Source organism: Furipterus horrens, unplaced genomic scaffold (genome assembly GCF_987537825.1).
Source record: "Furipterus horrens unplaced genomic scaffold, mFurHor1.1.pri manual_scaffold_1, whole genome shotgun sequence".
NCBI classification, from domain to species: Eukaryota; Metazoa; Chordata; class Mammalia; order Chiroptera; family Furipteridae; genus Furipterus; species Furipterus horrens.
This window is the reverse complement of record NW_028327171.1, coordinates 90,592,989-90,665,077: the sequence shown is the minus strand read 5'-3', so window position 1 is coordinate 90,665,077 and position 72,089 is coordinate 90,592,989. Positions and strand designations below refer to the sequence as shown.

Sequence of the window (72,089 nt, the reverse complement as noted above, 5' to 3'; positions counted from 1 at the left end):
CATTTAAATTTTATTTAGGAAAATTTTCCATGCCCCAGGAGCATTTTCCTTTCCTGCCTCTTCTCCTGAGCTCCAAGGACCCTTCTTTTGCCTCTGTAACTTATTTCCTGGGCCCATTTCTTCTACAGCTCACTTCTTCTACCTTTGTTAGTTCCTAAATAAATTTTCTCTTACAGTTTGAGTTTTGACTCTGAGTCCTTTCTTAGCTAGGACTCAAGTACTGAGATTGCTGAGTCGAGGTCTGGTCTGACTCCACTGGTCTGACACCTGGTGCTGTTTTGCTGCCAACATATTAAATATAAAAATGTAATACTTTAATATTTGTATTTCTCTTTAGGCATTTTTATCATGCTTTATTTTTATCATTACTTTTTGCCATTTAGATTTTTAGTTATCTGTAATTCGTTTTTTTTTGTAAATGTTTTTATACAGGGGTATTTTCTCTATTCTAGACCCAAGTGTTTCTGGGTCAAATATAAACAAGTTTGTATAAACAAATTTGAAGGAATATGACCAAATCTTCCATATGGGCTGCTCTGTCTAATACAAATATGGTGATAGAACACAAAAAACTTACATTTCTATCCTTATTAAATATTATATATAGATTTCTTATCTCTCTGTTACATAGAGAATTCATGGTACTTAAGGGAGGTGAATTTATGACGATTGTTCCAATTTCTTTCACCATTCCTGCTTACTGCTAGATGGAACAGATCTCTTCTTGAGCAGGAGCTGAACAGCAGGATTCTACAATTCGCAGATAGTGGTTCCTTCTCAGAGAATAGGATCACGATTTTTATGAGGTCTTTGAGCTCCTTATCCACTTTGCTGTGGGCCAACCCCCCCTTTGAAATAGATACTGTCCAGGGCATAGGTTCTTTTTTGTTCCCTGGATTGGTGGGTCTGGTTGGCTTCCATTGATTTAGGACTACAGGTATTGGAGAGCACATGATTTTTGGATTGCAAAACCAAGAGGAGAAGCAGGTGGGGGTGTGGGAGGGCCTTGGAGGCAGGGATGTGAAAGGAGCTCCTGAAAGGAAAGCAGCTGAGAGCCCAAAGCTTTAGCAGACACAGAATAAATCACTGGTCTCCTCATAGCTCATTACCAATTCTGCCCTCACACTGGAAGAGTTTAAACGCTTTCATATTCACTGCAGATTAATTAAGCTTTGTACTCAGGAAAGAGAACAATGAAAAAAGTAAAAAAAAAAAAAAAAAAAAAAAAAAAGCATCTGAAAGACTGTAACATAAGTGAGACTGTACATGAAAAAGAACAAAATAAAAAATGTAAATGGGATGTGATCTCTGTTGTCTTCCTCTTTGACCCCATTTTTTACCACCCCACCCCACCTTCTCACTGGGTTCCAATTACCCTTGCCTCTTCCTTGCTCTGTGGAGACACCAAAATGTGTCCTTATGGCTGGAGCACTCTTCTCCCCACAATCATACCAGCCCAGTAACTCATGTTCTCGTCTTGGAACACAGGGAAACTTTTGGTGAGACCGCTGAGCACTGTCTATAAATAACACGTGTCCGTGGTCACCTGGCCGGCTGCTCTTTTTCTGTAGCACTTCCTACCATTTGCTGCGCTGTAGATTTAGGTACAAGATGCACATTCACTTACGCACATGGTTGCTGTCTGCTTCCCCCATGGGAATGTAAACCCTCGTAGGGAGTTTTCTGTTTCTTTGGTTCGGGCTATACCTTCGGTGCCTGAAACAATGCCTGTTGCTCAACACATTTTTGTGCTGAATGAATGACTAGGTTGAGATTACTCAGCCAAAATGTGGGGAAGGGAATGAATGATGTACCATCCTCTGATTTCTGTTTTTGACTTATTAGTAACGCTGAGGTACTGTATTTAAAGTGAATATGACATTCTGGGGTGAGATTATATACTTTTAGTGTATATTTTGTTTATATCTTGTACTGTACATCTAACTTGTGGGAGTTTAAAGGGCATGTCAAATTTGCTGAAATAAATGCTATTGTCAGTAACCTTGGAGTCTTGTGAGATCAGAAAGCCAGAAGGGAGGGAGGCAATGTTACTGTGATAGATCTCCACAGGCCCATTGCTAGCCTTGCAAACCTTTCTATTGCAGGTTTGTTTCAATAAGGTGCACTTTTAGTCAGAAATGTCTTCTTTTGTGAATAATGGAATCAATGAAAGATTAGCAGGATGTTCCTTGAAAATCAACAAGTCAACCAACAGAGTGCCTATTTAGGTAAAGGTAGTATCTGCTTTCCAAGAATTATGAACATTATCTATTCACCTTATGCTATTATGTGAAAAATACAATCAACTCTACACAATTTTAATGAGTGCTATATAGCTCTAGAGAGCCAAATAAAACTTGTGAATACTACTCTCCTATTTTGTATATTTTGATAAGATGTTTGAAAATGTTACAATATAAATTAAGAAAAATGAAGCAAATAGTATTGTATTTAACTTGAATCCATTTCCAACTGCATTGAAATCAAATGTCAAATATAATGTTCTTAGTGAGCTTATCCTGATCCCCCAACCAGTTTGGAGCTTTCCTACCTTAGAACAAGGAGATGCTTTGGACCTCCCTGAAAACATTTGCTGGCTTTGTATTCTAATAAACTATATACATGTCCCATTTGCTCTATGAGATTGCAATTTTAAAATCTGTAGCTACAGTTGGGATAGATACATCTTTTAAAATTTTTAAATAAATGTTGAAAGTGTCAGTTTTATAGTAAGATAAAATGGCATTTTTCTATTTAATTATATTTAAGGCATCACAAATACTTATTTAGAATAAGGACTATAATTTAGCATTTATCAAACTGTATCACTAAATGCTGAGAAATTAGAGACTGCTCTTTGCCCTCAAAAGACTCTGGTGAAAAAACATTAACATAAATATCTGGAATACACTGAAATAACAAAAAGATAAATAGTGAGCAAAATTAAATTCTTAATTGCAATTCTCAGGCATTGTTTCTAAATGTTCTTATTGCAGAACTATAGCACACAGGGAGGGCAAACATATGCAGAAAGGCAAATTAATAGTTTTCCTTTGAGTGAACAATTCAATTACTAAAATCATCAAGCTGAATATTTAAGCTTTATGAGAAATCTGTTGTTTACAGCTTATATAGGCATTGGCAGTATGACTGCTAGGACTGTCCCATCACATAATACTGAGTCTTATTAAATGGTATGAAGAGTAAAGAATTCACTTGGACTATTTAACAAATAGTTTCGTATATAGTATTGAGTTGCTTTCACTTTTCCTTGAAATCCTTTGCTTGGCTTTGAACACTCCAGTGTTTGCCCTAATATCAGTCATGACAGAACCATCATCTACAGGCTTTCTGTAGGATGACACTCAGAGAGAGGTTAACTGATGCCATCTTGGAAACTTTTCTCTAAGTGGGATTTGTAATGCTGTGGCTTTTTGGTTCAGTCTAAATCTCATCTGTTTAATAGCTTCACTGACCTAATGAGCTACTGCTAGAGACTCATTGAGAGCCCATCAATTCAGTGGGAATCCTTAGATATAACAGGATTGCTACACAGTGGTTCCAAAAGACATCACTCATTTATTGATGATTGTGAAATGAAGTGGAAATGGTTTGCAGTGAATGTAAAATATAAGCCAGGGCTAGCTAGAGATGATATTTACAGAAAACGGTGCCCATAAAACTGTCAGAAAGATAAAATTTCCTTTGGTTAAAAACAAAAAACAAACAAACAAAACCCCATCTTTCTAGCCAAGCCCAACTTCTATGATTTATGTGATGCTCATTTCCAAGGCTCTTTCCCTCCCATCCTCCACCATAGATAGCAACCAAGTATGTGGTCAGGCAGTAGAGCATAAATATTTGTTTTTGAAAGAGATACAGGAAAGGATGGTTTAGAAACTGGAATAATTTTCTTTCTCTCTTCCCTATCTAAACATTCACACGTGTGCTCTTCCCTCTGTCAAGCATACAGCATTGGATAGATCATCCTAATACCTAGGATGATATCAGGATTGCACAGTCCTTTCTGCATGTCATACTTTTAGAGGACATTGACTCTGGAAATAATCACCAAAAATTTCTACTGTTAGTTATATAGTATGACAGAGAGCCTTAGATTATTATCCTTCCATGGCATTTTTTATAACAAATCCCATTAAAATGTGATTTATTGTCTCAAGTACCCTGTACATTTTCCAGAATCACTGTTCAGGCTGATATTATAAACCATTTAATACCTTTCTTTTTTGATCTATCAAACAAAACTTAGGCTCTACTCTCCACACGTTGTGCATATGTCATTGTAAAAGAATGCCTCTTGGGTCTTCAAAAGAAACTAAACTTTTATGTTAAACTGCCTTTAATGGGGGTTTATACCATTAATTTATTTTATTATTATTGGCATTGACCAGCACAGCTACATTGTCTCAGGCCTTTCCCCCAGGTCTAAGCATGTCTATAGAATGTAAGTTATCTCAGGACAGAAGATAACTTGTTTGAAGGTGCTGTTTAAATTTATACTATTTAATATCCATGGATATTAAGTTTAAGTGATAATGAATGTAGTTGAATATGACTTTGTTTTATTTAATTCTGATTACTTGTGAGAAGTGTAACAATGCCAGTGCTTTTAATCTTGAAGATCCCACTGCCTTGTGGATAACTTCATAAGCTGTCTCAGGACTTCTCTCTCAGATCTAGATTAGTTCCTGTATATGTTTGCAATGGGACACTAGTCTCAGTTTCTCTAGACAGAACTGAAGTTGGCAGGGACTTACCTAGAAAAGAGATTTTTGAAGGGCTGAGTTTCCTCTGGCTCCCTCTAGGAGACCAGGCTCTCAGGGCTGAATAACTGTGGAGTCTCTAGGTTTCTACCCATCATAGTTCCTTCTTATTGATGAGTCTAGCTCCTGGCCAAAAGCCTCTGTGTGATTTTTTAAAAGCCTGACCATAGGAAATGACAAAGACTCAGAGGGGAAGCTTCCTTCCCCACACTAGACTTGGCGCACACACAATGCATTGCAGTGCATCGGAGGGAGTTGCAGTCAATCCAGACCCTGGGCCAGCTATGCTCTCACACATGCATTTCTGTGTTCCTTGTCCAGGTATCTCCTTTCAGAGGCCTCTTTATTGGGTGCCTTTGGTAGAAGTCTTTCTCAGGTGCCTCTGCTGCAACCTCCTTATCTAGGGGATGGGGGAATTTATAAAGACACTCCTTCTCTCTTCTGACCCAGTGCTTAGTAGTTTTCTATTACCAGCCCTTTCCATTCCATCTTGTTTTGCTCCTACCCCAACCCCTATCCATGAAACTGCAAGGGCATTGTTGTTTGAGACCCTCTTCACAGTGAAATGATTCCCTACATCTGGGCTGATCCACCTGACCCAGTGCTGATCCATGGGGAAAATGGGACAGTGAAGGATCTGCCATTTTCTATTTGACCTTTTGCTTATACCATTGTAATAAATGATTACAAGCTTGATTCTTTCATTTTGGCTTGTTATCTTAATTGACCACTCCAACACCTGGCAGTTCAGCTCAGCTCTTGGCAGCTGATATTTTGTATAGAATCATTTCACCTCACCCCATTTCATATATAAATTTTAAACAGCAGAATTCAAATGAGAAGTCTAATGATTAAACCATATCTTGAAGGAGTATATAGAGAGGGGATTATACTCTTTATTACATCTTATTGGTGAAATCAATTCTAATCTTGGTGGGTAAGACTCACCAATGAACTGTCTTCCTTCATCTCTCTGCTATGTCTATCCTACCTTCAATGTAGGTTCAAATTTTAACCAATAATATCTATAATTAAATAATAATGAACATTTATTGAATGCATACTTTGTGCCACCCACTATGCTGGACATATAATAATAAAAAATCACAAGTTCTGTATTAAATATTAGAGCAAAACGTGGGTAGGTAATGCTTAAAAGCAGGCTGGTACAGCAATATATTTGCAGGAGGTTGTTTTTTACAATAGCAGGATGTTGACTAGTTGCTGGTAGATATGAAGATAAGTAGGTGGAAGACTAGGTGGTTGGCATAATTTAGGTAGCATTACTATCCTGGCCATGTTGGGTGGAGCTCAGGACATGGTACTAATTTCACCATGTCATTGAAATGTCATATGGGAAACAAATCAGATTATTCATATAAATGGAAGCAATATGGTAGGTATCAGGGAAGGTGCTTGTGCTATGGAGAACTAATGTGTGGTCAGCATGGCTAATCCCATAAACAAACTGTAACCCTAAAGATTCCACCTCAGTCCTGTACATACAATCAGAAGCTGGTAGACAAGGCACTGAGGTTACTGGTTTATCTATTGCTCTGATGAGGATTGGCTTATTAACTGGGCTGGGATAAGGGCATCAATCACTATGATTATACTGACTAGCAAGTGGGAAAGAAGTTTGAGTGGTACTGAGAGATAATTTATGACTGGCTAATCGGTTGAGTGAAAAGGATATGGACCTTAGGTATAGTGAAATACAAGAACTTTTGCTTTCCATTTTGCAAAAGATCATTGTTCCCACTATAAGAAAGAGAAAAATCCAATAAACTCAAATACCAAAGAGAGAAAGAATCACAAGTGAATTAAATTCTGAAAAGGATCAGTTCTTTTCAGCAGAGAAGGACTCGTGACCACTCTCTTCCTTGATGGAACAGCAGAAGGAGGCACCAACCCACCTCACACTGAGTAAGAAGTAACCAGATGAACTTTTAATAAACATTTAACAATGCATATGAGTTGGTTTTTTGAATTAGGCCCCAAGGAGCCCTAGTCAGAGAGCCAAGCCACATGCGCCTTCCAATTCTTGCCCCTGAGAGTACAGAGACAGCATGCTGATGGCTGTGGGCATGGTAGCAGTTCTAAGAAAATTCCCCTGAGTGTCTTCATGGAGTTAAGGGCAAATATACCCCACCTGCAGTGCACAGAAGGCATGAGGCTGGGCAGGAGAACTGAGAGAAATCCCTCTGTCACACCAGGAGTTAACCGATTACAAGGCAGCAGTACACTGAAGGCTAGTGGAAACACAGGCTGGAGAAAGACCTTCATGGTTTGGGGCAAAAGAGCAAAGGGACTCCACAGAAGACTTAAAAGCTGTATAGGCTCTAAAGCAAAGAGAGACCTTTGAAGCCCTGCTGCTGTTCATATAAAAATTTCTGATCCCATCTTTGAAATATTTGATGCAATTGTTGACTAGAATTTGAAAAAAGCTGCAGTGAATCCAGACCCGGGTCAACTACAGATTAGACTGACTCAGCCTGAAACTGACACAGCACCACTTTCTGTTTTATGCTGTTGGTCAAAGCCAGTGAACAAGGCCAGTGCAGAGTCTAGGGTAAGATAAATAATCTCCACCTTCACATAAGGAATAACATTCAGGTACTAGGAGGAGAGGAACTGTTGGGACCCATATTTGTAGACTAGTTATGATGCGAAACAATACATATATAAATAAACCATGATTTTAAGAAGATATTAGAAAATATTTCAAATAAAATACAACATGTAAAAATTTGTAGAATGCAGCTAATGCAATACTTAGAGGAAAATTTGTAATATTAAATGCTTATAGTAGAAAAGACAAAACTATAATATTAATAATCTAAGTTTCTAACTTAAAAAAGAAGAAAAATAACAAATTAAATCCAAAGTAAGAAGAAAAAAGTAATGAATAAAGATAAAAGCAACCCTACTGTGTGGCTCAGTTGATTGGAGCATCATTCTGTACTCCAAAGTTTGATTTCCTGTCAGGGCACCTACATAGATTGCATATTTGATTGACAGTTAGGGCACATAGCAAGGCAACTGATTGATGTTCTTCTCTCACACTGATGTTTTCTCTCTGTTTCTCTGTCCTTGTCTCTGTCTCTATCTTTCTCTCTCTCTTTCCTCGCCTCCCATTCCTCTCCCTCTCCCTCTTTCTCTAAAATTCAGTGAAAATATCTTTGGGTGAGGATAAAAAAAAAATAAGAGCAAAAATCAGTTAATTATAAAATGAACCAATAATAAAGAGTACCAATAAAGGAACAAAAAAAACCTAGTTCTTTGTAAGATTAAGAAAATTATAAAACTCTAGCAAGAAAGCTCAAAAGAAAAAGAGGAAAAATTTCCTGCCCCTCCATAAATTATCAATACCAGGAATGAAAAATGGAATGTCACTAGAAGGATAATCGGGAATATTAGAATCAACTTTATGGCAGTAAAGTTGTCCATTTAAGTAAAATGAATAAATTCTTTGATAGGCACATGTTACCAAAACTGATATGAGAATAAACATAATCTCTGAATGACTCTAGGTCAATGAAAAAATATGAATGTGCAATCAGTCACAAGACAACTTCATGACCATATATTTTCATGGTGAATTCTATCAGACATCTAAGGAAGAGAATTTCAACTAATTGTACACAAACTTTTTCAAGATATAGGGAGGAGAAAACATGTCCTAACTTGTATTTTGAACATATCCCTGATACCAAAACCTAAAAAGGACATTTCAGAATAAGAAAAATACAGATGAATATACCATATGAACCTAGACAAACTTGATCAACTATTAGCAATAAGATCTAACAATACATAAAAATATATGTTCATTAAAACATGCCATGGCCATTCATTAAGCCAAAGTAAGTATTATTGAGTTATTGTAAACAAGTTTCAAAATGATTACAATAACATAAAAATCTTCATGATCATAAAAATGCCTTTCACTTATCAGAATTATAAAATCAGTTGCTGGGTAATACTTTAACATGTTAGTTAAGTTAGGCTGTTGCATTCAGGCTGATGAATGTTTAAACCAGTGGTTCTCAACCTTCCTAATGCCGCGACCCTTTAATACAGTTTCTCATGTTGTGGTGACTCCCAACCATAAAATTATTTTTGTAACTGTAATTTTGCTACTGTTATGAATCGTAATGTAAATATCTGATATGCAGGATGTATTTTCATTGTTACAAATTGAACGTAATTAAAGCATAGTGATTAATCACAAAAACAATATGTAATTATATATGTGTTTTCCTATGGTCTCAGGCAACCCCTGTTAAAGGGTCATTCAACCCCCAAAGGGGTCGCGACCCACAGGTTGAGAACTGCTGGTTTAAACAGTTTGAAATATCATTACTGTTAGATCTATCTATCATTTTTATCTATCTATCTATCTAATCTAATCTAATCTATCTCTATATGTATCTGTATATCTACTTAGCATTGCTCCATTTAAAAAACAAATCAAAAAACAAATCAAGTTCTTGTTATTTATTGACAAATAAATATTGGCTTTATTTTTTTTTATGTTAGTGTTTCCTAAATGTGTTGATCCTTCACTGTATGGGCTATTAACAGTTTAAATGAAACCAACCAGGCTTCTTTTTTTTTTTTACAGCCAGGCTTTGCAGAACCTTATTGGCCCTGATATGTGTAATAGCAATGGGCTGCTCAATGGGCTATTCAGAGTTCCCCTACCCATTTAGAGACAGGGATGCTACTTTATGCAACAGCCTCAAGTTCACCTGATATTTTTCTGTATCATTTATTCTACAGGTATCCTATCATTTGGGAAAATATTAAAGACTTTCAAACCACAGATCCAAATCATTGCTATTTTTTCTGTAGGGGGAACAGGTATTGGCAATTGCCTTCTAATTTAAAACCATTTTATCCTGTATACTGTTGATGACAGATAATAATTTAAATTTATTTTCATAACTAGTTCTTTAAATTTGAAAACAAATTCAAACAAGTTATAAAATGTCCAGACAGCATGGACGAGAATACAATAAAATCAAGCTAATGACCTCCCAATCCCATCTACTACCTAGCCTACTATTTCTAGAGGCAAATGTTCTAACAGTTTCCTGTGTTTACTTCCAGCATTTTTTTTTTTATCACAAATTTTAGCTTCAAAGATTGTGTTTTTCTTGGGGGGGGGTGGAGGGGATGTTAAAGAGACATATATAGAAAACATATAACAAGAGACCATAAAAAAGAGCTCTTTAAATTTCACATATCAAAATAGGTAATAGAGATTAATATACACACACATGCTTTTGTACCCCAAGCCTCCTCCTTTTCATAGCCTCTATGGAGTGCTGAGAATCCTGGCCAATGTTTTGTGAATGAGAATCTGTGGAACGGGTGGTTTCTTGGCTATTGCTCTGGTGAATAGTCATTTGATCTTTCCTCCTGAGAAGGAGTCATATTAAACAAAATTTCTTTCCTCGATGATAACTGTCTTGTTTATATTATCATGGATAAAAGATGTTCTTAATGTGATAATGACAGGAAAGGTGATACAGATTTGGACCTGGGCAAGTATACCTGGGCTTTCTTTAAACCAGTGGTTCACAAAGAGAAGTGATTTTTGTCTCCCCAGGGGATAGTTGGCAATGTCTATAAACAGTGATTGTCATGACCAAAGGTAGGTGAGAGTGAGCATTCCTGGCATCTCCTGAGTCTCTCATAGGGTTGTTACCAAATGTCCTGCATGACACAGGACAGCCACTTACAACAAAGAATTATTTGGTTCAAAGTGCAATAGTGTTAAAGTTGAGGAACTGTATTTTAAATGAACTGTTTTGCCATTTGTTCTTTTGGGGACAATGATTTTCATTCAGAGAAACAACTCAAAATAAACCTCAATACCAATAGCAGTAAAATCCTATGCAGTTTTCCACTGGGTTTAGTTTGGGCTCTCGAGCTATTAGAACATAATGGGAAAGTTTAGTGTCTACTGATTCATCCAGAAAAATAATTTTCTCATAGCATTATCGACCCTTACTTATTCTTTTTTCCTCCTTAACTTTTCTGATTACATTGCTTATGGAAAAAAAAACAACAACATTATATTGCAGGGAGATGGAACTTGAATGGCAGGGAATGATAGCAAATAACTATTTTATATTTGCTTGAAAAATACTACAAAATAGATAGTAAGTCCCATAATAATTTTGCTTTCCTAATTTATCAGCTATTTTTTCTCTGGTTTGGACTAGGCTCTTTCCACAGGTACTGTTTTTCAGTCCAAAGGTACTGTGTAAATCCATTTCAGATGGAAGCCTGACAACTATGTTCTGGTGGGCTAATTGTATTTAATCTGCTCATTTCTGAATGTCATCATAGATTAAAGCATGTGAAAAATTAAATCATGAGAGATTGCATTGACTCTGGGCCAAAAGATTCTTGACCCATAGTAAATCCTATCTTTGCTTCATTTCAGTGGAGTTTTTTGGCCTAGAGGGAAATGTGGAATACTGAACATTTGAAGTTGTCTTAGTGAAGAAGGCAGTCAGACTGTGGGAACTGCAATACGGTGGTTTAGGGGGTGTGGAATCCACCTTCTTCCATTGTTGATGAGGAAGTGGAAGCTCCAAGCAGTTAAGAGACTGGCTCTGAGTCCCAGGCCAGTGGCAATCCTAGTGCTAGAGTCCAGGCCACTCATCCGAGTCCACCACTCTTTGGGCAGTTTCTGTGTTGTGGCCCATCATTATTTCTGGCCAGAGCTGCCAAAAGTAAACTTTCCCAAGGTCAGACAATAATTTCATATATGTATTCATTACTTTAGACTCTTCACATATGTTATCTCATATCAAAAATGAACTTATTACATAAATAGAACAAGAATGTTTGTTTCCATTGATCAGAATAAATAAAAAGTCAGACACATTAAGTGCCTTATGTAAAGTTAAATAACTAATAAAATATAGACCCAGATGTCTCAGTCCAGGGCTCTCCTCTTCAGGCCACTGCAGGTTTATTGTAAAAGCAAACAATTCTACACTGGCATAAAGAGAGCTTCTCTTCACTGGTTATTTACTCTGTGTCTGGTGCTGTGCTAAGAGTATGTATTAGTCCATTTATTCCTCATAGTCATCCTAAGATGTTGATATGATTATTAATCTTACTTGCTTGATGAATAAACTGAAGTTTAGTGAGGTTCTTTTACCTACTTAAGTTTACATTGCTAAACATTTAGACTGGCTGTTGTGGCTTAGTGGATTGAGTGCTGGCCTGTGAACTGAAAGGTCTCTGGTTCGATTCCCATGTCAGGGCACATGCTTGGGCTGTGGGCTGGGTCCCCATTTGGGGGCATGCAAGAGGCAATCAATAGGTGTTTCTCTCCCTCTCTTTTCCTCCCTTCTCCTCTTTCTAAAAATAAGTAAGTAAAGTATTTTTAAAAAAAACCCAATCACATGGAAATTACTGTAGCTATTTTCCTGAGGTAGGAAGATGGAGGCCAGTTTTCACAGCAAGTGGCTACACCCAGTGGAAAGGAGGAAGACACATCATTGGCATGTTTCTCAAGTCATATAGCATGACTTAATGGGAATGAATACTTCTGAAAAAGCATTTATCTATTTGGAATGGTCCGGGTGTCAAAAAGAGTGTTTATTGCTCATGTGGACCCCTCAATGAAGCACACTGACATCAAGACAGCAGCACAGAAGTGTGACTCATGCCTTAGGACATATTTTCATTGCTTAGAGAGAGAGAGGGAGAGAGAGATGACAGAGAGACAGGTTGCCATCTTGTACAAGCCATGACTGGGAGTCAAACCCATGACCTTTTGGCCTATGGTATCATGATCCAACCAACTAAGCAACATCCCAAGGCTCCATGTGTGTTTTGATAAGGAAGCAGTCACTGCTGATAAAGAAATCTCCCCACCTCTTGGAAAACTTCTTTTATGGGAGTAAGGGGAAATGAGGATTAAAATGATCCCTCCATCAAACAAATATCCAAGTGTTACCTTGACATGAACTCATCTAAGGGATTCTCCCACCATTAACCATGCATTTAATCAGATGAGCATCTGAGAGAAAATATACCAGCTCTACAATGATTTAGGTAAAAATAAGTTAGTTATGATCAAGCCATTGGTGGTTGAGCATCTTTCTCCTATGATTATTTGCCATATGTATATCTTCTTTGGTGAAATCTTTTGCCTACATTTCACTTGGGCTCTTTCTTTGGTTATGGTTGAGTTTTATAGAGTTCTTTATATATTCTAGAGGTAATTCCTTCATCACATTTGTGATTTGCAAACATATTCTCCCCATCTGTGACTTTTCAACTGGAAATTGACAGCATGACAGTGTTTTTTTATTTATTTTTATATGACTAGACTATCTTCAGAATGTCAACCAATAAAAAGGAAAAAATATCTGTAAACTCTGTGGCAAATTTAAATAGTCCATGGGACCTCTGAGAAGCCAGAGGCAAGGAAGGATCCTTCAGTAAATGAAATGGGGCCTTCATGGCATGCAAACAGATTTAAAGAGACAAAAAGAGAAGACTAGCCAATTACCATTAATGATCATACACACACAAAATAAATGTCCTGGGAAAAAAGTAATTTAAGAAATATCCCATTAGTCTCTTGACACAAATATCTAGCAAGCACATGAGTACTGGACACCCTTTTAACCAGGTCATTTCACATTGCAGGAAAACATTTAACCCATGCCATCAGGTGAGATGGACTGAAGCTATTTGCTTTGTGCGTGTGTTTTAAAGCATGCACAGAACTTAAGTGGCAATTTTAGAATGAGTGAACCCAACACATAGGTTATGCATTTCATGATAGATTCTTAATCGCTTGGAAACTATTCACCTTTACAAAATGTTAAATCATCATCATCATCATCATTATCATCATCATCATCATCATCATCATTATCATCATCATCATCATCATCATCATGGTTTTCGCTGGGTCAGAGAACATCATTATATGATAGAGACAATGAATGCTAACACCACTGGATGAACACAGACAAAACATGGCAGCCTGTGCCCCAGGTAAATCACAAGAGAGGACATGTGCCAGGGTTTTCCTGCTCATGCACCCTAGAAACTCTCTCAGTTGCTTCCTTACCTATTTCACTCTTACTTATAACTGATGTTGAGGAGCACGGAGACAACAGTTTAAGAATTTTTTTCTCTTTCTCTTCCACATTTACTGAATCACTTCTATTGATTTCCCTCAGCATACCCATATCTCTACATTCAATCTAACTAACCAAAATGCAGTAAGAACAGGCTTTCTTGGAAATAAATCTAATTGTGTTACTACTTTCAAATCTTTTAAAATGGGTTATTCATAGCTTAAAGCACAAACTATTCTAAGATCTGCTCTTTGTTTTATTGTACAATTTTATCTCCTACCAATCCATCACAGACTCTGCTCTAGTCTTCCAGAAAGTTGGTAGTTCCCCCATGAATGGCACAGCTTCATATGTGTACATTTTCATGTTCTTCAAATTACATCTACACCTGCTACCTGCTTCTTTCCTCTGCCCTGATCTGTCCTTTATTCAATTGTTTTGTTCTCTAAAACTCCCTTCAAGAATATTGCTTCAGAGTTCCCCAAACACCCAGACCTAGGTCTATCATGGCCCTTTTAAAAGAAGTTGTTAATTAACTTTCCTTCGCAACTAAGTTATTAGCTATTTGATAGAAGACACCGTTTGTTATGAGTTTTTATTTCACTAATGCTTAGCTCAGTGCCTGGCATATGATAGCAAGCCAATAAAATGGAATGAATGTAGTAATATTGTAACTGAAAATAAAATGGAGGTTTAGATGCCTGCTATCACAAAAGCCAAACTCATGAGGCAGGTGTTGGTGCAGAAGGAAAGAGGTTTTATGCAGGTGGCTTTTGGCATGCTCAGATCCTGTCCATTCATATTCCTAGCTATCTGTGCATTCAATGTAAGAACCACCCCCTGCTGCCATCTTGGCCAATGAGGGACACTCCACCGATGCTCCAACTGACTGTTTACAGTAACAACTCCCCCCTTCAAAACTTTGGACCTTTGTAATCTGCTATAGTTACTTCCTGCTGTCAAACGATGTAGTCTTACTTATCCCCAGGTCCAGAGATTCTTAATGTTTAACAAAGGAATAAGGGGGTCAGGAATGGAGAGAAGCCTTTGCATGAGGGAGAAGGATTGCCATCTTTGGAGGGAGGTATATGCCGTGTTGCTTCATGTTTCAAGAGACAGTATTGCAGATGGGCTTCCAAACTGAGACCTATTGTGCAGACAAGCAATCTGGTATTTAGTGGAGGGTATGCCTCGTGATGCAGGGAAAATTATAGTGAAATCAGAAACTGGAGAGACTAAAGGACCTCCATGATCTAACCCTGAGCAGTGGCACACCCAATAGAATAAATTTGCTGAGAAAGCCACTTTCCGGGAAATGCAGAATAAAATAAAAAGTAAAATTGTCACTTAACTTTGGGAGGCACTGTCGTTTTGTGAAAGAGGAATTTTAAATCTCCTTCAGGAATGCAGGTCCAGTTTTCCGTTGCAGTATCAACAGCAGCAGCAAGACCTGAGTCCTCCTCAGGTGTTGCTCGCTTTATCTGCGTGTGGTGAATCCAAGGCTTGATTCCTGCGAGCCTTAGGGAAGAGTGTGCTGTCAGCAGGACGTCATAGGCACCAGTCTATTGCTTGGCTAACTGCTGTTCCGGACCTTGAATCTTCCAGGGCTTTAGTAAGGCTTGATCTCATGGCTGGAATGAATGTAAGGGCTGGTCACATAGGTAGATATATCTGCAATGAATAAAACGTGTGCAAAATTGTTAGTGTTTGCCCTTGATATTGTACATATTGTTTGATTTTTGATTCATTTTCTAAATCTAAATGGGGTGTTTCTAAAACAGAAACTTGGAATTGTCTCCTGTAAGCTATTTCAAAATGGCTTAATTTAAGTCCACTTCAGGGTGTTACCCTAATTTAGATCAAGGCAAAAGGGAGTACCTGGTCCCATGTCAAATGTGTTCCCAGGGTCTTCTTTATTGTGTGGTTCATTTTCTGTCTTCCCCATAGACTGAGGTCTCCAAAATGCATTTAATTTCCATTGGATCTGTAGTGCCTGTCCTACCTTCTGGGAGATTCTGAAGTGAATGACAGTCCGTTGTCTAAACCTAGGGACTATTTCTTTAAGGTTTGCTACCTCAGTTGCCTTCTCAGTTCTAGTGGGGTATGCCTCTACCTCTGATGAGAAAGTCTACAAAAACTAATAAAAATTTAAAGTTTCCTATTGTTTTAGGCGTCTGTGTAAGTTCAACTTGCCAGTCCTTAAATGGGCATATCCCTTTATAATGTACTCCCTTTCCTGTTGAGGTACATTTTGCCACAGGATTGTGTCTGGCGCCTATCTGATAGGCTTTGACAATCTTCTGAATGGTCCTTTGTAAATGAAGGCACTTCAGATGTGGTCTAATGAGGCCCATTAGAGCATCCCTTTCATAATGGGTCCCTTCATGTAGGTGTTTGAGGATGGGATGCACTAGAACATCAGGGAGTAAGATTATACCATGATTGTTGACCTTCATATAGAAGTAGGATCTGTGTTAGAAATCCCTATTCATGGGCTTGTTCCTAATCTTGCTCTGTGTAATGGAGTTTAAATTCTGAGAAGTTCAGGTGGGGGATCAAAGTCCCAAGGAGTGGTGGCCCTTGGGTGGCTTGTCTTGCTGCTTTATCAGCAGCTTGGTTTGCCAGCTTGTTTGGGAACTGTCCTTCTGTTTGTCCTGGGAAGTGCATTATGGCAATCTGGCTCAGTAGATTCCCTGCCTCTAGCAATTTAAAAATCTTTTTTGCATGATCGATGTCCTTATTCCCCAAAGTTAAGAGCCCTCTTTCTTTTCATATAGCCCCATGGGTATGGACTACCATGCCCCTCCCTTTCCTCTGGCCATCACCACACTGTTGCCTGTGTCTGTGGGGTATGTATATAGATTCTTTGGTTAATTCCTTCACCTTCTTTCATCCTGTTTCCCCTTCTGTCCCTGCCCCCACCAACAGCTGTCAATTTGTTCCATGTATCCATGCCTTTGCTTCTCTTTTGTTTGTCAGCTTATTTTATTCATTAAAGTGCACATATGTAAGTGAGATCATATGGTATTTTTCTTTCACCAATTGCCTTATTTCACTTAGCATAAAAATCTCCAGGTCCACCCATGTTGTCAAAAAAGGTAAGAGTTCCTTCTTTTTTATAGTTTCCTAGTATTCCATTGTGTAAATACAGCACAGCTTTTTTATCCATTCATCTACTGATGGGCACTTGGGCTGTTTCCAGATGTTGGCAAAGTAAAGACACTGCTATAAACATAGTGGCACATAAATTCTTTTAAATTGGTGTTTCAGACTTTTTAGGATATATTACCAAAAATGGGAAACTCCATATTGTTTTGAGGAAACTCCATATTGTTTTCCATAGTGGGTAGGGAAACAGAGGAAAAAAATAAACAAATGAGAATACATCAAAATAAAAAAGCTTCTGTACAGCAAAAGAGACCACCAACAAAATAAAAAGGGAACCCTTTGTATAGGAGAGCATATTTGTCAGTGATGCATCTAGATAAGAATTTAAATTCCAAAATATATACATAAACTTATACAACTCAATACCAGGAAGACAAACAATTCATTTAAGAAATGGACAAAGGACCCGAATAGATACTTCTCTATGAGGACATATAGCTGGCCAATAGACATAAGAAAAAATTCCCAATGTCACTAATCATAAGAGAGATGCAAATGAAAATTACAATGAGATATTGCCTCACACTTGCCAGAATGGCTACTATCAATAAATCAATGATGAGTGCTGGTGAAGATGTGGAGGAAAGGGAACTCTAGAGCACTGTTGGTGGGTATGCAGACTGGTAGCTAAATGGTTCTTAATAACACTGTGTAAATATCAGTCATTGAATTAATAGACAAAGAATAGTTTCTTTAAGAGGCTTATACCTTTGTTTTATAGCCTTCTTATTTAAGCAGAAAATTTGCTTTTACATGTGAACTTTCTCTTCTCAAAGTTTAGGCTGTGGTGATCCAGTCTAGATTGGAAGCAAAGAATGGAGAACAGGGTCCTTTGATGAATAAACTCACATTGTGAAAATCATACAGGTAAATGAGTGTAGATCGTATACAGTTAACTATTTTGCTCTTTCTGGAATGAATCCATGTAGTTACTTCAGTACTATTTTATCTCCTACCTGAATGCATATCTTTTGGCAAACTGTCTAGCCACAGTGATTTTTAGTTCCACAAGGATGTTAAAAATATAGAGTACCTCTCTAATTATCTGTAGAGGGACTAGTTGGCAGAGCTTAGAATTTACTTCACAAAAGACTATGAATGTAGTTTAAATATAAAAATGGTGAGCTGAGAAGTAGGACTCTGTCTCTATCTTCACCTTTCTAGGCCTTTGTGGGTGGCATCTGATTGGACAATCAAATATGAATGTTCTGAGATTGGAAATAGTTTTGTTATAGGCTAAACTATATCCCTGCCAAAATTCTTCTGTTAAAGTCCCAATGTTCAAAATGTGACCATATTTGGAGATAGTCTTTACAGATGGAATCAGGCTAAAGCCAGGTCATTGGGGTGAGCTTTAATACAACAGAAGAGGAAATTTGGTCACGGACACACAGAGGGAAGATCATGCAAAGACACAGAGAAAAGCCAAAGCGAGAGGCCTGGAAAAAATCCTTCCCTTCTGGTATTAGAAGGAAACAACTTGTAGACACCTTGATCTTGGATGTCTAGCCTCCACAACTGTGAGAAAATAAGTGTTTGTTGTTGAAGCTGCCAGTCTGTGGCACGTCACTGTGGCAGCCCTTGCAGACTGATACAGTGTCATCTCACCTTTGAACCTCGGGCCTTAGTGAGTGACCTGGGGTATAGCAAGTTCTCAATAAGTGTTTTTGAACCAAAAGGTGGAAAGGGGTCTTGTTGATCTTTGTAAAAGAGTTAGCACACTTGGGGGAATATGCACAATCCACAAACTATTATCCATTAAAAAAATTCAACCAACTAACCATTACCACATCTTTAGATGTTAGATCTTATAGTGGGTCCTATGGGTCGGCTGTACTCAGAGGAGTAGACATCGGCCCTGCCCTCCAAGAGCTCATTGTCTGGGTTTGTTCATCCTGGAAAAGCAAAGACTTAATGAAAAAGGTCTCATGATAGCCCTCTCTGAAGAGGTGGTCCTCCCTCTTTACTCCTAGTCTTGTCTATACCAGTAATGGCACTTTTTTTTGAAGGTGGGTCATCAATCATGTAAGTAGCTTCCTAAACACACATGTTCAAGTTTGCTAGTAAGTAGGGAAGTAGACTGGCACAATCAAGTGTTTTTTTCTGGCCAGGTCTACTAGGATTTAGGTATACAGTACACATTTGTCAATATCAGTTAGTGTTCTTTACTTAGACTTGCAGCAAAAGAGAATATTTATGCGGTAAATGAATTTTTAACTGAATTTACTGTGGAGTTGAATGAAGCATAAAACACACAAGGCTGAGTTTCAGTTAGACCAATAATCTTTTCTCATAGTGAGAGCTGGCAAATATTCTCTAGCCATTGAGGCTACTTTAACATTTCAGTCTTGCTTTCTGGGAATGAAGATTATTCTTCAGTTTAACGTTTTTTTCTGTAGAACACATTTGCTGACCTTTTTTTGCTGCTGTTTTACTGAATCTTCACTAAAACTCTGGGTAATGACTATAATTGTCATAGCCATTTTACAGGTAAGAGGATTGAGGAACTCAAAGGTTAAGATCATCTGACTAGTTAGAGGCAAAACCAAAGTTTAGAGAACATCTGGCTGGGCCCCAAAGCCTGTGTCTTTTTGCTGTGTCATATTACCTCCCTGTTGCCATCAACATTCCTCTTTTAACCCACTATCTCCTAATCTTTTTTTTTTTTTTTCAATGTGTTATGTGTAGTGGGTAGAAGTTGGGAAGGCTCACAGCTTCTTGCTTTCTCAACTTTCCTGCCTTTTTCTTTATTCTTTTCTTTCCTTGTACTCTGTGATTCCTCTCCTAAGTGTACACACTGAGGGGAGTTGTCCACTCCATTCCCCGTTGCTGTGTGTTCAATGCTGCGGCTTCTCCCACTTCACTTTGGGAGTTTAGCCTTGTTTTCTTCATCATTATCCATTTCCTTTTCTTGTATGCTCTGCATTTCCTTTCTTTGTGTTGCCTGATATTCTCCTCTGGACTTGCCTGCCCTCTAGTATATAATTTAGCCCACACTAGAGCCTGGGCATTGGATAATTGATTTCATGTAATCTGCTGCTTCCATTTACTTGTTATATTTATAAGTAAAATGGAAGCTTATATTTTGCTTAGGAAACTTTCCTCTTGATATGGAAAAAGACCTACCATGTGATAGCACCTGCCAGGAAAATTATCTTCTCAACACATGGAACAAATCTTTTATGGTGTTTTCATGTTTTCTCATTTTTAGGAATTCCTGTGCCTAATTGATATCAAATCACACAGAAGCTTAATTCAGCATACTTCTAAACCTGCATTTTTCACTGTATGTTTCAATGAGCATAGTCCTATAAAGGTCTCCTTAAAAATTATAATCTTGGTAATATCTCCCTTTTGCTAGTGGCAGTTTTTTGGGGGGTGGTAGGACCCATCACATAGCTCACTCTTGACAACATTTCCCATCTCTCCACTACAGAGTGCCTGAGAGGCCCATTGAAAGAGGTTACAATTGACCCTAATAATCTATCTTTCCCTAAGATATCTATCATCAAGCACCCCCCCCTTTTTTTCAGTCGCTGCCAGAAGTCCAAGCCTCCAAACCCACCCTCCATTCCCACGACCCTTATTCTTACACACTCAGTGTGGCTGCACCCACTCTCTGTTGAGTCCCAGTCTCCCCCCTGCTCTGCCCTGTACATCCAAGAACTCATGGTATGTGTGCAAATTAGGAGAGGCTAGATTTTGCAGTGGTAACAAGTCAATCACACACACACCACTCCAAAGCACCACCAGCCCTTGCAAAACAAAGGCTCATTGTTCACACTCTATGTTTAGCATTGGTTGGCAGGGAGTCTGCTTTTCATAGTCACTCAGAAAAGAAGCTGACAGCTGACAAAGGCTCTACAATATTTTATTAAAGGCATCTGAAAATGAAGACTCCTTGGTGGCCTCAGGAGAATAGGAGTAAAATAAGAGGTTTGCACACAGAATTCCCAGTGTCTCAGAACAGAAGTAACATGTGGCATTTTTCACGTCTGCCAGAAATTGTCATATGCCCCTGCCTAATTCTAATGGTCTTGAGAAGTCTTGTCGTCCTTGTGACTGAAAGGGATGGGGGAATGACATTGGTGGTCACCAGTAAAGTCAGTCTCAATCTGTCATTTAAAAAATACTTTATCTTCAATATTTTCTCTTTAATTTCTTGGTCCAAAAAAATAAATCTATTTTTTTTACAAAGGACATTGCAGCCCTTAAATAGTGGCTCTTTACTCTTTCTTGAAGCAAAATAACGTACCTTCGCTTACTCTTCTTCTTCCAGAATATGATTCTCTTTTGCTTTCTTCACTTCACCCAACAAATCTCATTTCTTAAAGTAGGTACCATCTGACTGGACTATCTGACACCCTTCCTTGCTCTCTTCCCCCTCCCCCCATTAGTGGAAGATTTTTGCACTTTCTCTACCTTGGTTTACTGTATTTTCCTCCTTTACGGCTTTTTTCATCAATCTTAGTGATTTCAATATCTACAAGGATAATTCATCCTGCACATTGTTCTTGACCTCTTAATCCAAAATGTTTTATCTTTTCCTCACCTTTTACACCTTTATCATACTCTAGGCCTTTGGTTCCCAAACTTCAACTTCTAGCATCTCAATTACTGCCTATCATTTTCTATTTTTTTAATTTCAATCTTTTGTTATAGTCTGAATTGTAATTCCCCCCAAATTCTTATGTGGAAGTCCTAATTGCTAGTACCTCAGAATATGACTCTTTTTGGAGATCAAATCTTTACAGAGATGGATAAGTTAAAATGAGGCCATTAAGGTGGGGCCTAATCCAATATCACTGGTGTTCTTATAAGAAGAAAAAATCAGGACATGGATACTCATAGAAGGAAGCCCAGATGAAGACAGAGGGAGAAGATGGCCAGGTATAAATCAAGGAGAGAGACCTTAGGAGAAACCAACCCTGCCAATACCTTGATCTTGGGCTTTCAGCCTCCAGAACTGTGAGAAAATAAATTTCTGTTGTTTTAGGCACCCGGTCTATAGTTTTATTGTTATGGCAGCCCTCTAATGTCCTTACTTTTTCACATGTTTATTCAGATCAGATTTCATGGTTCAATACTGTAATCATGGCCTTCTACACACCTTTGTTTTCAGGCTCCTCATTAATATGTTACCTATTATATGTTATAAGCTTGCCTGGTAAAACTTATATCCTGATTTGACTCAACTCTCTGTACTTAGATGAAGCCCGTGGCCCAGGAGCTGAGCGTGGCAAAGGGAAAAACAAGACCATTCATTATATGCAGAGCCTCTCACTCCTAACATATTTCTCTAGTCATTCTCTCTCCCCTTCTCTGAGAAAACTGTTTGATACCATCTTGGTTTTCAGACTTCCACTCCCCTGTACATTCTCAATGATCTGCCTCTTATTTCAGGGAGAAAAAACAAAAGCAACCAGAAAGTACCCCTTGATCCTCCCTCACTGAGTCTACCAACTACCCTGCTTCTGTGCCCACATACTCTGATGTATTATCTGTGAAAGTGGATGAATCATTTATACATCTTTTTTTTTTTTTTTTTAAACAAAAAGGGTTGATTTAATGCAGTAACAACATTAATTGGAGGATAAATCAATCCACAACAGACTTGGAAGTTTGGTATTTTTTTCCTGTGCAGAGAGAATGGTTTTCTGAAAGCACACAGGGCTGAAGAAGTCAACACAAATGCAGTTTCCTAACATCCAGGTGACCCAGGCTTGGTCCCCCCGGTCGCCCCCCTAACACTTGCCACTGGCCAAGGTGATCGTCTCTCTTGCTTAAATCAGGACGGCCATTTGTTTCAAGAGTAGCTGGATGGTTTGTTCCCAGAATCATCTTCCTGTGATCCCATGCTCTTTTGCACAAACTGGGGGTTCACTGTGATCGCCTGGTCCATGGCCTTCAGCCGCTCATCCAGCTCTATGCACTTCAGCATCTCCTGATCAATGTTATAAAGCATGGCTGGGTTGTTATATTTTTCAGGGTTATCATGGAAACTGACCATACCATCCTTCTGGTTAATACTTGCAAAAATTTCACCATCTTCTATCATGTGTAGAACATATTTTTCTGCCTCCTGTTGTCCAGATAATTGTACACGACTTGCCATATCTTGTAACGATAGTGTTAAAAAGGTCTTGGTTAGCCTTTGAATATTCTTCTTATAAAGAGACGACAGGCACTTCTTCATCAGCCCTATGTTGTTATCCCGAGTGAACGTTTCGCTGTGCTTATTCACCAGGTTGCGGAGTTCTGAGGGATTATTGGTTGAATAAACTTGTGCTAACTCATGGTACGCATTGCTAAGTGGCTTAATGAATCTACCCACAATTTGAGATGTATATTTTGGTAGCTGTTGAACTTTTCCAAGTAGTATCAAAGAAACTAGAATATACTTTTTATATGACTCCAACATGATATGACTGACCGCCATGGCAGGCGTAGTAATCGCCTGTTCATAAAAGTAGAGTGTTCTTTCAAAGTTCTTCAGCCCAGTATAGATCATACCTTCATAATAATAGTAACATAAAAAGTGCTTTGCATCGTAGGCCTACATTCTTTTTACAAATATCCATCATGTCCATGTCAAGATATGGAAGGGCAGGCTTAAAGCATTTTGCCAGCAAACAAAGCTGGCAGAGATCAGAGTGTATTGAGATCAGCTGGTTTGTATTCATCAGCATCTTGTCTATGGCTTGCTTAAGGATGCCAATGCCTCGAAGGGGTTGTTTTCTTTCCATAAGGGCATTTGTTAGCTGATGGCAAAGCCCAGCAAAAGTGTCTGTTGCATATCAAATGTGCTCCCCATTACAAATACTGATAAAAAGCTGAACCTGTGAGAATAACGTTTTGAAGTCAGGAACACTGGGCATAGAAAACTTCACAAATAGAATAACAAGGATGCCCAAGGAGTGCTCTTGTACATTCAGAGCCCCGAGCACAGTGTCCAGATGGGAGAGGTTCTTTGCGAGGAGTTCCCCACTCTTGTTGATCAGTTCACAGAGCTGCGTCATTTGCCCTTGAGCCGAGAGCTGCCGGACACTGTTCACGAATTGCTCCAGGGCTGAGGCCATGTTTCCCCTGGGCGACCCCAGTACCAGAGCCAGCTCTCGCGGGAAACGGTCCATTCATACATCTGACATGGCAACTCCCTACTTGTGCTCTGGATCAACCTACTCAAGGAAGGGGCTCCTGCAACTGCCCTGTCTTTCCTGCTTCAGAGCCCTTCCCCCACTTGCAGGGTTATTCTTGTCAGCACACCCATATATCCTAATACTTCATTACAATAGGCGTTTCTGTGCTGGGTTGCAACCCTGAAATCTTAATATTCACAGTGATTTATTTCTTGCTCATATAACAATAAATGGGTACTGGGTGACTCTTCAGGGCAGCTCTCCCCCATAAGAGTGACATTGTGACTCTGTTCTTTCCAGCATATGAGGTCACCATCTCAACATACGGCTCCCAGTGGCCCCTATGGCCAGGCAATAGAGGGGAGAGTAGAAAACACTTGGGAAAGGAAGCTTTAGAGAATAACATAAAACATATTTTTTCTATGAAAGGCTGCATTAGAGATAAACATTTTAAAATCCAAGATATTTTAAAACTGACTCTTTGCTATCCACTATGTGGGATTTCACCTACCACTGATAAGTAAAATAGGATGAAGATCTCCTTTGCATGGACATGTTAACGAAATTTTCTCTTTCACTGTGTATGTGTGTGTGCTCTCCATAGAATTCATAGCAGTTGCACTTATTCTGGGAGAGCATGTGTTATTTCATTTAACAAGTATGCAATTGCAAGGTAGAGATTGTTCATCTGGGTTAAGTTTTCTTTTTCTGTCTTTGCAAAATCTGGCATAAAAATAGTCTGAATTCATATAGGAAAGGAAACTATTTGCTTTGGACAAGGCAATGAATTCATTTATTCATATTTCATACCTGCCTGGGTTTTCAATAGACATTTATGTCACCCCAATCTAATCTTTGGTTTTAAGAATTCAGCTGCATATTTACAAATCTGTCCTCCAAAACTAACTGAGCTAACAAAGAAGAGTATAGTATACAGTTGCATTTTTATGTAAGCCTCTCCAAAATGTAGTGGCCTAAGACACTGACATTTATTTAGTTCACAATTCCGTGGGTCGGTGGTCTTCTGCTCTCACTGGGCTTAGTCACATCTTTGAAATCAAGCTCCTGTCCTCCAGACAGCACTGCTGCTGAGGGTTGGGTGGCTGCAGACTGGGTGACAATGGAGATGAGTGAGCCAAGTGTCTCCCATCTCCTGGCAGGACAGCCCAGGCGTGTTCACACGGATGGTGGGCAGTATCCCAAGAGAGTAGAAGAGTGCAAAGTGCTCAAATGCAAGGCCTGGAACAAACTGGTAGTCCTCAGCCCTGCCACATTCTATTAGTCAGACAAGGCACCATGTTAGCCTTTATTCAAGGAGTGAGGAAATATATTCTAATTCTTCATGACAAGGGCTGTAAAGTCAAGTGCAAACAGATGTACAAATAGGAAGAGAAGTGATTTATGGCAATCTAGCCATCTACCACATAGGAAAAACATTTGAGAAGTGCACCTTGAGCTATTTGAAGTTTGTTTCTTTACCTAGTACTAGCCAGGGAAGAAAGCAAAAGTCAGTAGTGAGTTTTTGAAAACAGGTTTTCCTAAATATTTTTTTCTTTGCTTGCCTATCTCTGCTGTCATTATTAAATATAGAGCTTTGAGAAAATAATCATTCTTTTAAAACTAAAAGCTTCAATTTTTAAGCTCATTTATTTTCCAGTAGAAATAGTTTTCTGAAAGAGCAAGTGTGTTGATTGCATCGTAAAGGACCAGCATCTTGTCCCCACGGTAACAGCATTTTATATTCTCCAAGTGTTCACCTGCGGGTGTTTTGAGGCTCAGTAGCTCTATAGTAGCATATTATATAATGGGAGAGAAAGAATCTACATGCACCACATGTACCACAGGTGCAGGTTAGTATCATATCAGAATGATGGCCTATGAAATAATAAGCATGTGGTTAAATGGCCAATAATAAGAATTATTATTCTTAATTAAGTCATTTTTCTTGTAGGAGGTATTTGGATAACTCTGCTACACTGGAAATGTACTCCTTCCAACAACATAGGGATAGACTATATTTTCATCTTTTCAAGTACATCTTAGGATCAAGTTTATGTGCACATGTGCAAATACACAACAATACACACACACATGTACACACAATTGTTGAACTCTGAATTTAAGCAAAAGTGATAGCAGCTGTAATCAACCTGTTATTAGTTACTGGAATATTTGAAATCATTGTGCATGTTCTGACTTGGTACAGTCTTTTAAAGAAGATGTTTAAGAACTATAATATCTAAGTTATAAAATATTTGTGTGGGTGGTTGCTTTTCCATGGAAATTGTTCTCTCTCCCAAACTAATATCTCAGTAGGTGTCACTAAGGCTTTAAAAATTGGAATTTAGATTCAAATCAAGCCACATCTCCATGCAGTGATTTTGGGTATATAAATGAAACACATAATACCTGTCTGTATCTATGATTCTTCTTCAGCAGCATAGGAACCATGAGAGAACAAATTTTTGCTCACTGTGGTGGCTGAATGACTGCCATTACTAATGAAACTGTGAAACAATGTTCTATTATAAAATCCATAGTGATAGAATTTGGGAAAGGTGGATCTCCAGGGGACAGAAGAGGAAACGTGTGCGGGATGTTTATGAATGAGTCACTGAGCATTCTTCAGACTAGAAACAGGAAACTGGGTTGTTTGGAAAGGTGAACATGAGCTTTGAACTAAGAAGAGAGAAGTTCTTCCTGAACCAGGGATCTGTAAGAGGCAGAGAAGTTCCCAGGATGATGTCATCCACCTGGTGGGGATATAGAAGGTATGGACTCTAGATCCTGATACGAACTGCAAACACTGGTGTGATGATTAAAGAAGGTCAGTGTAGGAACATGCTTTGAAAACTGTAAAGCGATGTACAAAGCTCTTCCCTCTTCACTGGGGCCTGCAGGGGGGAGGCATGAGGTAAAAGAGGGTAGGTAGAGTGTTACAAAAAGACAACACTGTCGATGAGTGCCTCCCTTCACCAAGCTGCAGAAAAGCTGGCTCCCACCGGGCTTGGAGATTTTGGATCTGGACAAGGAAATACTGAGTGGAGGAAAGAAAAAGGGGACGCATGCACCTTCGCAGCGTGCCTCTCAGGTCACTTGGCAACAGGGTGTTGGTTATCTGAGGTGAGGGAGTTTATGCTCAGTACGTATTTTCTTTGCTTATTACTTGGATTCTTTGGAATCCCTGAATTCTCATTTATAATCCACCCTACACGGTCTTATATGCGTTTCCATCCTCCACATGTCATTTATTCCTCACGATTACTCTAGGATTAATTTATTTGTGGGCCACCCATCCATATCTAAAATTCCAAAATTCAGAAAGCTCTACATTGCAAAGTTCTTTTAAAATCTTTTTTGTAATTTTGGTGACAACACCTGACTTGAACTGACATAAAATTAGCAAGAATTTTATAATCATTCAGTGGATTATTAAAACATTTTTCTGAAGGAACATCAACATGTTTGCTTACTAAGTGCTGTCTCCGACATTATGGGTGTTATATAAAACTCAGTTTATGTACTATATTACTCTACATAATAAAATAATTATGAAATTTATTTCTAAGGTTATCATGTTAAAGACTGTGGACATGTATTACTTTAGATTAAAGGCAGAAACTGAGGTTCAATGAGGTTAAGTGCCCGGCTTCAGATCATATAACTGGGACATGATAGATTTCAGTGCAGGGGTGTTGGACTACGATAGTTTCTTTATAACCCCTTCAATGCATTCTTTGTTTGGGGTCAGGAAATTATTCTGATGCACCACTTTATAAAGAAAGATGTCTGTGAGAGCTGCAGTCACAGGCAGGTACTCATCACTGACCTAGCACTCACTCTATAGAACGAAGGACAAAATCTTCCATTTTTCTCTTAGTTTGCAAAACCTGTTCATTCTGCACACCTTTCTTTTTAGCATTTGTCCCTGAATGACATATTGGCTTCCAGTCCTCTCAATCTGAATTTTTTTCTTAGCAACTCAAATAAAACATAGTGAAAACGAAGCAAGTTCCAAACATAATCCCAGGACCCTCATTCTGTAACAGTCTGAATCTCGTAATAATTGTTAGTCTTTCCAGACCTCTGTCCTTCATCTCAGTCTGTTTCTATGTTCTTTTATTTTCCCTTTTACACACTCCAGGAAAGAATATTGTCTGATACCATCTACACTTTTGAAGCACTTGTTTTGAAAGGGCTGGTTTTTCTTTATCTCCCAATCAGAGGCTTAATCTTTGTAGATCAGGCGATTTAGTTGATTTAACAGTGCATAGTCAGGATTTCATGATTATGGCTGTATTTATTTTAGAAATGGAAAAGTGTCTAAGGCAGAACTTACCTGTCATAGCTCAGGCTGCTATAACAAAGTACCCGACTGAATAGTTTAAACAACAAACACAGTTCTGCCAGCTGGGAAGACCAAGGTCAAGGTTCTTGGTGAGAGTCATCTTCCTGGCCTGCATTATTCCCATGGCTGCTTTCTCACTGTGCTCGTGTGTTGGAGAGAGAGAGTGCTCCAGTCTCTCTCTTCCTCTTAGTAGAAAGACACTAATCCTTTCATGGGGGGCCCCACCTCATGATCTCATCCAAACCTAATTACATGCAAACACCATTATGTTGGGACTTAACAGCTTCAACATATGATACAACTCAGGTTATAACATCATCTATTTAATCCAATCACATTCTTTCAATATTTAAAAGTGCTACATAGATATATACCTAACACTACATTGGGATCAAAGTCAGGTTCTGGTTTCTGCTTTGCTACTGGAAAACAGCAACGTAAGCTTTAGACTTCTGTTTCCTCATATATTAAAGAATGGGATGGAACTAAATGATCTAATATAAAACCCCAGTTTAAGTAAGTTTGCTAAGAGTCTTAACAGTGTGTTACATGAGTAACAGAGCAACACAGACCTAATAATATCTCTAAGGCCCACTTTTTTTGTAACTTCACTTCATCTTACTGGTTAGTGATTTAGCCATCTTTTCTGGGTTGATACAAGTAAACATTTTCCTAGTTTCACAGATTTTGAAGTCATTTTTAAAGTTTTTGCTCTGTGGATATTTTTACCATAGACAATAATTGCCTTTTAATTTCTTTTTTAGTTTTCCAATATTCTCATTTTCTCCATCTTCAAGGAGCTCTGGCTTGCAATTTTGGGGAGAATTGATGGAGATAGCACAGTGGCTATAAGTGGGTAGAAACAAGTGAGATGAAAATCCTCTTTTTTAAGAATATAATTTCTGTGCAATTTGTAGTTTTAAAATTAAACCTTGACACGGCCCCTTTGTTAAAACTAAAGGGGGTTGCAAATCCCTAGTACATATGTTTTAAAAAATTCTTTCATCGTGAAAAAAAAATCAAGATATTTATTTATTTTTTCAAAACACCATTTGAAAATAGCCCTGAACATGTCAGTTCAAAATGTATAAAGAAATAAAACTGTCACTTATTTGGGTTGGGTGTGACTTTGTCCTTTGTCTTTTTTCACACTAGCCTGCAGTCGTTTGGTTTAACTTGGCCCACTTTTTAAAGATGCCATTGTGTGGGATTCAGGAGGCTGTCAACTCTCCTCCCCACAGATGCTCTGGGCCAGTCCAGGTCCCCAGACACTCCTGACAAGGCCAACTCCCAGAGTCAATAACTCTGAAGAGGCTGCTGATCCCAGGACAAATGACAAGAAGTGCTGAGCCTCTGGGAAAGACGTGGCAGGATGTTACTAATAAAAGACAGCCCTGCCGCCTAGGAAGGAAACAGATGTGAAGGCAAGATTCAGGTGACAACCTGGGCATCACAGAGATACAGGATGTTATGGAGGAGGGAGGAAAGCAAGTTGGCATTTGGCAGTATGTGCAGAGGCAAGACCTGAGGGTGGGCGGTGGAAGTTATGCCTTTCAGATTTCTGACCTTCTGCCTGCCAACTTGGAATTCGATTTCTTGATGGAGGGGGAGGAGGAGGGAAGGGGTGAAAAAGGCAGACGCCAAGAGAGATTATCGACCTGGCAACCAGACTAACAGAGGCTGTGACTGGCACCCAAGGGAGACAGGGACAGAGTGGTGTAGCTTGTAGGTCTAACATAAAGGACTGAGGGCCAGAGTTTTGACTGCTGCCAAGAGCTCTGAGGTATCTGGCCTCTTCTTTTGACAGGAGAAAATAGTGTAAAATGAATGAAAAAGAGTGAAATGTACTATTTTTAGATAGGTTTTAAGATTTGCATTTAGAAATATATTAAGCTGCCTTTCTCTTATCTGAGAAGCATAACCTCTTGTAGCCATATTTAAAAAAAAATTCCAACAATACTGCCACATTTCCAATTTTAAGACCGAGGGGGTGTGATTTGACAACAGGCGTTTCCCCATTCCCCAGCAGTGAATAATAAGTGACTTTTCCACCTCTCAGATGCTGACCCAGAACAATAGCATTTTCTGGGAGACAGAACTCACCGATTCCAATAGCATACAATTTTGTTGCCGCATAAATCAGGATCAGGAAACTTTAAAAGCAGCAGCCTCCTTCCAGGGTGTTGCTCTCGGCTTTCACTGAGCATTCCCTTTGGTTTCACTGTCCTTTATGGCCATACGCCGCTAGGTGTTGCTGTTCCTCGTGCTTTTGTATGACAAGCGGAGAGCGAACAGCCTGCCCTCTCCAGCGTGCCTGCAGGGGAAACGATCTTCAGAAGGGGAGGGCAGTGCTGTCTGTGCAGATTTAAACATAAAGCCCTCTTTTACCTGGCATTTTCACTGAAAAACAGGCACTCCATATGTTGAGTTATTTGGTTGCTGTTTCCTTTTCTATTTTTTAAAGGGAGAGAATGAGAAAAAAGTATTTGTCCCACCAATGCACCTTCCCCTTTATCCTTACTAATGCTTAATTCTCCTTTATAATGAATGTACTTTTCAGCTCCATAATATAAAGACTACTTATTAGGAAATTAGCAAAATCCCTCTTACTGTGGCTATTCAGAATCTATATATGGACTCTAAATGTTTCTCTTCTAATTTCTCCCAAATCTTAGAGACTTCAAAGGGAATATCTAATTTCCTTAGAAAAAAAAGTGCTGTAACACTAACCTCACCCAGGCAAAGAACCCCGTGAGGGTACAGTGAGTCGGAGTTAAGGATTCAGCTTTTGTGACTACACTCAAATCCGTCCTTGAACCCAACCAAAGGACAGAAGTTGTCATGAGTTTTGAACTGTTGAATGGTGATGTTAGACACACTAATTATTTGTTTTCCTGCTAAACTTCCCTTTCTTTTATTAAATATTGAATACAGGTATATTTTTAAAAATGTGATCATTGATTAATATAATCCCAGCGCATTATTTAATCATGAAATTAAATAAGATATCCAAATAATAATGCACTTATAAATTTTTTTAAAAAAACAGATTTTTATTAGTATGTTCAGTTCAGATGGCTCAACATTATTTCATAATAGCAAATAGCCAGTAATAAGTAACATTAAAATATAAAAAGAGAAAAACCTTACAAAATATATCTTTAAAAGCAAAGGAAGGCCATACTTGAGTTGGTGGTACAAAAATGAATCAAACTTCATCTCTCACCGTTTAATATTGTGTCTTTAACTGTTGACTGCCCCAGAACAGTTGCTAAGCCAAGTGGCCTCCAAACTAGGACTCCACCAATCTATTTTCTCTTTATCCATGATGCCACGTGATTTATAGATTACTTTGCACTGTAATTTTATCCCCTACAGCTACCTCTCAACCATGGGCAAAATACCAACCGTGATTCAGATTGGGAAAATAATCCCTGAAGTGAAGTTGCAATGGATAGTTTTGATGTCACTTTTAGAATACTTGAGGTCTTAGTCTCTCCTCTCCTCTCCATTCTCCCCCTGACTTCGTCTCTTTCTCTCCCGCACACCACTTCCTTCACTTCTATTTCCCCTTCTCTCCCTTTCTTTCCTTTCCTGCTTTCTGTTTGTTTCCACATGTGATACCTCTATTTACTGTAGAATTATATTAGAGAAAGACTCATGATCACACCCATATTAGTTTCCTATGGCTTCTGTAACAAATTACAGCAAATGTGGTGGCTTTAAACAACATACACTTACTCTCCTACAGCCCTGGACATCAGAAGTCTGAAACTGGCTTCCTGGGCTGAAATTAAGGGTCTTGATTTCAGGGCTGTGCTCCCTAGGAACACCTATTTTCATGCTTTCTTTCCTGGACTTAGAGCTGCATTCCTTGAATTCTTTGATTCAAATGCCTCACCTTCAAAGCTGGCAGTGTAGCATCTTCAAATCTCTCTCTACTGGGGTTGTGACACTGTCTTCTCCCTTCTGTGTTCAATCTCTCTCGGCTTCTCTCTTAAGACAATTCAGATCACATTTGGGCCTTATCAGATAACCCAAGTTGATATCCACATCTAAAGACTTTCACATCTGCAAAGTCCTTTTTCCCCCCGTAAGGTAAAATTGTAGGTTGCAGGAATTATGACTTTGATATCCTTGGGACCATTTTCAGCCAACCACAGTTTACTCACTATGTATTTGGCAACTTAGTTAGTACATTTCTTGCCTAATAATGTTACTGTGAGTATTTAATGAGAAAATGCTTGCAAAGTGCACAGCAGAATGTCTGGCAAAAAGCCCACTTCAAGTTAAAATAATTTAAGTGCTAATAGATACTGTTTCTACTATTAAGTATAATTATCTTAAAGATCACCCAGTTCTTCATTTCCTATTCACCTTTATGCTACTTTGATCTAGTTTCTGTCCTCACTACTCCGTGGAAGCATTTATTTCAAGGTCCAGCTGGTAATATTCAAAGACAAATCTTTGGGCTTCATTTAAGTAACATTTAATACAATTGACCATTCACTTTACTCTCTTCACTTTGCTTCTGCTGTATCAAACGTTCTGATTTTCTTCTTATCTTACTGGATATCACTCATTGTTTCTTTTGCCATCTTCTCCTTTAACCCACACAAATATTGGCTTTTCTCCTAATGCTTTCACGGGTGCTCTTATGCCTTTACACTGAGGTGAGGGGCAGCATGGCAGGCCTGATGAGCTTGAAGAAGATAGTGAGATGGGGTCTCGGAGAGCGAGGGGATGGGAGTGGCTTGGGATGCAGCTGGAGTTGGGGGCAGGGTCCAATTTAACAGTGATGTGAGACCCTTCTGATAAAGATTTTGGCCTTAATCTTAATGGGTTGCCATGGGAGACTTTGAAGTTGGTATGTCAGGTGAGTGTTATGAATGAATGCCTGAGTTGTTCTCTCTGAGACCTACAACTGATGACCTTTTCCTTCCTGAAACCTGCTGAACCAATAAGCCAGCATACTACCTGGTAGTTCTGGGCTTGGATAAAGAAGCAGGAGAGAGATAACAGCTGTGAATGTAGTGACAGAGGTTCAATCCTATTCCCAACAGTTAAGAAAGATACATGAGGGACTCATGAATGAGACTGGTGCCTGTTTAGGAGTTATGAGAGCAGCTGCTTTCTTTCTCTACTTCATCATGTAAGGATATAATGAGGAGTCAGCTGTCTACAATCCAGAAAAGGTCCCCACCAGAACTCTGCCATACTGGCATCTGGATCTTGGGCTTCCAGTCTCTAGAACTGAGAAAAATAAATGTCTGTTATTTATAAGCTATCCATGATAGTTTATTATAGTGATCTGAACAGACTAACATAGGGGAGGAAGATGTGAAAACAACTTTAGATCTCATCTGGTTATTCAAGAGTCAATAGACCAGGTTACATAAGCATGCCATTATTGGCAAAGGAGGTGGCCTTCATAATAGCTTTAGAGACTTCTCTAAAAACTCTGTGATGTGATAATCACTATAAAAACCCAGTACATCAAAATCCTTTTCCAAATGGCCTAACTAGGTGCTGATCTGCTTTCCACCTGGGCTAAAATTTCAAAGATGTATGTAGGTGGCGTCCTGGCTTGTGTCAAAGTGAGATTTGGACAGGTGAGTATAAATATAAATTGGTCAGCTTGCCAGAAGTTTTTTTCCAGGAGGATCAAGAGTTTTCTTTGGGAGAACACTTATTCTGAAGGAACTTTGACTGATCTAATAATGAAGACTTACTGTTTGAATACAGTATATGATTTTTTTGTTTGTTTGTTTATCCCTCTTGTCAACCTTGTGATATAGGTCTCTAAATTTAATTTTACAAGTGGCAAAACAGGTGCAAAGATTAGCCATTTTGGTTCATGCAGTGTAGCCGAACTGTTGCTTATGACCTGATTCTAAAATAGGGCCCATACCACCCAGTATTAAGGGTCATGATGCAGAGAGGTTTTCTTTAACTGCAACTCATAGAGAAGAAATGTTTATAAATTTATAAGTAAAAAACTTATAAATTCATTCAGAAAAATAAGAATTTTCCCTCCAAGTGAGAGAATTAGAAACTATGCAAATGTGCTACATGTAATTTAAAATAATTATAATTAATGTTTAAGTATAATAATGGTACTAAGTTTTGATACTTAAATTATGCTCAAAGCTATTGAATGAATACTATCAAAATTTTCCTTTCTGTTTATGCTTCTGGCTGAGAACTGAAGAAGGGACTGAGGCTTAAAGCAACTGAAATATTCTTTACATGGTTTCCTATGTCCACTTTTAGAGGGTAAGATATTTTTTTCTAGAGTACAAAGACAAGAAAAAAATGCCTCTGATTTGAAATCAGAATCAATCCGTTGCTATGCTTGCCATAGCTTGAATATTGTCATCAACTTTTATTGGAGGATTTCCCAGGATGAGGTTGCAAATGGTAGTTCTTGCCATTTTGATGTCCTGGAAAGAGCCAAGGATGTGAGCTTTCTCATCAGCTAAACCTATCCATGGTCATGCCACATTCTCTATGGTGAATTAGGCTTTTCCTCCTTTGCCAGAGATTCTTCCTATTGCCCTTGATAGATGGTCTCCTTTTAGGGGCTTCACATCTGTAATTTAAAAATTTTAAGAAGAGGTCATCCAACCTAAGGAGGGCAATTGCATCCTTCACCTGGAATCTGAGAATAAAGGCTTTCACAACATCAGCTGCTTTTGTCAGAGTGCTAACATCCTTGGTTTCTTTACAAGTTCTGATTTCTATATTCCTTGATTTCAAGTAAAAACATATCTGAAGCCCCAGGTGTTCTACAATAGGAGTGAATATCTTCAACCTTCAACCAATTTTCTTAGTGATGTATATCTGTTAGCAGGGACTGGAATTTTTCTTGTTTCTTTTTTCCCATCCAGAATCCAACATGGAGAGGGGCAGGAAAATGGGCCTCTTCACAGGTGGGCCTCCTCTGTGTCCATGAGGCATGCGTCCCTGCCTTCCCCCACCACTGGTGCCTCCTCAGCCTACCATTTCTTTGCCTACTGGCCACCCGTGTAGGTGACCTGGGTGAAACCATCCTTGGCCCTGGTGCTCTGTGCCTCCATTTGGGTTGCTATCCCCAAGAATCTCCAGCCCCCAAGATCTGTTTTTTATATTCGTCTCTCAGCATAACTCCTGTTAAACACATATCCGAGTCCTGTGGTTGATGTGTATGTGTTTAGCACAAAGGTTTGAAGAATACAAAGGGCAAAGCTACAGGACTTAGTCAGTGTAGTATATTGAAGTCCAAGCAGCCCTACTCTGAGATTCTTTATAGAGGATCCAACCATATAATGCAACCAGGAGTAGACCTTGAGTAAACTCAACAGCAATGGTAGAGTCATTCATGAGTCAATGTGAAACACCTCCCAGAAATTTCCAAGAGATTGTGGAGGCAACTGAAGGATAAAGGTCAACGAGTTTTTACGGTTGTCAGTGCAAATCCAAGTAAGTTTACTTGCTGTTTAAAAAATAACTACTTTTCAAAACTCAACAATCCACATTCTGCCTAAAGGCAAAGTATGCAATTGAAATAATTTCCAGATAAACTCAGTCATCTTCATGCTTTCTTTATCATTTTACATACACTGTGTTAATTCTGACATTTCCTCCTTCCCTGCTTTTTCCTCAATCTGGTGTCAGTGCTCTGGCAACAGGAGATGGCATCAGGTCCAAGCTGTCCATTCTCTCAAACAGGCATCCACACACAGGTGTCACTCACCTGTCTGGTCTTTGACCTTTGACCATTGCTCCCTGCTGCCATCATCGGAGGTGTCAGTGTTATCATCTGGTGGCTGGCTGCAAAACTCTCTGCTCAGGGGCGTCCCTTGTCACTACCATAAGATACTTCAAAATCCCCCTTTCAGCTGTTCTGTATCATTCCAGGGTCTGAGGTCACTGGGCTTCTCTCCCATGTTGTGCCTGGCTGGCTGTCTCAATTTCTCTGCTACAGAACAAATGTTCTATTGCAGCTATACCCGGGGGCACTGCACAGTGCTGGGGATTCTAGGACCTAGTTTCTCTTCAAAACCTCCACCTAGGGTGAGAATATTCCTCCTATTCTCTCAGATTCCCAAATATTTTTGCCGGTTCTATTATAATCTTCCACTCTGGGGGCAGTCAAGTTATATATGGATTACAGTATTCCCTCACTTATCGCAGGTATTACATTCTAGACATCCTCTGCAATAGGTGAAAGTCCGTGAAGTAGGAACCTTACATTTATTTCAGTTTTTATATATATTTTAAGGCTTTATAAACCCTTCCCACACACTTATAAACCATTCCCAGTCCCTTATTAACCTTTCCCGCTCCCTTATTAACCTTTTCCACACTTCTATAAACACTACTTATGTTCGTAAACACATTCTACACTCTTAAACCTACGTAACTTTAACAGCATACATATACAGTACTGCAAAATCTCGTGATATAGCAAAAAATCCACGATAAATAATTAAATATAATATTTTTAAAAATCCCGTGATACAGTGAGGCCGCGATAAGTGAGCTGCGATATAGAGAGGGACAACTGTATACACATAGGTGGAGAATTAAGACCAAGTACATATAACACATTTAAAACTGAACTCTTGATTTCAACTGTTTCTCTTCCAGTCTTCCCCATTTCAGAAAATGGCACCCCATCCATCATGGGAGATATCTTTAAGTCCTGCCTTTCATTCATTCTCTGTATTAACCGCAATGCCAAATCTTGTCAGCTCAGCTTCTAAAATACATCCTGAATATATATCTCCGCATTACCATGTAACTGCCACTTCTAGATGGTTCTGTTACAACAGCCTTCTTTTTTGTCTTTCCATGTTTGCTTTTGTTCCTCCAATCGATTTTCCACAAAGCAGACAGTTTAAAAAACAAACAAATAAAAAGACCATGTCCTCCTACAGCTTAAAACAAGCAGAACAGAAACAAATTAATAGACACAGAGAACATTTTGGCATTTGCCGAATGGGTGGGGGTTTGAGGGATTGGTTGAAAAAGATGAAGGGATTAAGAAGTGCACATTGGTTGTCAAAAAATAGTCATGGGGATATAAAGTACAGCATAGGCAACATAGTCAACAATATTCTAATAACTATGGTGTCGTGTGGGTACTAGATTTTTGGGGGTGAACACTTAGTGTAGGGAACCATCCTTGTGGTTTCAGGAATTGTAGCCCAAGCTGTGAGCCAGGCCCCCATCACCCCTCACGAGGCCTCTAAGTCTCAACAGAAAACTGGAAGGCTGAGGCAGATAGGACCAAAGGCCACTCAGATGGTTCCCATGGGAATTGGGTTTAAAGAATACATATTATGCTTTAGAACTTGCTCTGCTTTTCTTATCTCTTAGTTAACTATAAACAGTCTCTAGCAAGGAATGTATGAAACCTTGCACCTAATGCCAGTGTGTTGTCAAGATGTTTAATAGACCCTGACAGAGACTGGTTGCTGTGCCCTCTATATTGATATCTGTAACCTGTAACTGTCAACTGTAATCCAGGCGCCTAAAAGCTAATTGATGATTTATGAATTTTGACCTTGTATCTCCCATGCTTACCTTTCTCAATAAAAGGCATGAGGACAAGAGGTCTTGCACTTTCTCCACTAGAGGGAATAGCCACTTCCCCCCCCCCCCCGCCCACCCCCGTCCCCCAGAGAAAATACAGTGTCCCAAATAAATTTGTTCTGCCATGGTCCTGAAACCTCTGCTGGACAGAGAAGTTTCCAACCGAGCCAGCGCATTGGAGGCAGCTCAGCTGCAACTTAGTAAGTTATATAATGTCTAATTACTGGGTTTTACACTTAGTATGTCAGCTGTAATAAAGAAAATTACAAAATTACTTTAAAAACCCTTGTACTTTTTCCTGCCTCAGGGTCTTTGCCCAAGCTACCCATTGCGTGGCTGACTCCTTCTCATCTCTCAGGTCTTGGCCAAATATTATGTTATTTTCACTTATTTCTATTTTTACTTCTGACCACACCTTACTTTCTTTAAAGATCACTTTTACAGTAGTGATAATATACTAGATTACCTATTCATTTTTTATTACTCCAACTTAATTCTAGCTCCTAAGAAAAAGTGCTGTTATCTCTTTTATTTATTGATGTACTCCCCAGCACCTAGCACATCTAACACATTATCATGCTAAAATAAATGTCCATGGAATGGATGAAAAGTTGAAAAGAAGCAAATGCTATACAAGGGGGGAGCCCCCCCAAAACAGAGTTATCTTCTGGAGGGTGAGCCCTTTGTAGTACAGGCTTCCTCACTAGGTGACTGTTCTAGGAACCCATCTGAATCAGTGCACTAGCTGGCGTTGTTGTCAGAGGCTGAGTTTGGCTTCAATGAATTATTTTTGAAGACTCTTTCAGTGTGTTTGCCCATTTCATGATGGGTGATTTACGAGTGCAACTACCCACACTGTGCTGAGCGTTCATCAGTTTTTGCTCAACAATGGCACAAACCCCATGTTCCACACTCCCTATTTACCTGATCTCGCCCTCAGCAACTTTTTTGTTTCCTCAGATGAAAAGAGCCCTCAAAGGGAAATGTTTTGCCAATGTGGAAGAGAGAAACAAAAAACAGGAGAAGCACTAAAAGGCATTAAAATTGACAAATTCAAAAACTGTTTTAAGCAGTGAAAATAATGTCTTGATAGATGTATTGCATTAAATGGGGAGTACCTTGAAGGTGACTGAAGTTTAAACATGTAAGAATAAATATACAATGTTTTATAAATAAATTCCATTTCTGTGGATCCCCCCCCTCATATAATATCATTGTTAAGAGAGGTCTTGGGGGGCAGACTTTCCTGAGTTCAAATCCCTTCCTAGGTGTATGATATAGGGGCATAAAACATTAACTTTCCTCCCATCTTTTAAGTTCTTCTAGCTGTTTTGATAATCAAATCAATGGAGACAGATTAACAGGAAAAAATGTTCAAAGTTTATTAAACAAATGTACCCTCAGGGGTTAATAAGAATGTGACCCCAAACACATTGGGCAGTTGAGGCTTCTACGGCCTGCTAGACAGAGGAGAAGGGAGAACAGGGGTCTGGGAATACAAAAGGAAAGGAGGTAATTCACAGGTAAGAGAAGGAGCAGACATGGTAAACAAATTCTTGCTGGCCATCCAGAAGCAATGGGGTACAGAGGGAAACAGGCTTTGGGAGATTTCTTCCTGTTCCATCACATATGTGCTAATTCATATGTGCTAAGGTGAACATGCTAAGATGATTATAAGATTCCCTTTATGAAGCAACTTTTTCTATCTGAATTTCTTTATGTCATAAGGGGAGGGTCAAAGGTTCTCCTCTGAGCCTTTTGTTTTCTAGTAACCCCTTAAAAATCAATATCCCAAAAGGAACATTTTGGGGTGGCAAAACTTCAGTCTCCCTCAATGTCTTGGACAAGAATTTGTTTTTCTTTATGAAAAAGAAAATCTTGATTAACGATCATAAGAAAGGAGAAATGTGCACGTTTGCAGACCTGTGGTTTGCAAATTACTTACAATTCTCACATTACTGTCTGCCACCCAAATATCTCAACCTGACAAGAACTCCTGTCATCCCTTTACATTTATTCTAATTTACACGAAATAATGTTTCCTTGCTCCAGTTCTTCCATTCTTTTCTTCTCCTCCTCGTTCATGTTTCCTAATCACTTGAAAGTAACTCCTTTTAGCAATGTCATCTTTTGCTGTTGTGTGCTTCACCTTTATATGCATAATAAAGGTGTTATTTTCATTTCAAGCTTATGTCCTCTGTGATCATACTTAGCTATGGAATTAAACTAAAAAAAATAAACTGACTATAATAGAGATTATTTCATTTTTGTTACTAATCATGTTGGTCCAAATTTCTTTATTTGGGAAACTTTTATTTTGAATTTAATTTAGGAATTCAGGGAGCACCGGAGAACTTATGACTGACTCCTCTTTCTCCCCCCACTCATTTCCTGCCTTTCCTTCTCCTCTCTTTCTTTCCTTTTCCATGCTTTAACAATACATCTATAACATGAAATCTACAAAAATGTTATGACTACTGGTTTTTATATTTTCTATACAGTAGTCCTTCTCTATATCGCGGTTCACTTATCGTGGCCTTACTGTATCGCGGGATTAAAAAATATATATTATATTTAATTATTTATTGTGGATTCTTCGCTATATCTCAGGATTTTGCGGTACTGTATATGTATGTTGTTAAAGTTACGTAGCTTTAAGAGTGTAGAATATGTTTAAGAACATAAGTAGTGTTTATAAAAGTGTGGAAAAGGTTAATAAGGGAGTGGGAAAGGTTAATAAGGGACTGGGAATGGTTTATAAGTGTGTGGGAAGGGTTTATAAAGCCTTAAAATATATATAAATACTAGAATAAATGTAAGGTTTCTACTTCGCGCATTTTCACCCATTGCAGGGGAGTCTAGAACGTAATATCCATGATAAGCAAGGAAATACTGTACCTTGGATTTTCTAACAGATTACAAACAGTTTGTTGACTAAAAATGTTTGTTGTGACACAAGACCGTGCACTGGGGGATAACTTGACTATGAGACCATTTGCCTTACTTGAAATAAATTTACAATATGCAATCTTAGAGACAGGCCCTTGCTTTCTTTTTTAGCTCAACAGTATGCATTTACAAGCTATCACGTTTAGAGCCTGAATATTGTCCTAGATGAATCATAAACTTGCTCTAATTTGGTCATTTTTAATGATTTTACATGCTTGCAATGGAGCTACACATTTTATTATAATTTATTAGATTCATAATATTTCTGCTCCAAAATATGGGAACACCCAGTGCTCTGATTTCTTCTTTCTGGTAAATTCAGGTCAGCTTCACCTGTCATTTCAACTCTTTAACTCCACACCAAAGGGCACCACATCCCTAATATCACATGTTGCAAGTTCTTACTGAAAGACTTTACTTTTGTTAATTCTTTTTTGCCCCTAAGAGGTGATGGCTACTATTCTTTTAAATTATTGCATCCATTTTACAAAAGGAACTAATTATTCTTTACTTAACAAGGACTATATCCTGTGACTGATAGAGCTGGATTCACATAAAAATGTGTAAATGGTAGTGAGGAGATCATTTCTCCAACGAAATATAATTTCAGAAGTAATTTTAATGGAAGATAAAGAAGTACTTATGAATATGGTTGCTTTTATAGCTAATACAGATTTATTATTTTTACCAGTGATATTCCTGAGTGCCTTATACTTAGAATGTTCTCAGTAGATGTTTCTTGATATTAACAGCTTTCCAATCCCGACTTTTGTGATGGCTCTTGAAAGATTTACAGTGTTTAGAAATGTGTGTGTACATAGATATGGATCTCATGTTTTCTAAGGTAATATCATGGCTGCTGACCTGTGTAACTGTGTGTCGATGTGGCCCCCAAAGACTACAGTTTGATCAACATTCCTCTGCCTACTGCATAAGGGATGTGCCCCAGCTTGCAATCCCTCCTTCAATTACTTTGCTGCTTTCTTTCAGGGCACACACTTTGCTGCACTGCAGGATGTTTTGTGACAGTTACAAATTTACTTCTAAATTCTCTACATTCTGATTCCACTTCAGATCACTAAAACTGGCTACAGTTATAAAATAGAGTCGTACCTTCTGTGTATGCTATGCATTTCAGCGTGAATGCTTGGAAGATAACAATTTTTCCACGTTACTGACGTTGGTGAGCCTCATCACTGCTGTGAAAGGGAATCATAGCTAAGCAAAAATACCCTCTCAATTTGATCACAAAAGAAGACTCTAGATAGAGAGCTGGTATGGGCGTAGCAGTGAGCACTGTCTCCATTGAGTCATTGTTTCCTTCATTCAAAATCTTCAAGCAAGCCTTTATTGAATACTTGTTATCAACCAGGGCTTCTTAGGGACTTTTTTCCTTTCATACCTTTTTTTTTTTTTTTTTTTTAAGACCTTTTATTTTACAATTTAAGCAGGATTTTGCTTGATTTGGGACATGTTGCTTACATGGTGAACCTTTATTATTAGAGTGGATTTAAGTGGTTGCTAAGACAACGGGTTACGATGTGATGCCTGGTGCGGTGTCATTAGGGGTCTGCTTGTCATAGCCATAGGAAATGAACTACAACACTGTTTCTTTTGGACCTTCCAGTTGGTCGGTGCTTAATCGAATGTTGACACCAGATTTTATAATTCCCAAGGCATGTTACACCTGGACTTGGTGCTCTACATGGTTACTTACAGCTGCATGACAACGTGGGATGCTTACTTCACTCCCAGCTCCACGATTCTATGATTCTGAGAACAAATCTTTAAAATTACTGGTGACTCCTAGTTATATATCATTGATAAAAACTTTTGAAACCTGATGAAGTCTGCTAATTTGATTTGTTTTCCATAGGCAAACTTACATTTCAGAATAATATGCATCATTTAGAAAGTATATCATAATTAGATGTACAGTATCTTTAAAGTAAGTTCCAGTATCAGAATTTTCAGTGCATAGTGAAGCTTCCAGATGATTCATGTGGTATAATTTGCTGATGCTTAGAGAGTAGCCGATGCTAATCTGCAGGGCTGTGTAGACTGGGACCAACATGTGGTACGTACTTCAATTTTTTGGTAATGCGGGAAATAATTAATCAAGAGACTACCATTTCTGAACAAAGATACTTCTAATGTATTAAAACCCTCTGCCCATTCTCTAATGCTCTCTCCTCAATATTCTCTTGAAGAAAATGTTGAGTCACCCAGGTTTGGCTCTGCTTCTATTTGCTCTGGCTGGCCACAGTGCTTTCTCATTCCTTTGAGAGGGAAACATGCTGGAGTGCATGTGAGTATCAAGTGAGAAGCTGAATCTAGAGGCAATCTCATAGGAGATATTTGATTCACAGTCCCAAACTTTCAAAGGTAGCAGGGCCCTGAGTTCACCAGAATATAAATTCCAATGAGCTTTAGGCCAGAGCTATGCATGTAAAACTTTAATGTGCATCTGGATCACCTGGGGACTTTGTAAAATGCAGATTATAAATTAATATGCTTGGATGGAGTCAAAGATTCTGCATTGCTACAAGTTTAGCACTTGAACCAATCCTAGACAGAGGAGCAGAACACTTAAAAAACAGGTGCTATGGGTGGAGGGGAGCAAAGGGGAGAAAATTGGAACTGTTGTAACAATATAATCAATAAAAAACATTAAAAAAAAAAACAGGTGCTAAGTGTTTTGAGTTCTACATAAATTAATAGTTTTAGATTTCCATGCAGAAGAATTGAACCAAAGAGAAAGCTTTACCACTGACATTCTCATAATTAGTGGATCCACTTTAAATTCTCAGTTATATACATATATAACTGGTTAGGTGCTATGCAAATATTAGTTGAGGGGTTTGTAACATAGCAGTGATGATTTATACTCACATCAGGCACTTGGGTTTGCCTAAGACCCTTATATTTTTTGTTTATTAGCAACAGACATTCTTACCAAGAACACATTTCACTGTTTCCCCTGGGCATCATTTGTATGCAGTCATTGATTATAATTCCGTAGTAAAAAAACCAAAAACATTACTTTTTCCTTTAATTTTTAAAATCCTCATGCAAGGGCATGATTATTGATTTTTTAAAAAAAGGGAAGGGGGAGAGAGAGAGAGAGAGAGAGAGAGAGAGAGAGAGAGAGAGAGAGAGAGAGAGAGAGAGAAACATTGATGAAAAAGAGAAACATTGATTGTTTACCTCTTGTATGTACCCCAACTGGGACCGAACCTGCAATTTAGGCATGTGCCCTGACTGGAAATCAACTGGTGACCTTTTGGTTTTTTACAGGACAATGCTCCAACCAACCAAGCTCCACTGGTCAGGGTACTGTTTTTTCCTTTGAAACACCAGTATTGTGATTTTTCCATTCAGTGTTACAGGGAAGGGGAAGTAATAAGATTTTGCCTGGGAGAACTGATTAGTGTTCTGTGACCATCATGTAAGGTATCCTGAATTACCCACAACTTCAGAGAATCACTTAATCAACACAGAGATACACATGGTCCAAGGAGAACAAGCCACCCTCACCACCTAGGAAAGCAGTTGGCCTGCAGGCAGCTTTCATTTTAATTGATTTCTTGATGAGCATTAACTTTATTAAATTAATTTTTAGACAAAATGCCTGATGGCATCTGCCAGTGATAAGTGACAGGAAAGATATTAAAAGTTTAGTGAACACTTAGGGGTTCTTTATCAGCAGGGATTTATTGAATACCCCTGGAGGAGAATAATAGTGCTTGCATTTATAACTTACCAGTCATTTCCACAAATTCTATTTATGACACACAATTTTCATTAAGTCTATTCCATTTTCTGGAGCTTTGATTCATCATTATTGATGTTACAGAAGTAAGTACATTTCCATTTCAGGGAGACACATCTTTGAGGGAAGAAGTCAAGAAGAAGGGAGTGGGGAGAGAGGAAGGAAGGAAAGAGGAAGGAAAGAAATGAAAGAAGAAAGGAAGGAAGAAAGGGAGGAAGGAAGGAAGGAAGATGGGAAGGAAGGAAGGGGGAAGGAAGGAAGGAAGAAGGAAAGAAGGAAGGGAGAAGGAAGGGTGAAGGAAGGGAGAAGGAAGGAAGGAAGAAAAGGAATGGAGGGAGCGGGAATGCTAAACACGAAAGTTTTTGTTTTGTTTTTCCAGAAATTTTCTCTAAGTTAATGGCCAAGAGCAGGATAATTTTGAACAGGTAAATGTGAGGCAGGGTCAGGCTTTTTGAAGTTGATATCTCTCACTTAATTTGTCAAAATGCACATTTCTACAGGAACTAAAAAGCTCAATAGCTTGCATTGGTGTGTGTTTAGTTTGATTTAGGCCCACTTTCTGCTTTTCTTTCTAGACTGCTCAGATTTTTTTTCGACCTTGGCAATTTTTTTTTCATGCTTGTTGTTCTCTTTTATAATTAGAATACTCTGAGGATTTACCATTAATGTTTAAGTTATGCTAAGCATTTCTTTTAAGACAATGTTTTGAACAAGGTAGATGATACTGTACTTTCCTTGGACATCTTATTTGCAGGGTCTTCCCACTGCTGAGGAGGTCCCACCTGGGGCTATTAGACTCATCATCTTACCTCATGATCGTGTTGGCTGAACAGGTGGTGGCTGGGAGAGGCTCCATGGGCTGCAGGTTGCTTCTGCAGCACTGGCTTCAGCTCAGCCCCCTGTGCTGATTGCCTTCATTGAAAGACTAATTCAAAATAAGTAGAGAAAGGCCAGTAAGAATTTCTAAGAGTTCTGAACAAAGGGATATTTAGAGAAAATTCAACTTGGTTTTTCAGTTTCAAGAATAAACATGACATACTGTATGTGATCTGACTAGTAAATATGCATCCACATAGCCAGAAATTAGAAACAAATAATGAAATAAAACACTCTACTATTAACTGGTTAATAAAGAAAACTTTTCTAAATGCTTGATGCTTGTATTCAACCATTTTTATATAATATATGTTTAATCATATCTAAGGCCTTGCTAAGTATAGTCCCACAGGAATTGCTTTAATGAATACATAAGCATCTCTTGTACTGAGCATATTAATTGCTTATATGCAAATGATTTTAAGTACTTGAACAGTTTGACTAAAGAAGGAAACATCTTTATAATTTTGTATATGATATTTAATTTCTTAGCAAGCCCTTTTATGATGGATTATATAAAAGCAAACTTTATAATCAACTGAATACAAATTATACTGAGTTCAAAAAACCAAATTAATGAAGTTTTATGATCTTAAGTACCAGACCTCTCCACCACCTGATTCAATAGGGACAGTAATATGCCATAAGTTGGTATACATGACTCATAGTTTTACATGAACATTTCATTACATAAGCTTTATTTTTCTCTACCACCTTTTAAATTAATCCTTAGATAATTTTGAAAAATAGGATTTGCATTAGTGTTCTGGAATTAGACATTAAGCAGCTCAATTTGAATATATGAATGGCAGCTCCTTCATTCTCTTGTATTTACATGAATGGATCTTATAATACCTTTGTTGTCCAAAGAATCCTTGATGCTATTTCTTTATAATCTCAGATATCACCCATATTTTTTATGTGTTAATTCTTAGGCATGAAAACAGAGATTCTCAGAGATGACAGGACTTTTAAGATTAACTGATAAAAATCATTATTTGATGCACAAATCATGGTTTCCTGAAATATTTTTGTTTGTGCAATGAAAATTTTCTATATGCAAAACCAGGCACATGAACCTTAATTTATTAAAATGATACACATGTACATTCATAGCAATGAGATGATAACATAATTTATTGTTAAAGCCAAGTAAATGTATCATTAATTAATTTGAACCACACATATGGGTCCTTATATGTAAGGAACAGGATTTTAATTCAGATCATAGGGTTACCAGTTGATGCAAGAAAAAGAGCTAGAGTTCCTTTCAGAATCCATCTGAAGGTTTTCAAGAATCTGTCTAAAACTCTCCTAATCAGATTTCTGCCCTCTCTTGGTTCATGTTCACGAATATGTAACCTTCTGAATTCTAGATCTGAGAAAAATTCCTATGGGTATATTTTCCAGGATGTATCTTTATTCCAGAAAAGTTTAACTTATTGGCACACTTCCTTAAAGTGTGTTCTGCATAATACTAGTTAAACAAAAAATATTTATAAGTAGGCATTACAATCTATTGTCAAGTAAATTAAAAGAATTCTGGGTACATTTATTCACTCAATATGTGATGGAACCAATGCAAAATGCTATAGCTATAATGAGGAGCTAAATGGACAAAATTGCTCCCTTATGTTGCTAATGGTCTAGTAAGGAAAACAGACATTAATTGCTATGGTCTTAATGTTTGTGTCCCCAAATTCATGTGCTGAATTCCTAATGCCCAATGTGATTGTATTAGAAAGTGAGGCCTTTAGGAGGTGATTAGGTAATGAGGGGAGACCCATCATAAGTGGGGTTAGCATTTGTATAAAAGAGACCCCACAGAGATCCCTAGCTCATCCCACCACCTGAGAGTACAACAAGAAGACACTGGCTATGTATAGGGAAGAGGATCCTCCTCCAGCTGTGCTAGTGCCTTGACCTTGGACTTCCAGCCTTCAGAACTGTGAGAAATAAATTTTTATTGTTTACAAGCCATCCAGTCTATTTTGTTATAGCAGCCTGAGTGGACTTAAACATTAATCAACTAATTACACAAATATATAATATCTGAGATGATTATAATGAATAAAAAATATAGGACATTATGGTAGACCATCCTGGGAAATCATATGTAACTTTGTAGTATTTCAAAACATCAATGACTTTTTAAAGACCATTTTTGAAGGAGTGGCAAAATCAGCTTTTCATTTATAAAGTAACACTTAGGTTACAATGAAGATTACAGTAAAAGAGGTAGCATAGACTGAATTGTAAGCCCCACCAAAATTTATATGTTGGAGAGACTTCTGGCCAAGATGGAGGCCTCGACAGACACACTGCATCTCCCTCCACAACTAAGAAGGAATACAATTATCTCAAAACTAGAGACAACCAGAAGTTCCATAAAATCGAGCTGCATGGAAGTCCAACAAATGAAGAAATAAAGAAGAAACACTCATTCAGACAGGTAGGAGGAGCAGAGCTGGGGCGGAGAGGACATGGTGTGATGGTGACAGGAGCAGCGACAGTGGCAGGCTGGCGGAAAGTGCAGTCACATGTTTTAAAAAGTAGGGAGGGACACTTGGGGAGCACTCCCAGCATCAGCACAAGCACCAGACCAGACCGTGCAGCTCCCAGTCTTAGCGCTGGGGAAAATAAAGCCTCATTGCTTCTGACTGCACAAACCAGTGGGGGTTGGGGCAGAGGAAGAAACTGCTGGTCTCTCAGCAGAGTCCACTTGCTTAGAGGACCCCATGGTCCTAGAATGTCCACAGACCCACCAACTCTGGTAACAACAGCCAGGGCAACAGCTAGAGAGTCACCAGTCCCATTTGAAGTGGGAAAAGTGCCTGGAAAAGGGGCGAGTGCTGAGCAAGTAGCATTTTTCCCTTTCAGATCCACCCCCCCCCCACACAGTGTTACAATGTGGTGAAACGGGTAGCCCTGTACTGACAAATACCTAAGGCTCTTCCCCTTACAACTTAACAGGAATGACAGCTCTGCTTAAGACACAGAGGCAAACAAACACAGGAGCCTGTTGAGATGAGGAGACAGAGAAGTGTGGCTCAAAAGTGTGAATGGATCAAGGTTCCAGTGGGATAACTAAGCGATGAGGAGATAGCGAACCTAATAAATGAGGAGATAGGCAACCTAATAGATGCAGAGTTCAAAACACTGGTGGTAAAGATGTTCACAGGCTTGACAGATATGCTTAAGTATGGCAAACGCATAAGTGAAGAAGTGAAGGCTATGCTAAATGAAATGAAGAAAAACCCACACAAAACCAATGATGAAGGGAAGAAAACTGGGATTCAAATCAATTATTTGGAACATAAGGAAGAAAGAAACAGTCAACCAGTACAGAATGAGGAAACAAGAATTGAAAAAAATGAGGAGAGGCTTAGGAACCTCTGGGACTTTAAAAGTGCCAACATCTGAACCATAGGGGTGCCAGAAGGAGAAGAGAAAGAGCAAGAAATTGAAAGCTTATGTGAAGAAATAATGAAGGAAAACTTCCCAAATTTGGTGAAGGAAATAGACATATAAGTTCAGGAAGCACAGAGAGTCCCAAACAAGCTATATCCAAAGAGGACCACACCAAGACACACTATAATTAAAATGCTAACTGTTCAAGATAAAGAGAGAATCTTAAAAGCAGCAAGAGAAAAGCAGAGAGTTACCTACAAAGGGGTGCCCATAAGACTATCAGCTGATTTCTCAAAAGAAGCGTTGCAGGAAAGAAGGGGCTGGCAAAAAGTATTCAATGTGATGAAAAGCAAGGACTTACAACCAAGATTACTCTATTCAGCAAAGCTATCATTTAGAATGGAAGTACAGATAAAGTGCTTCTCAGACAAGGTAAAGCTAAAAGAGCTCATTATCACCAAGCTATTATATTTTTCTTATTTTATTATTATCATTATTATCTTAATTAATATTAGGGGGAGACCCCTGCTCTGTAACAATTCTTCCCTTTCAGATTTAAGACCCTTTATAATCTTATAAAAGATAATGGGCAAAGGTTTTGTGCTCCTCTAGCTGTTTCAAGCTGGACATGGTCATTGTCCTACCTACCCTTGGGTCAAGAAATCCCTAATAAGTGTGGGGGTGTGGAAGGGAGGGTGGCCTTCCCACATGGGGAAAGATCTTGTAGACTCCAGGACAGTTGGCTGTCCCCAGGCAATGGCATGCTCCATTTAACAAGCTGGCATCCTTGTTGTGTTCTTGGGGCAACAGATTTGGCAACAGGGTTAAAAGGCATTATTAAAACCATAACTGCTAGATGACAGAAGGCAAGGATTAATTTTTCAATGTCCCACATTAGAAAAAAAAAAGCTTCTTTGGAGGAAGGTATGCAAGGCATGTCACACCTGTCCAAAACCCTTTTGCCCACTATACTTAGTTTGGGCTGAGGGGACTCTTTTAGGTTTTCCCCCCTCTCAGACCTCTGGGCCCTTTCTGTCCAAGCCATTACGTTAGAAAAGAGAAACCAGTTTTAAAGTGAAGCCAACACAATTCACCAACACAATTACTTAGTTCAGCCAAACCGTTGAGTCTCAGGAGACAGTGATGCAGACAGGATTAAGTGAGGCCTATATGTAGAGACAGTCACTTAGGTAATGAGATCATAGGCTTATGCCCTGTGAAAACAGAACACACATGTTAATTTGTGCAACATAACCCACAAACCATCTCTAGATCTACGAGACTGTCTTATTGGAAAGATATTCAGTTGCAAGGCATTTAACATTCTTCTTGCCTATAAATTAAGCATCTTTGATGATGTCACAGACCTATTTTAACTTTCAAATGAAAACAAACTTTAAATGAAAATAAATTTTAAAGACAGTTAGCTATACTACATTATTGTCTACCACTGAGCATTGTGATTTTCCTTGAATCGCGATTTTTCTCCTAAGATTACCCTTCTTGTCATTAAAAGGACTGCATTAAGTCCAGTTTTAATTCATCCTGTTCATTTGCGTGAACACAACAAAAGCAGCAAATGATCACATATGATCTGTAAGTCTGCTTTGCTGGAACTTACACAAGGAACCTTTAGGGTAACCTTCTGTTTGTCCTTCAGAGCACAGAAGCTGAGTCACATACCTGCCATTCAGCTTTGCCTATAAACACCCATCTTTTCCAAGTCCTTCAGGTTTTCCATTGTGCCTTAAGGTTCCTTCTAGCCATCTTTCAGGAAAGCAACTTTCACTCCTTCCCTGGAAAAATTGTCATGAACCGCACAACCAACCAAGGTACCAGGCCTTTTATCTCGTGGGCTTTTATTATCTTTGGAAGTCAATCCCAGTTCCTCAGGGCCTTTTGGTAACAACCAGAGTCCATTCATGCCTCTTTTAGGCAAGATATTCCAGTCAAAGTCTTGGTTAATAAAACCTCTATTAACAGCTGGTCTTATTAGTTTTATGCAAAGAACATTATGTTATTACTTACTTTTTCAGAATGCCAAATTCTGGAGGGATAAGGTAGGGAGAAAAACATACAGTGTGAAGGAAAATTCTTGCCCTTCTAATATTCACTAGAATTGCATTTCCATACTTTACATTTTCTTTTGTTCACTTTCCTACAGGTGAAGGTTTTTTTTGAGGGGTGGTAGGATTTGTTGGCTCATTTATTTATTTATTTTGCTTTCATTTTTTTTTCCACTAAATTTTTTTGTTTGTTTGTTTTCCTATTACAGTTGTCCCAATTTTTTCCCCATTGCTCCCCGCCACTCTGCCCATCCCTTCTCCCCCAGTCAATCCCCACCCCGTTGTCCATGTCCATGGGTCATTTATACATATTCTTTGACTAGACCCTTCTCCTTCTTACCCCCTTCTCTTCTTCTCCCCCCCCCCCTTGTCACTGTTACTCTGCTCCTTGTTTACAGGCCTCTGGTTCAGTTTTACTCATTTGTTTGTGTTGTTCCTTAGTGTCCTCTGTTAGGTAATATCATATGGTATTTGTCTTTCATTGCCTGGCTTATGTCACTAAGCATAATTCTCCCTAGTTCTACCCATGTTGTCGCAGATGGTAGGAGTTTCTTCTTTTTTTCTGCTATTTAGTATTTCATTGCTTAGATTTACCCGTTTTTTGATCCACTCATTTACAAATGGGCACTTAGGTTGTTTCCAGCACTTGGCTATTGTAAATAGTGTTGCTATGAACATAGGGGTGCATAAGTTCTTTTGTTATTATTGATAGGTACTTATTCATTGTCATTTTTCCCTTTTGTACTTGTGTTCCTCTCTGTCTCTCTTTATTTCTTCATCTTTTTAAAGCAGACCCTTTAGCATCTCTTGCAATGCTGGTTTGGTGGAGATGTATTCTTTTAGCTTTCTTTTGTCTGGGAAACTCCTTATTTCACCTTCCATTTTGAATGAGAGCCTTGCTGGCTAGAGTAGTCTTGGTTGTGGGCCCTTGTTTTTCCTTTGTTTGGAATATTTTTTGCCATTCCCTTCTGTCTTATAGTGTTTCTGTCAAGAAATATGGTGATAGCATTATTGGAACTCCCTTGTATGTTACTAACTGTTTCTCTCTTGCTGCTTTTAGGATTTTCTGTTTGTCTTTCAATGTTGTCATTTTAATTATGATGTGTCTTGGAGTGGGCCTGTTGGGGTTCATGTTCATTGGGACCCTCTCTGCTTCCTGGACTTGCATGACTTTTTCTCTCATCAAGTTAGGGAAGTTTTCTTTGTCATTACTTTTTCAAACAGGTTTTCTATCCTTTGCTCCTCTTCTTCTGGAATTTTTATGATATGGTTATTATTACATTTCATGTTGTCCTGCAGCTCTCTTAAAACCTCTTCATTCTTTTTCAGTTTTTTTTTTTTTTTTTTCATTTTGTTGCACTGTCTGGGGATTTTTGTCTACGTTGTCCTTCAGCTCGCTGATATGACCTACTGCTTCCTCTAGCCTGCTTTTAATTCCTTCTACTGTGTTCTTCAATTCAGACATTGTATTTTTCATTTCTTCCTGGCTCTTATTGATAGCCTCTATGTCCCTTTTCATTCTGGTACAATTCTCAGTAAGTTCCTGTAGTTTCCCTGGAGTTCTTCGTAGTTTTCTTTGAGCCCGCTGAGCTCATTGTGCTTCCCTATAATCCATGTTCTGAATTCCATGTGTGAAAGTTTGCTTTCCTCTATTTCATTTAGCACTCTGTCTGGGGATTTCTCCTTTCCTGTCAGTGGGGAGTTTGTTTCTCTCTCTCCCCATTTTTGTGACTCCTCTTGTTTGTTGCTGTTTCTTAGATTGATTTGCACTTCCTGGATCTGCCCCTGGTGGCGTCAGATCATGTACCAGTCTGGGCCTAGGCAGCCTGTTGGAGACTACCAGTGACCTACTGCCTTTGTCTGTCTTCTTTAGTTGTTCATCTATTCACTCAGTGATCATGGTCAGGCTTAAGTACTGAGGGTGGGGCAGATTAATTCCTGCAGGCAGGGCTTTGCTCCCTCTCAGGCTGATGCCACTTGGAGGGGAATGGTCTGCCTGCAGTATGGGGAATGAGTCAGCACTGGGACCCAGTCGGCTGCTTCCTCAGTTCTCTCCTCAGAGCCACCACCCCAAATTCTCCCCAAGTATCTCTAGTCCTCTTTGCCATCCCTCTGCTTGAGCCTAGGGTAAGTGGGTGACAAAACAGTTTTGTACATGATCCATTTAAGAGTTCTTTGTCTCCAGCTATTTCCTTCAGGCCAGCAAAAAACCCTGTGGCTTTTTGCTTTTCACAGCTAGATGCTATTTTATTTTTACTCTGTTGCTGAAGGCTGGGAAGCCCAGCTTGGGGTTTAGACCCCGCCCTTCTCAGGGGGAACCCCCGGCTGCTGAGCTGTTTCTCAGTCCCTTCAGCTGCCACCTGTGGGAGCCCAGCAAGTCCTTTTGCATGTCCTCATTTCCTATCAGTCACGTTGTGATGAAGCGACCTTTTCTGTCTTTCCGTGGTTATCGGACTTCTCTCCAGCTAGTGTTCGGTTGGTTATTCCAGATGATTTCTCCACAATTATGTTGTAATTCCAGACTGGTCCTGGGAGGAGGTTAGTGTAGCTCCCACTTACTCCTCTGCCATCTTGGATCTCCTCAAGCTATTATTATATGAAATGTCAAAGGGACTTACTTAAGAAAAAGAAGATCAAAATTATGAACATTAAAATATAACAAACTCACAACTATCAACAACTGAATCTAAAAACTAATAACAAAATCCAACTAAGCAAATGAGAATAGGAACAGAATTATAGCTATGGGGATCATTTGGAGGGTTATCAGCAGGGAGAGGAAAGGGGAAGAAATGGGGAAATGGTGCAGGAATTAAGAAGCATAGTGGTTGGTACAAAATAGGGAGAAGTTAAGAATAATATAGGAAAGGGTGAAGCCAAAGAATCTGTATGCATAACCCATGGACATGAACCAAGTGGGGTGGGATTGCTGTAGGGAAGGGGGTTACTGGGTAGAGGGGAGCAAAGGGGAAAAAATTGGGACTACTGTAACTATACAATCAATAAAATATACTGAAAAAAAGTTTATATGTTGAAGCCCTAACCCTTAATGAGACTGGATGGGGAGATAAGGCATATAAGGAAGTGATAAATGTTAAGTGGAGTTATCAGGGTAGGGCCCTAACCTGATAGAACTGGTATCTTTATGAGAAGAGGAAGAGACACCAAAACCCTCTCTTTCTCTCAGCTGCGCAGAGAAGAGGCCATGTGAAGAAAGTGAGAAGGTGGCCATTTGCAAACCAGGAAGACAGGTCTCACTAGACACCCAATTTACTAGCACCTGGAACATAGACTTCCAGCCTCCAGAGCCATAAGAAAATAAATTTCGGTTGTTTAGGCCACCCAGTCTGTGGTAATGTGTTCGGGCTGTCTAAACAGACTAATACAGATGGCAAGAATGGATATGGAAGTAAAGGCAGGGGACACTGCAGCAGTTCAGATAAGAAATAATATAGTATGTGCTATAACGTACTGTAACAGGAATGGCAGAAATTGAAAAAAATGTAGAGAAGTGAGAGGCTTTTTGTATGTATAATGAACAGGAGTTGATGCAAGATGAGAGAAAGAGAGGAATTAAGCTTTTTGACTTGCACCACTAGATGTATAACTTGCACAGTTTAGAAGTCATCCAAAGAAGATTAGATTTGGGGCTGTAACCCATAAGTTCAGTTTTTGATACATGGAGGCTTAGGTGCTGTTGGACATGTCAAAGAGGCAGATGGGAGTGGAACTTAGAAATTAAGCAATGCTCAACAGAATTTGTCACTGCATGACTTGTCAGAACTTTTAATATGTTTAAATATGTATGTATGTGAATTGTGACTCTTAAAGACAGGGCTGTAGTTTCTTGGACCTTTCCAAAGCTGGACCTCTTTTCTAAATGAAGAAAAACCCTCAGGACTAGTATTCTGTAGAATAAATTTGGTAAGTGCTAGTTCATCAGCACATTTTTAATCATTCTCCTTGCCTGCTGCTTGATATCAGTAAGTTTTGATTTTGTTTAATAAAACATAGTTTGGACGCATGTTGGACAGTGTACTTGCAAGTTGCAGCAATGAGATGGAGAAGGCTTCAAGACAAAAAGTTTGTCATCTCTCTGGGTTACTCAGTGAGCATTGCCAATGGTCTGTAGAGTGCTCAGCAGGAGCTGAGTTGACTGTTGCTTATGGAGCTGAAACACACTCTACCTTCCAGGCCACTACTGGGTACTATATCCAGATACAGTGATTAGTAACACCCCTGTCCTCGAGTCTTTGCCACCCTACCCAAGTTATTGACTCTCTCAGGGTTAACCACTTCTGGGGTTGAATCCTGACTTTAAAAGGTAGAAAATATCTCCCTTTGGTTGGTCTATACTAAGATTTCCAAGTTATTTACTGACTGGAAGCTCAAGTCAATTGATTATTAGGGTCATAATTTAGGTAAATAGAATTACATAAATTGTAATGATTCCTGTGTTCTTAAAATTTATAATATCATATTATATGCAGCTTTCCATCCAACATATACTCTGGAAATTTATTCATCTAAATACATGTAAACCTATCTGTTTTTAAACCAGCATATAATATTCTATAGTATAAATATATCAAAATATATTTAGCCATTTAACTATATTCAGCTGCATTTTTAAAAACTCAACTATGCATGAGATAGTATTAGTAGGAGATATAGAAAGAGGAAAATCAGGTATAAGAATTGAATGATTTTGCTGGCTCTTTGCCCAAAATATTGTATGGATGAGAAAAAAGTTTAAAGTCTTCGTATTTATTATCTTCTCTTCATATTTATTATGAGAAATAAATGACCAATCTTTTGTCCTAAATTTACTTCTAATGTCAAATCTTTCATGGCACTTTTCTTGTTATTCAAAAAAATATGATCTTTCACTTTTTTAATGCTTCCTCTCTACTCCAGATAAATCATTTGGCACTTGTATTCCAGTTATTTGCTATAATTCATTAAAGCACACAGCGTTCTTTGTGCCCTCCAGATTGCCTTGCTCACAGGGACTTTACAGATGTTTTTGGCTTGAATTTTGAAATAAACAGCAGCAGATTGTTTAATAACCAAAGATCTTGAACTCAATTTACCAATTTTTGCAAACTAGGAAAAGAAATTACATGAGCCATAGTTTCTGTTATGAAATATTTACAGAAATGAGGTTCAACCTGTGTTACAATAAAATGTTAGTAAGACTTTTAAGACAACAATTGAAAAAATATGTTTTGTTAGGATAACTGAATTCAAATCTATTAATCCTCAATTTGGCAAAAAAAGGATCTTTTGGGTAATTTAAGTGTAACATTGTTAGGTAGATATTTGCCTTTATCCTGGAAAACTTTTCATTGATATGAAGTTTCCACAGAATCTCCCTATGGCAAAAATAAAGCAATTGGAATCATATTTATGTATGTGCTCATTCCTTTTTACTCATAGTATGTTTAACAGCAATTTGAATACTCTTCATTTAGGAGGACCTGAATCTACCATTGAAGATCCTTTTTTTGTCCAAGTGAAGATCATAATGAAGGAGTAATAACATTGCTCAGAGTTTAGAAATTCCTAGGTAGAGACACAAGTGGGAAGTCAAAGTATCTGCCAAGAATTAAGATCTGGGGAATCTCTCATCCAGCTTTTCATACTCATGAATTTACTGATTCTGAGAAGCTGTGGGAAATCTCAATCTTCTGTCACTTGACATGGCAAGTCTATCATCAGCCAAGTGCTTTGGCCTACAAACCCTGCCTCCATCAACTTCACTGTTGGCATCGTGAAACTGACCAGCCTGGGTGGGAATATTACTGAATTGCTGCATCTGAAATGTCAAAGATATTGATCAGAGCACTTGCATTTTGTGACAGTAAGTTCCTTGACAGGGCATCTGGGCTGTTGTTTACACTACAGGGAGAAGAGAAATGACCTATGTTGGGTGTGCATTTTTAGCTAGGGCAGAATTCTGGAATCAGCAGCCATTTTGTTGGAAATGCTAATGTGATAGCCTCAAATTATACAATAGGTACTGATAATACAGTGGTCATTATGACTTGGAGTATAATGCTTCAGGAGGAAGCAAAGTTATTGTTATGTTGAAGCCAGAGGCAAGAGGAGAAGGCTGCAGCATGTAGAGAGTAGGCCTGAGGTTAAAAGAACCCAGGTACTTCTGGGTTTTAATCTAATTTGTTCTGAGCTTCTTCAATTCAGTCTACTTTTGTCACCACATTCTTTTATAAATTATAAGGAAATGGACTACAGGCAGCATCTTATCACTCTTTTGCATAAAATGCTGGTATTGACATCTGGGCGTTTAGTCATATGTGTGTATTCTTTACTGTTGCTCTTGCTGTTGATTGTAACAACTGTTCAGATAATTGAAGTAATCTTTATATGATTACTTGTATGATTAAAAAATTATGTGAATGTAATTCTGGGGAGGACCATCTTTAGGTAGTTTTAATAACAATTTTCAATGCATAGCTGTGAAAATCTAGAACTTCATAATTATCACATGATGCTAATGATTTGCAGCATGGTGAGCAATTTTAGCCTTGTAAATGGACTAAAAGAATATACAGAATTTTACATTTGTGGGAAATGAGTGTCTGTTGAAGTACCTCTTTGGAAGGCTGATGTCTTTTTCTGAGAGAGAAAAAATAGTTAACTTTTTGCCTCACTCTGCAAAAGAATGATGTTAGCATCCTCCTTTCTCAAGCCTTTCTCAAGATGGAGACCCCACCTGTATCACGTGCCTTGGAGTGAGAAAGCAGTGTAAAAGACTTTCACCTTTTTGTTATCCTGGTGATTTGAGCCATTTCCTGGGATAAACTATAAGTTCAGAGAAAATAGAATTTCCTAGCCTGTCAATTTTGGACATTCTGTCAGTGGCCATTGAAGAAGGTTGTGAATTGCTTCTGTCAGGATGACTGGCATAAGTTCTTAAAACTGTTGATAGCTTGCAATGCTTCTTACTGACTTTTGAAACTATTATGGACATTATTATACACTAACTTTAATGTTACTGCAATTACAAAATAAATAATTGAATATAAGTTTTCAAATAAAATCTCATACTTAAAAGTTAGACCTCAAAAATTCTATGTTTATTGCCATTCAGTGGCCATTTGTTTGTATCAGGGTGTTGTACTCAAATCCAGTTTGAAACAAGTTTTAAAATCTGAGGTGACTTCCTGGGATGTTCACAAACTTGAACTGGATTGCGCTAATATTGTGTTATTAATTAATCCCTCTGGACAAATTGTATTTGACTTATGCTTTTACACTATGGCTGGTATATTTTGAATTACATTATCATCTGTGCTTTACCAGATTATTTTTATGCTTTAGCTAGTTGTATTCCTACACAGTGCAAAATTATTTGTATTCTGATAAAGTTAACCTGATTTATTATACTTCAATAAGCAAAGATCTCTTGGTACAGGAATTAAGAAGAATAGTAGGAGGGAGTGGAGTAGATAGGAAGATGTTGAGAGGAACTATATGCACAACCAATGGGCATGGACTATGGGGGTGGTATAACTGGAGGGAGGGGGGTTACTGGGTGGAGGGGAACAAAGGGAAAAGAAACTGGGACAACTGTAACAGCATAATCAATAAAGCATATTAAAAAATTAAAAATAAATTAAAAATAAGTAAAAAAATAATAAGCAAGGATTTCAGATGATAACATTTATTACAATGTTTAATGCTGAATTCCACCTTTTGATTAAAGACTGTTTAGTCTGCTAAAATAAGGTTTGGTTTAAACTGCAAATAACCTTTTGCCCTCTCTGTGCTATTTAAGTGGATAATATTACTGTGCCTTGATAATAGAGTTCAATTTTATCCTTTAATTTTTCATTGAAAGTAATGGTATTTATTAAGTTAGTTTGAGCTAACTTCTAACTTCAACTGTACCTGATGGGATGACTAACACTGGGAAACACAATTTTCATTGAGTTACATCTGACACTTGTTTTTGACTAACTTTTAGCATCTGAATCCAAAAATGACTCCAATTTTTCTCCAACACATCAACTTTTTAAGATACAGGATACCCTCTCTTTGTCCCCCAAATCATATAAACTATACATACGAAGGAAAATGAAGAGAAAACTACTTGAATATACTATTTATTTAGAGTTATTTTATTCATATAAAGGCTATATATTGTTACTGTAAGTCAAATTGTGTACAAGTATTAAAGTTCTGCTACCAAACAAACATCTTAAAATAAAAATTTATGCTTATAGCTTTTCCTGAAGTGTTTAATCTGTGGACAATTTCACCTGATACTCCAACAATAGTCAGCCATCATATGTATATTTCATCTACCCTGATATTATGCCTTTACGACCTTCAAATCCTGGTGGAATTGTTCTCCTTTCTCATTACTGACTGCATCAAAGTTTTTTGGGAAGTCAGCAAGATGGCTGGCTATGCAGAAAATGCACCTTGATGCTCATGCTGCAACTAAACATTTTGAAGTTCTCCAAGAGTTTATGGACAATTTCAGTGTAATTTTGTGCTTGAGTATTTCCAAGAAAGTCCTTGACAAAGTTTTTGAGTGACAACCAAGCATTCTTTTGGAGTTCTGACATTGTCCCAATGAAATGTCCATCTTTAATGAGCTGTGGAATCTGCAGACCATCAAATACACCAGACTTTACCTTTTCAACTGACAGGCTAGGAAATGCCAAAATGAGATACTTGAAACAGTCTCCCTCAGTTGGCAAAGCTTTAACAAATTGCTTCATGAGACCCAGTTTTATGTGCAGAGGTGGGAATAGAATGTTCGCTCTGTCAACAAGTGGCTCATGTAGAATATTTGGATCACCAAGTTTGAGGTCAGATCGTGGAGGCCAATTTGACTCCACCCAATGCTTCTCATGACCTCTGCAGTCCCACATACACAGAAAACAGGGATACTTGGTGCATCCACATTGCTGACCAAGAAGGAAACAGACCATTTGAAGGTCAATACAGATGATCCAATTGTACTTGTGATCTTGCAACAGATCAATGACTCTGTTTATGTCTTCATATTCTTCATGAAAACAAACTGAATGGCCAGTTGGGACTGCACCAAGTAAATTGCCATTATGGAGGGGGACACACTTCAAGCTCCACTTTGAGCTATCTATGAATAGTCACCATTCAGCTGCGTTATAGATTGGAATTCCCAATTCCTCCATTAAACCATGTACATTATGGCAATACACAAAGCCACTGTCACTTTGAAAGTACTACAGAAATGCAGTTTCTCTTGATCAAAAGTAGGATGCCTTCGCTCCGTTTTTCAAGCATGCTTTTCTCATGCAGTCTTAATTCTAGGAGTTCTGAAGTCTTTTTGGGATAGTCCCAAATCTCATGCCAAATCATTCAACTCATGCTGATCAAATCCCTTAGGAACTTTTTCAATTTCAATATCTTCATCATTGCTGTCACTTAGTTCTTCACCATACTCCTGTTTTTTGAAAAAGGGTAGTTCAGTGAAAACTGGCACTGGGATTTCAACTGAATGAGGCACTGGGTGTATAGCTGATGGGAGACTGGGATACTCTATTGTACATTTGTTTTCCTTGTTATATCCTGATATTTTCACTATACAAAAGTAACAGTCATTTGAATGATCTCTGGGCTCTTGCCAAACCATAGGTATACCAAATGGCAATTTATAACATGTTCCCTTCATCCACATCCATAAACTATTGACACACTGCTTACACACCTTGTGAGGGGCCCAAGACTTATATGGATCATCAAGTTTTACTTTCAAATATACAAAATAGGCTTGCTTGACAAACGCACTGTTGTTTGTCCTTTGGGAATGGTGAAACTGCCATAGATATAACAAAATGAATCAGGGTTATTTAGGCACTTACGATGAGAAACAGCAGAGGCAGACATGATCTGAAGGAAAGGAAATAAGTATGTATGTAAATAAAACAATAAATTCTGCTAACTCCTTGTATACAGACAGTAACTTGACTACGCTTTGGAATATGATTCACTATATAGAGTGGCACACAACCTCTCACCACACTGTCTCCTGTGTAACTGAATAGCCTAGACAAGCATGAACCTGTCATTGTCTCCAAGGTTGTCCCCCACTCCTCCCCACTCGAGGGAGGTTTGCTCTCAGCCAATAGGAGAGCACTAGTGTTTCCCTTGATCCAGGCTTGATCCAGCCTAGAGTGATTGCATTAAGATCAGCTATGTGGAAAAAACTTGATGTGATAGAAGAAAACGAACTGCAGTTTTAAAATCAGCATGCCTATTTAAGTCTAAGACAGCTAAAAAATTGAACTCAAAAGGAATTATATTAAAAATTGTTCCCCAGTGTAATCATTTTAAAATAAAATGAATGGTTCCATTCACAAAATACCGTTTTTACGGGAATCCTAGGAATTTGTATTCTTTTAATTAATTGGGGTAACTTTGGTTAATAAGATTATGTAGGTTTCAAGTGTACAATCCTATGAATCATGGTCTGCATATTGGATGGTGAGCCCACCACCTAAAGTCATATCATCATCACTGTATATTTGACCCCCTTTACACTTTACTACCCTGCACCCCCCTTCCCTCTTATAACCATCATACTGTTGTCTGTGTCTATGAGTTTCTGTTTGTTTGTTTCTCTTATTTGTTCTTTGTTGCTCTCAGTTTTATATACCACACATGGGTGAAATCATATCGTTCTTAACTTTTTCTGTCTGACATTTTTCTTAGCATGATACTCTCAAGATCCATTCATGTTGTCGCAAATGGCAGCATTTCATCTTTTCTTATGGTTGAGTAGTATTCTATAGTATATATGTACCACATCTTCTTTATTCAGTCACCTATCAGAGGTCGTCGGCAGCCGTCCGTCTCGAGAGACAATGGTGTAGCTTCTTAAGAGTCTATCTGCACCGCCGAGAATGGTTGTGCAGTCCGACTCGGGAGTGACACGGTATCTGTCTCCTCCCGTGTTGAATCGACATCTTACGATGACGCTGGAGTGTCCTCTCCAGTGAAGCTGAAGCTACAGAGCCTGGGCAGGGTGATATGGAGGGTCTGCTGTTGCCCATGCAGCAGACCCCCCCTCTCTTCGCAGCTGAAGGGTCCAAGGGAAAGACGGAGTCAATACAGCTTGGCTTCAGGTGCGCCGCAGGAGTTGCCGGTGTTGACTACAACGTCAAACCGCCTTAGGGACTCCGGCTCCGGATTTTCTGTCGGGGTTTACTCCCTTAGCCTTTCCCCTGAAGAGGTATGCCGCAAGGCAGCGGAGGTTTTTTGGAGTCAGAGTTTTCCTTCTCTGATGTGCCCTGACTGGAAGATCAAACCAGCGACACTCAGCTCGCAGGCCGACGCTCAATCCACTGAGCCAAACCAGCCAGGGCTATCAGAGGACAGTTCAGTTATTTCCATGTCTTGGCCACCGGGAATAATGCTGCAATGAACATAGGAGTGCATATATCTTCGAGAATAAAACGTTTTCAAAATTTTTTGGTAGATACCCAGAATAGGAGTTGCTGGGTCATATGGTAACTTTTTTCTTAATTTTTTTGAGGAGCCTCCATACTGTTTTCCATAGTGGCTGTACCAGTTTACATCCTCTCCAGCAGTGAATGAGGGTTCCTTTTCTCCACAACCTTTTCAACACTTGTAGTACTTGTCTAATTGATAACAGCCACTTTAACAGGTGTGAGGTGGTATCTCACTATAGTTTATTATTTTATTTTATTTTATTGATTATGCTGTTACAGTTGTCCCAATTTCTTTTCCCCCTACTCTCCTCCACCCTGTAACCCTCCTCTCTCCTGTTGTCCCCCCACTTAGTCCATGCCCATTGGTTGTGCATATAGTTCTTCTCAGCATCTTCCTGTCTACTCCAGTCCCTCCTACTGTGCTTCTTAATTCCTGCATCATCTCCCTCCCTTTCCCCCTTCCCCCTCCCCACTGACATCTCCCCAATAAGTTCCCCATACCTATAATTCTTTTCCCCTCTCATTGTCTAATTAGTTTGCTTTTGTTTTGATTCCCTAGCTTCTGCTGTTGGTTGTTGTGATACAGTTTTCATTTTAGTGTTCATAGTTTTGATCCTTCTTCTTCTAAACAAGTCTCTTTAACATCTCATATTACAGTGGTTTGGATCTAACAAACTCCTTCAGTTTTACTTTGTCCTGGAAATACTTTCTCTGCCCTTCTATCCTGAATGACAGCTTCACTGGATAGAGTAATCGTGGTTGTAGGTTTTTGATTTTCATTACTTTGAATATTTCTTGCCAGTCCCTTCTTGCTTATAACGTCTTCTTTGAGAAATCTGCTGACAGTCTAATTGGGACCCCTTTGTATGTAATTCTCTTCTCTCTTACTGCTTATAATATTCTCTTTATCTTTTATTTTTGACACTTTGATGAGAATGTGTCTATGTGTGGTCCTCCCTGGGTCCAGCCTATCCAGAACTCTCTGTGTTTCCTGGACCCATAAGTTCATTTCCTCCCCCAAGTGAGGGAAGTTCTGCTTCATTATTTTTTGACATAATTTTTCAATTTCTAGTTCTTCTTCTTTACCCTTGGCAATCCTACAATTCGAATGTTCATTCGATTATAGCTGTCCCAGAGGTTTCTGAGCCTCTCCTCATATTGCTCACCTTTTGTTTCCTCTTTCTGCACTGACTGTTTGTTCCCTCCCTATGTTTTGATTTGTTAATTTGATCCATGGCTTTCCCTTCCTTACCACTTGTCTTGTATGTATTTTTGTTCATTTCAGCAGGACTAGCCTTCATTCCTCCCCTGTCTTGATTTAGCCCCACTATTAGGTCTGTAAGCTGCCTTATGACTATAGCTCTGAACTGAGTCTCAGAAAGATTTGCTATTTGTTCATTGGTCAAGGCTTTTATTTCCTTTTTTTTTTTTTTTTTTTTAGCTGTGTGACTGATATTTCAATAATTAATTCTGTCATTCTGACCATTTATCTTTCCTTCTTGGGCGGGGCGATATCACACCTCCTACGCTATATTGGGCGGAGCCCTGTATGCTCATCACAACCTGGCGACCTTTCTCACCACACTGTGGTGCTTTTCTTGGGGGCAGGGCTCCAAGATGGATTCCAGCTGTCATCTCTGCTGAGCAACCAGGAGCCTCCTCTGTCCCCACACCCTCTAGGCCTCACAGTCCAAGACAATGGGGTCTGCCTTCCCCAGCGTTGGAGTCACGAGCCAACGGGTCTGGTCTGCAGCCAGGGCCGGCTCCCAGGCACTTCTCTCCTCCCCCCAAATATGGGTGTCTGCTTACCGGGTCCCACTGTTCGCTGCTGCAGCTGCCACCTCCAGCACAGTTTGATCTTTCAGCCATGGTTTCGCCCTTCCTACCTGTCCAGGCGAATACCACTTGTTTATGATTTCATACGTTGGACTTCCATGTAGCTTTATTTTCTGGAACTTCTGGTTATTTTTGGTTTTGCGGTAGTTGTAGTCCTTCTTAGTTGTGGAAGGAGACAGAGCATGTCGGTCTATGCCTCCATCTTCGCCAGAAGTCCCATTATAGTTTTGATTTGCATTTCATTGATAGCTAGTGAAGTTGAGTATCTTTCATGTATCTGTGGGCCATATACATATCTTCTTGGGAGAAGTGTCTAGGTTTTCTCCCCATTTTTAATTGGATTGTTTGTTTGCTTGCTGTTGAGTTGTATGAGTTCTTTATATATTTTGGACATTAACCCCTTGTCAGAGCTGTTGTTTGCTGATATCATCTCCCTTTTGTTTGGTTGCCTTTTTTTTTTAATGTCAGTTTCTTTTGTTGCACAGAAGCTTTTAGTTACATATATTCCAATTATTTATTTTTGCATTTACTTCCCTTGCCTCTGGGGCCAAATTCATAAAATTTTCTCTAAGACCAAGGCCCATAAGTTTAGTACTTGTGTTTTCTTCTTTATAATTATTGTTTCAAATTTTAAATTGAATCTTTGATCAATTTTGAGTTAATTTTTGTATATGGGGACAATCAGTAGTCTAGTTTCATCCTTTTGCAGTTGCCTTTCCAATTTTTCCTGCACCATTTATTGCAGAGGTTTTCTTTTCTTAATTGTTTGCTTTTGACTCCATGTCAAAAATTATTTCCCATATACTTGTGGGTTTATTTTTGGACCTCAGTTCTATTCCGTTGGTCTCTGTGTCTGTTTTTCTGCCAATAACTTGTTGTTTTGATTATCATTGCTTTGTAGTATAATTTGAAATCAGAAAGTGTGATGCCTCTGGCTCTGTTCTTTTTTTTTATATCAGGATTGCTTTGGCTAGCTAGAGTCTTTTGTAGTTCCATACAAATCTTATGATTAATTTTGTTCTGTTTCTTTAAAAATGTCATTGGGGGACTTCTGGCCAAGAGGGAGGCCTAGACAGACATGCTGCGTCTCCCTCCACAACTTAGAAGGAATACAACTACCTCAAAACTAGAGACAACCAGAAGTTCCATAAAACTGAGCTGCATGGAAGTCCAACAAACAAAGATATAAAGAAGAAATACTCATCCAGACAAGTAGGAGGGGCAGAGAGGACGCGGTGCAGTGGCAACAGGAGCGGTGGCAGTGGCAGGCTGGCAGAAAGTGCAGTCATATGTTTTAAAAAGTAAGGAGGGACACCTGGGGAGCACTCCCAGCACCAGCACGAGCACCAGACCAGACTGTGCAGCTCATGGTTCCAGCGCCAGGGAAAATAAAGCCTCATTGCTTTTGACTGTGCAAAACTGGGGGTTGGTGTGGGAAGAAACTGCTGGTCTCTCAGCAGAGTCCACTTGTTTAAAGGGCCTCCATGGTCCTAGAATGTCTGCAGACCCACCCACTCTGGGAACGATGGCCAGGGCAACAGCTAGAGAGGCACCAGTCCCATACAAATTGGGAGAAGTACCTGGAGCAGGGGCGAGTGCTGAGAAAGTGGCATTGTTCCCTCTCAGGCCCCTCCCCCACATACAGGGCTACCACTTGGTGAAATGGGTCGCTCTGTACTGACAGATACCTAAGACTCCACCCCTTACAATGTAACAGGAGCGACAGCTCTGCCTAAGACACAGAGGCAAACAAACACAGGAGCCTGTCAAGATGAGGAGACAGAGAAGTGTGGCCCAAAAGGGGGAATAGATCAAGGTTCCAGTGGGAGAACTAAGTGATGAGAAGATAGCCAACCTAAGAAATGAGGAGATAGCCAACCTAATAGATGAAGAGTTCAAAACACTGGTGATAAAGATGCTTACAAGCTTAACAGATATGCTTAAGTATGGCAAACACATAAGGGAAGAAGTGAAGGCTATGCTAAATGAAACAAAGAAAAATGCACACAAAACCAATGGTGAAGGGAAGGAAACTAGGGTTCAAATCAATGATTTGGAACATAAGGAAGAAAGAAGCAGTCAACCAGTACAGAATGAGGAAACAAGAATTGAAAAAAAAAATGAGGAGAGGCTTAGGAACTTCTGGGACAACTTTAAAAGTGCCAACATCTGAACCATGGGGGTGCTAGAAGGAGAAGAGGAAGAGCAAGAAATTGAAAGCGTATGTGAAGAAATAATGAAGGAAAACTTCCAAAATTTGGTGAAGGAAATAAACATACAAGTTCAGGAAGCACAGAGAGTCCCAAACAAGCTAGACCCAAGAAGGACCACACCAAGACACAATATAATTAAAATGCCAAAGGTTCAAGATAAAGAGATAATCTTAAAAGGAGCAAGAGAAAAGCAGAGAGTTACCTACAAAGGGGTGCCTATAAGACTATCAGCTGATTTCTCAAAAGAATCTTTGCAGGCAAGAAGGGAATGGCAAGATGTATTCAATGGGATGAAAAGCAAGGACTTACAACCAAGATTACTCTATCCAGCGTAGCTATCATTTAGAATGGAAGGGCTTCCCAGAAAAGGTAAAGCTAAAGGAGCTCATCATCACCAAGCTATTATATGAACTGTCAAAGGGACTTACTTAAGAAAAAGAAGATCAAAATTATGAACATTAAAATGACAACAAAGTCGCATCTATCAACAACTGAATCTAAAAAATAAAAGCAAAATCTAACTAAGCAAACAGAATAGGAACAGAATCATAGCTATGGGGATCATTTGGAGTGTTATCAGCTGGGAAGGGGCAGGGGGAAAAGGGAGGAAATGGTGCATGAATTAAGAAGCATAATTTGTTGGTACCAAATAGGGGGAAGTTAAGAATAATATAGGAAAGGATGAAGCCAAAGAACTTACATGCACAACCCATGGACATGAACTAAGGGGGTGGGATTGCTGAAGGGAAAGGGGGTACTGGGCAGAGGGGAGCAAAGGGAAAAAAATTGGGACTACTGTAAAAACATAATAAAATATACTTTAAAAAATTTCATGGGATTTTGATGAGGATTGCATTAAATCTGTATATTGCTTTCGGTAATACAACCATTTTACTATGTTGATTCTTTCAACCCATGAACATGGAATATCTTTTCATTTTGTTGTTTCTTTTCATTCTCTTCTGATAATGCTTTGTAGTTTTCAGTTTATAGGTCTTTCACATCCTTTGCTAAGTTTACTCCTAGGTATTTTATTATTTTTGTTACAATTGCAAAAGTAGTGGTTATTTTTATTTATTTTTTCTGTAATTTCATTGTTAGTATGTAGGAATGCCGTGGATTTTTGTACATTTCATTAACCTTATGTGAATAAGTTATGTTTAATAAAAGTGAATATAAGTTCCATTTTTGCAAACTTTGATGAGCTTTATATGAATCTAGCTTTGGTCAACATAACCTATTATGAAATATGTAGTAGTACTTTACATTCAATTTAATTTAACAAGACAGTTGAGGCCTCTGTGGAATAAAATTGAATAGAATTTCATAACTTTGGAGAACTCAAGAGAAGACAAGCATGTGAATAGTTAGCATATTATGTGATATGTTCTGATGGAGCATTATCTATCTGTATGTCGGGAGTAGGGAGCAATGCCAAGAATGGATTGCCTGATGTGTGACCACAAGGGAAGGCTTCCCATAAGAGGTAGGGCACTTGAATTAGGTCTAAGTAAGAGTATACTTGGCAGATTAAAATTTAGGGGATGAAATTCCAGGCCAAGAGGGCCATATAAACAAAGGAACAGATTAATGATGGTATAATGTCAATCAGACTCCAAATCTACAGTGAAATTCTGGGAGAACATCCTCATACAATGAGGCAAACATATTCAGATCTATTCATTGTTTGTTGTCATTGGCTGTCTTGAATGTATCAACAAAAGAAGTATTTGAATTAAAAAATGTTCTCAAATCTCTATTGACTTAAATACATAGCATGTATTAATTGATTTCAGGAATTATGGATAAGTTGTGTGTTTACTTATATAAAGGCATGTGTATCTTGAACTAAGTTATTTGGAGATATTTTCCATAATTGTGTTATGGATTTGAGGATATCTTCTTATACTATTATTTTAAGGATTAAAAAAAATTTGAAATAAAAGCTCTTTGATAAAGAAAGAGTACTCTCTCCATACATGTGGAGATGGGAATACATTATGTTTTGTACCAGGAAGCTTCTATTTCTGCTGATTTCTTTCTATGTTCACCTCCATGAGAGAAGACTACTCAGTGAGTCATATTTTACAAATGGGCAGATCAAAATTCAGGTATTTATTTTCCATTGTCTTCTACATAGCTGGGAAGACCAGTGGATTTATATCAGTTTTTGCTATTTCTTGTCCTGTATGCTCTTATTTTTACCACCTTTGTGAGTATAGGAGAGGGACAATTGAGGCAGAGCTCATTCTGTAAATCCAGATGATTCTTTTGGTCCCATTTTCCCACACAGCATATAGATCCATGTAGATTCCAATTAGTTAAACAACTAATTTTCAAAGGGGTAGCCAGAAAAGTTTATTTTTCCTCATATGAATATGATTTTTCACAAAGAACACAAACTTACAGAGATGCCCAAAACACAGGCATGCTTTTGGTCCTCTCTAGACATAATGTGCAAGAAAGGAAAGCATCTCCTAACCAAAGATAAGAGTAGAAGATTCTACTTGTCACATTTTTAGGCAGTATATCATCCAAGCAAATGGCAGAGAATAGAAATGTTGTTGTTTTAACAACCTGAGAGTTCCTTTCCAAGGAAGCTGGAGGAGGGGACAGCACTGGCGTCACTGATCTTTGTGACAGGTGCAACAAAGCTATCCTGTTGCCTCAGTCAGCCCCGGACACAGCAGTATTTGCTTGGTGGTAGAAGAGTCACTTCTAAAAGTGCTATCCTAGACACAAGGTTTAGTTTCACAAGATATACATCGAAGGCTAAGATAGTTGCTGTAGTTTTGCTCTTACAGTGACATTCTAGATTGAATTATTGGGACCATATTTTGTTAAAGGTCTGATGTGAGGAAATGCTAAGAACTCAGGCCCTTAATTCAAATCCTGAGGTTTGCAGCTTATTAGCTCTTTGATTCAGTTTTTTTTTTTTTTTTTTTGGCTCCCTTGGGCTTTTTCCTTAAGAGAAATGGAGATGAAAGCAGATGATTTATTATAGGTTTGCTTTGAGGGTCAGATTGGTTGATGCATGTAAATTGCTTAGTATGAGTTCCAACGCAGAGAAGGTGATTGAAATTTTTAGTTGTTATCATCATTACTGATTTATTAACAAAACTCTACTTTGGCTCTTTTTTTGTTGCTCCTTATATGTGTAATTCTCTTGGAAATAACTTGGAAATAATGGGCAATTGATGAGAAAAGATTTAGGAATTTCTGGGTCTCTGAAAGTAATATCTATCTCAATTGAATAACTTCCAATTCCTAAAAGAACTAGTTAGAAAATTGGAGACTATTATGTCCACCGTGGAGTTTAGCATGATGCCTTGCATATGGTCAGTGCACATTAAATACCTGGAATGAATGAGAGCCCTTCCTGTTTATGGCAAAGCAAGCAGTGACACAGAAATGTTCGAGATTAGCCAAAGGCCACACAACTAGGTATCAACAGGCCAAGATTAGAAGCTCCCTCTTCTGATGAATCTCAGTCCATTACTTTTAAAATTGTTGCCACTGCTTCTTGAATTATTTTTGTATTACCTTAAAACTACTACTCTTCTTAAAAGACAAAATCAACCATTTACCTGCAAAGCTACTAGAGCTGACAAGTCAAAACACAGCCTTGAGATACTGAGTATAGTGTGTAATCAAATTCTACATTGGATGCCAGAAATCAAAAGCAAGAGGCAGCTCTGCTGAATAAAGTACCCATTTAAACAACAGTGATAGTTCCTGGCATATGGTAGTTGTAAGCATGTGTGTCAATTCTTCCTGATTTAATCTTGATTTCTGGGATGTTTGAAGGGTTGTAAGAAATTAAAGGGAAATGCTGCCAGGGCACAGAAAGAGTTTATTTTGATTACAGCATTCATTCCCTGATTCTTCAGTAGTAGTTTCTCAGAAAGATAGTACTAAAAACGGACCTAGTTTTAAAGAAAATATTTCTAAAATATCATTAGAAAAATGCAGTAGGCTTACTTATAATTTTATAGGTGTTGGTTATAAAAATATATTTTGTAAATTAAAAAAAAATTTAGCACTTTAACCTGTCTTAATTTTAAAAACATTTTACAGGTTCAAAAAAATATCCACATATTTTCTGAATTCACAGGATTTAAACTACCAATAGGAATACTTGGCCTTTCTTTTTTTAAATGTCACAATAAAGGTATTTGAATGGAAAATGTGGAATGTGAAATTTTTCTTTTTTTTTTGGCCACCAAAGAATGGAAATTTCAACAAGGTCTCAAAAATCTTTTAGTTGTGACATCACTTGAAACATCACTGTGTTAAATTACATTTTAGAAGGATTTAATTTGGAAATAAAATGCCTGTTATTATGCTTAGTAGAATAATGTAAATTCCTGAAGAGTAATGACATTGTTTATTCACTCAGCCAAGACTTTGTGAGTACCTGATATTGTCAGATTAGCCTATGGAGGTAGAAAAACAAGTAAATCTCAAATTCTGTCCTCTCTCACTATGGTGAGATAGGCAAGGGAATAAATTCATAGATCTAAGCACCATGATTAGCATAATAGTAGACCTAAGTACAAGGTACTGTCGAAACATGAAGATTCTGAAGAGGGAATACTTCTTGGACTACAGAGCATGGACTGTAGCACTGTGTAGAAACATTTGCTAAGTTGTATACACTGCTTTCTTCTGACGTGATTATTTAAAGTACTTTGAAGCCAATACTGTATCTTTAGATATTGGCGTTCAAATGATTCTAGTACCAGCACAGGGCAGATCTAATACCATCTTTTAAAGGTACTGAGGATGAGGCTTTAGAGGAGTGAGATTGAGTTTAGAAAGGCCCAAATCCCGTTTTGTGGTTCCTCGTGTGGAGTTCACATAGTGCAGGTGGCAGAGCGTAGGGTTAAAGGCTTAGCATTTTGAGCCAGACCCTCTGGAATCAAATTTCAGCTCTGATAGCTACTGACTTTGTGCCTTTAGACAAATTAGTCAATACATTCTTGGTTCTCTTTCATTTGAAAAAATATAGATGAAAATAACTCCTATCTTTTTAGGGCTGTGATAAAAATAAATGAGTTTATTCTTATAAAATAGAGCAATTTCTGACAAATAAGGGCTCAGTAACATGATGATGATAATGATAAAAACAAGGATTAAGATTTTGACTTAATATTCTTCATGGGTGTTTTATATTAAAAACAAAGAAAACAACTACATGCTACATAAGCTGCCTGTATATTTTTACCTTCTAGACCAATTGTGAATGAAGGTCTGGTTAGGGAGGAGTTGAGTCACTTGAAGGGGTAAGGCACATTGTAATACCTATGGGGAAAGGAGGAGGTTGCAGTATTACTAAACATTTTCATG

The 72,089-nt window shown here is 38.5% G+C and overlaps 2 pseudogenes; both read right to left on the bottom strand.

The window, feature by feature from the left end:
• Window positions 1–22,721: 22,721 nt before the first annotated feature.
• LOC150021463 (COP9 signalosome complex subunit 3 pseudogene) lies at window positions 22,722–24,202 on the bottom strand (annotated as a pseudogene).
• Window positions 24,203–34,905: 10,703 nt separating this feature from the next.
• LOC150021462 (RNA-binding protein PNO1 pseudogene) lies at window positions 34,906–35,652 on the bottom strand (annotated as a pseudogene).
• Window positions 35,653–72,089: the final 36,437 nt, after the last annotated feature.